The sequence below is a fragment of the Megascapheus bottae genome, chromosome 2, assembly GCF_031878675.1.
Source record: "Megascapheus bottae isolate mThoBot1 chromosome 2, mThoBot2.hap1, whole genome shotgun sequence".
Lineage (NCBI taxonomy): Eukaryota > Metazoa > Chordata > Mammalia > Rodentia > Geomyidae > Megascapheus > Megascapheus bottae.
In genome coordinates this window covers 61,620,153-61,691,875 of record NC_143510.1, presented here as the reverse complement: position 1 = coordinate 61,691,875, position 71,723 = coordinate 61,620,153, and the positions used below count along the sequence as shown (strand labels likewise).

At 41.9% G+C, this 71,723-nt stretch overlaps 1 protein-coding gene across 1 annotated transcript; it reads left to right on the top strand.

The window, feature by feature from the left end:
* Positions 1-11,379: 11,379 nt before the first annotated feature.
* Positions 11,380-52,432, top strand: Best3 (bestrophin 3). Its single transcript, XM_090357129.1, has 9 exons — positions 11,380-11,531; positions 15,228-15,322; positions 15,789-16,022; positions 25,626-25,780; positions 27,692-27,769; positions 27,868-28,020; positions 31,995-32,075; positions 33,861-34,012; positions 51,535-52,432. The coding sequence occupies exons 1-9, from the start codon at positions 11,380-11,382 to the stop codon at positions 52,430-52,432; spliced, it is 1,998 nt and encodes a 665-aa protein (XP_090213255.1).
* Positions 52,433-71,723: the final 19,291 nt, after the last annotated feature.

Below are 71,723 nucleotides of genomic sequence, written 5' to 3'. Positions count from 1 at the left end.
AATTAGAAGATTATTGCTTAAGACTTTCTCACTTTACTTCTAGATATAGAAACCAAAGCTCAGTGAAATAACCCAGACAAGACTAGAACTCATCTTCCAAGTTCAAACCAGTGAGTTTTCAACCCCACCAAACTGTCTTATTTGACTGTTATCCAGGATAAATCCTTTTACCTCTTGAGGCTTGTTCTTCCCATATGTAAAATGATAGGAGTATTTATTCTGTGCTTTGTTCCCTGACCCTTGCTCCACCAGATCCATGGCGTTGCCTTCTCAGCCCATACTGAGTCCTCAGGTAGATATGTTCGCGCTGTATCCACGGCTCCTCTGACCAGTGGCTTCTTGTAGGGCACAATCACTGGGAAAAGTTTGGAAGGCAGAGGGGAGGGTAACTTGGAGCATTTATTCAACTGGTTCCCCTGCTCTATTACCCTTGAGTTGTTTCCACCCTATCCCCGATGCTACAGGCCCTTTCTATCATTCTTTCCATTCAGTTGCCTTCTTTGGGTTCTGGTAATTTCTCACTCCATATACTCTTAGTTAGGCATAAGGATGGTAACATTTCCAGATAAATTCCCCATCCTGCCTGCTGTACCCACACTGAGTCCTAGCCATCTGCCACACTGTCAGTTCCCTGCTCAGATGAAATCTTTTCTCTAGGAAGGGACAAGGACCCAAGAAAACTCAGTGTTTTCAGTTTCCTTCCTTAATCCCATAAATACTTTTCATCCCTTAATTTTTAAAATTTTGTATTGTTATTATAAAGTTGATGTACCTAGGGGTTACAGTTATATAAGTCAGATGAAGAGCACATTTCTTTCTTTGGACGATGTCACCCTTTCCCTGGCTCAGAATCTTCCCTCCCATCTCCCACCCATTCATTTTCAACTTCATGTCTAGGGAGAACCACTGCTGCATTTGTCCACCCTTTTCACACCATTTCTGTGCCCCACCCCCACTTACACTCCCAAAGACATAAATGAACAAACAATACCAAAAGAAAAGAAAACAGAAACAGCAAGAAAGAAAATGCCTCTTGTTTCCATTTCCTGGAGTTCATTTAGATAAGGATGATTTTGTATAGTCATTGCATCTTTGTGTTTCTCTCCTAAAAGCAGCTTACCTTGGCCTCACTGTGTGTGAATGCCTAGAGTCCTATATAATTAATTGATCATGTCTCACTGTAATTTAGATCTAGTTTCTGTATATGGGAGAAAACATGGGCAATTTTTGTCTCTGAGCTTGGTTTACCTCACTCAACATGATTTGATCTAGGTCCAGCCATTTCCATGTAAATGACATATTACTTGTTCTAATAACTGTGTAAAATTCTCCCTTAAATTGTTCTAAAGAATTGTTACTAGTAACATTCAAAATGTTTTCAAAATCTTGGATGAGTTAACTATTAAAACAAGTAAACAATTTTTTTTTTGGTCGGTCATGGGGCCTGAACTTTGAGCCTGAGCACTGTCCCTGAGCTCTTCGCTCAAGGCTACTACCCTTGAGCCACAGCACCACTTCCAGTTTTCTAGTGGTTCATTGGAGATAAGAGTCTCATGGTCTTTAGTGCCCAGGGCTGACTTTGAACTGCCATCCTCAGATCTCAGCCTTCTGAGTAGCTAGGATTAGAGGCATGAGCCTGACTAAGTAAACAAAAGTTTAAGTGCAAAAATATTTTTTCTTTATGTATTTTAATTGTTACTATAAATGTGATGTACAGAGGGGTGGCAGTTACATACGTCAGATAAAGGGCACGTTTCTTTGTAAACAATGTCACCCCTTCCCTCACTGTCTCTCCATTTTTCCCTCTTGTCCCCACTCACAAGTTGTGTAGTCCATTTTCAGCAAGGTGTCTAGTGAGTACCACTAATGCATTTATCCATCTGCAAACATCTTTTTAATGGGTACGTTTCTTTAAAGCAATTCTGGGATTTGAAGTCAGGGCCTCCCAGGTCCTGGGCAAATGCTCAAATGCTCTACCATTTGAACGATGCCACCAGTCCTTTTGGCTTCAGCTTATTTGTCATATAAGGTGTTTCATTTTTGCCTAGACACAGATTACGATCTGCCTACCCACACCTCCCACATAGCTGCCTCTCAGATGGGAACCCACCATACCCTCACTTGTTTTGTTGACATGGCGGCCCCACTTCTTGCCCAGCTGGCCTCTATGATCTTGCCAAGCACTACCTCTACCAAGCTTGGATTACAAGCCTCTGTACCAGCTATATTTAACTTTGTATTTACAAAAATTTCAGAGAGCGAAATTGCAAAACTAGTACACAGACCACAAGTATCTTTCACTAGCTTTCTTTAAAGTTAATATCTCACCTAACTTTAGTAAGAATCCAGGAAGTTGGCACTGATATGATATGGATCAGAAAGAGGACTTTATACAGGCTAGAGATGCACTCTACACGCTCAGCCCCTGGCTGTGCTACAATTAATTAACCTGCTAATTAACCTGCAGGCCTTATCCATTTGTCCCACAAATATCCTAACTGGTCCAAGATCTAGAAGTCATGTTTCATTGTCCCCTCAGATCTGTGACACATCCTGGGTCTTTCATTGCCTTGTGTTGCCTTGACACTTTTGCTCAAGTATCATCTTTAGATTTTATTACATTTCCCTTTGCAACTAGTAGCTTGTGATGAGATGGCTTTGGCGCTATGCAAACACTCTGTCTCTGCCAGGCACCAGTGGCTCATGCCTGTAATACTTTCTGTCTCAAGAAGCTAGATCTAAGGATCATGGTTCAAAGCTACCAGGATGGGAAGTCCGTGAAATTCTTATCTCCAATCCCTTAAGCACCAAAAAAGCCAAGCGTGGAGCTGCAGCTCAAATGATAGAGTGCTGGTCTTGAACACCAATTCTCAGGGACAGCACCTAGGCACTGAGTACAAGACCCATGACTGACACCATTTTTTTAAAAAATCCTGTCTTTGTAACTCTCCCTCAATACTTTTAGTATTAGTTATTGATCCCTATCTTTGTTTCATATTGATTGATAATTTCTATAATTTTCCCCAAAAGTTGGCCCTTCTCTCCATTGTTTATTTGTATGAGTATGGACTTAAGGACACTTGTTTTTACTAGGGGCACTTTATTATCTAGATTATAATCCATTACTATCATTATTTAGTTTTTAGCTTAACTTGCCCTAAACATCCTCTAGAATTCCTTCAGTTTGGCTCCTATGTCATTTTAACACACCTCCATCGCTTTTAGTACTTCCATATTGCAACAGTGCCAGGAGGTGTGCCTCCCAGTAAGAGGTAACTGGGCCCAGAGCTCTTAGGAATCGATTACTACAGTTTTCAAAAAGCAACCTAGGGGCTGGGAGTTTGGCCTAGTGGTTAAAGTGCTTGCCTAGCATGCATGAACACCGGGGTTCGATTCCTTGGTACCACATACATAGAAAAAAGCCGGAAGTGGTGCTGAGGCTCAAGTAGTAGAGCTCTAGCCTTGAGAAAGTCCAAGGACAGTGCTCAGGCCCTGAGCTCAAGCCCAGGACTGGCAAAAAAAAAAAAAAAAAAAAGCAACCTAGCTCTTTGTGCATGCTGTCCTGCTCAGCTATAACAGCACAAAGGTCCTCCAGTCACTCTTGAATGATGAGCAATGTAGATTCATTTTCTTTATAAATCACTTATGTAACAGTCATAGAAAGCTAAGAAGTACTTTCTGGCACCACCAAAATGTTTGGGTCTGTATTCCCTAGACTCACCATTTCCCAAAGAACCTGTTATATATTTGTTCAGTCATACTAAACATTGAATGTAGTTACAGATTTGGTGAGCACTGGGGAAATCTAATTACTAACTATAATAGAATATCTGTGTCTAGTTCTATATGTTTTTAGCCTATTGTTTTCCAAAGTTGGTTTCTTCACATCCTTAGTCGCAGTTGTAATATTCATTTATAACCACAATTAGATCCATATATTATTCATTGTATTCTATTATAAAGTGAAAGATCTCCGTTGCAGACATAATGTGGAAGGGGCATGAAATCCGATTCTTCTTTCATATGCTTAAATGTGAAAAAATACAGAACTGTATAAAACAAAAACTGAAATCTCTTCTTTACTACTTTACTTTAAATCCCCTTTCTCCTCAGGAGCTGAGGAGCTATTATAGGTTACAAAACTAAAAAGATGCCTGAACAATGCACAATTCTCCCTACGAAAGAATGACGATCATAACTGCTTCCATTTCCACATGCGTTTCACAAAACAAGAAAAGGTATAGAATTATTTGCTTATTTATACAGTTTCCTACATCTTCCCTTTATGTCCCATAAAAATAAAATTTCCATCACCTTTTACTATTGTTGGTAAAATAACACAATTTCACAGCTGCTTGGAATAAACACTCCATTTGAATCTGTATGCTTTTATGTGTAGCTGAAATGATTTACAATTAGTTTCATGATTTTTTTTTCTTGAGCAAGCTAGAAAGTATTTGAGCTGAGTGGTAGATCTATTTTTAAAATGTCATTGATTACAGAGTACAGGGTACACTTTCGGCCCCATGGTAATAATTCTCTAGACTCTACGCTTTTATTTCTAAAATAGAACAAATTTGCCCATAGCTTCCATTAGAAAAAGATAACCTTCAGAATTTGAACAAATGCATTTCTGTTTTGTTGAGTTTGCAGTTACACTTAGCAAGGAAAGTAATGCTGACAGCTCTGGTGGGGGTTAGACCTGAGCTGTAGTAAAACGCCATAGTCTTTGTAGTTCTAGGGATTTGTTACGAGCTCTTTCTTCCCCAATTGCAGGGGTTCCCCTCCCCCACCTCGTTGCTTTCAGTTTTGCCAGTGTTCTGTCCAAAGATGTGTGTCAGAAACCTCTGCACATCCACAGTATCACATGACTTCGCCAACTCCTGTTAGCAGTTGTTGCTTGCACGCATCCTGATCACCAGAATGGGAAAACACAAGAAGAAGTTCTCAGGAAACTTATCATCTAATTAAGCTAATAAAAATTTCCCTGTCCCCCCACCCCCAGCAAAAAAAAAAAATCACTGTGAGTGGTTCTCAAACCATCTAGACTACAGTGTTCTGCTGTGGAAATACTAATAGTAATTTGCGTTTGCTCTTAGTAAATTTTTTTTTTTTCTGCCTCAGGTTTACTGGTAGAAATGACACAGGCCCCCAGATTCCCCTGAAGATGGCCTCCAGGGAGCCGCAGTCCTCCGGTCCTCCCACCAGCAGACAGAGGTCTTCATGGTGAGGCTTCACAGGGCCCTGGGCATCCATAGGAGCCGGGGCCTGGGCACTCTTAGGGGCTGGGGCCTGGGTCTGAGCTGGAGTGGCAGCTGGAGTCTGGGCTTTGGCTTGCTCCTTAGCCAGGGCCTGGGCCCTGGGCGATGTGGGCACGGATGCGCTTCCCCAGCTCGGGGTGGGCGATGCAGGCGAGTGGCTGGAGCTTGCGCGTGGCCTGCTCTGGAGCTGGCGTTTGTTGCTCACTACTTTGGGCTTCACCAGGGTCTTGACGGCCTTGGCCCGCGCGCTCATGGCCTTGGCACTGTTGGCCTGCGTCTTCCTGTTGTGCTTCTTAGCAAAACGCATGTTCCTCAGGAACTTGGGATCCCCCGCCTTCAGAGACTCCTATCTTCGTGCTCTGGTTTCTTGGTGCCATTTCTATGCCAGTTCCGGGACTTGGCCATGTCTGAACCGCCAACCCGCAGGAGCTGATGCGCCTGGTACCGAAGGGAGTATTTGGTTTTATAAATTTCTGTTAGCCTTTTGGCACCGACCACTGTCTTTGTTTTTCTAGAGAGATCCAGCACACTACAAAAATGAGTAAGTGCCAGAAACATGCATCAACAGAGAGAAAAAAAAAAAGTTGAATTGAACAGCATTTTTTCCCATGGATACATGAGCTTTCACTTGTGCTTCTCCCTCCCATTCCACTGTTGCTGGCAAAATGTCGGCATTTTCCAGATCCAGTAAAACATTTCAAAACTTCATGGTGCCCCTACCAAGAACTTTGTCACCTGAGCAAATCTGAGAATCACATTCTGTAGTATTTGTTCTTCATGAGCAACTAGATCCTGAGAACAAAGGCGTCTCCCGTGGATGCTCCCCTCCCACTGCCCTTCCTCTGCTTTCCTCCCACCTCTCCCCAGTTCACAGCAGAACAACTACAAAGGCCTTCCCTAGGACACCCTTCCTGTAGGCCTGGACACTTCCATCCACCACACACCATCGCAGACTCAGGTTCTGCAATGCAGATTCTCTTCAAACCACTTTTTTTCTATTGAAAATGTTCACTAATTCCTTATCTCTCCTTGAATAATGCCTAAAAGTCTTAAGTTCAGAATCAACTCCAAAATACTTCAATTCTTGGTCTTTAGTCAACCAAGAACCCAAAAGAAATGTGGCAAACCCCAGGACTGGTGGCTCGCACCTGTAATCCTAGCTACTCAGGAGGCTAAGATCTGAAGGCTGCAGGTTCAGTCCAGGCACTAAAAAGTCTGGAGATTCTTCAATTAATCACCAGACAACCAGAAGTGGTGCTGTGGCTCAAGGGCAGTAGCCTTGAGCTGAAGAGCTCAGGGACAACGCCCAGGCCCAGAGTTCAAGTCCCACTACCAACAACAACAACAACAAAAGACAGTGATTGTATATAGAGATTCCCTTCTTGAATACTTGTTTGTTAAACATGGCATTTGAAATATGATGCAAAATTAATGTTAATAAATTCTTTAATAAAAAAAGAGAGAAAATGGATCTAGGAACCTTGATAAGACCATTAGGGATAGGATAGGTATTAAAGGGAGAATAATGGGAGAGGTGACCCTGATCAAGAGCCACTGTATACATAAATGAATATGAAATTAAAACCTCGGTGTAAAACTATTTGAAAGTGACAAAAAAAAGAAATTGTGGGAGTTTGTTCCTAATTTGCACTTAGAATGCTCTCTACAACCATTAGCTAATCATTCCTCAAAACAACCTTATGGAATGCAACTTTTTTCTCTAAATATTGTTGAATCTGCAGTAAGTTAAATTTATGAATATAAAACCCACAAAAATGGATGGTTAACCGGGCCTGATGGCTCACACTTGTAATCCTAGGTACTCAGGAGGCTTAGATCTTAAAGCCAGTCCGGGCACTCTTATCTCCAATTAACCACCAGAAAACCAGAAATGGCACTGTGGCTCAAGAGGTAAAGTGGTAGCCTTGATCTGAAGAGCTCAGGGACAGTGCCCAGACCCAGAGTTCAAGTCCCATAACCAATACACACACACACACACACACACAAAATGGAGGGTTAGCTATATAGAAGCAATATATATTCATACATATTATATTTACATGTATATGCTTAAAAATATGAAATAATCCCTTTTGGGTTATCTGAGCTTTTGAGCTTATTTATAGTATTTTGTTTGTTTCAATTATAGTCAAATATATTTTTCTGAGCCTTGTGACTTGTTTATAGAAAGAATTCTCTGTCATAAAGTTTTAAAAAGGTTCCATATTGGGCCGGGAGTTTGGCCTTGTGGTAGAGTACTTGCCTAGCATGCACGAAGACCCAGGTTCGATTCCTTGGTACCCCACATACATAGCAAAAAGCCGGAAGTGGTGCTGAGGCTCAAGTGATAGAGTGTTAGCCTTGAGAAAGTCCAAGGACAGTGCTGAAGCCCTGAGCTCAAGCCCAGGACTGGTAAAAAAAAAAATTTCCATATTGTTGTCTATTTAAAAAAAAAAAACCTAATGGAAAAAAATGATACAATCACTTGTTGGAAAATGAGACCAGCCAACAAGGCTTCCATCCAGTGCCTCACAGAGGAGGAGCAAATCTGATTTTAAAGTCAGGAGTGCTGAAAATTATGCCAACGATATATCCAGTGGGAAATGCCTCCAAATTTCCATTTTATAAGCATCCAAGTTTAGATTTTCTCAGATTATTAACAATGTAACATCCCTCCAACCATTTCCATGGCAATCCCTATATAAGATATAATGTGATGCATCTTATATTGTGTATGTGCTATTTTAGCATTCACAGAGCCCTTCCTCTGTGATAGCATAACACTTCTTATGAAGGTAAGGTTATAATCAAACAGTAAGAACATAATTAATACCCATTGTTTTCAAGCCTCTAAATGGAAACTGTAAACAGGAATAGAGAAAAAAATTAAAGACAAAATACAACTCTGTCATGAAGGTATTTTTAGTTTAACAAAGAAATCAGTTAAATATATAAAATGGAATAAAGCTTAGAAAAAAATCACACACTTTCCAGAAACACTTTAAATTTTTAACTTATTATATGTATTCTTCTTTTAAGATGAAATCTTTGGGCACAAAAAAATGTATCTTTTTGTGTGTGTGTGTGTGTGTGTGTGTGCCAGTCCTGGGGCACAAACCCAAGGCCTTAGCACTGTCCTTGGACTTTCTCAAGGTTAGCGCTCTGTCATTTGAGCCACAGCACCACTTCTGGCTTTTTCTGTGTGTGTGGTACTGAAGAATCAAACCCAGGGCTTCATGCATGCTAGGCAAGCACTTATCACTAGTCCATACTCTGGTCCTCAAAATGCATCTTTTTAAAAGTCATTTTCTTTGATCTTATGATTAAATGATTGATATACAAGTTACTTTAAATAGTTGTAAAGACCCTAGGTATTGGCCCTGAAAATAATTATTCATTACTTGATTTCAATTTTTCTAACCATGGAAAAATAATGAATGTAATAAATCAGTGTATTTTTCTACCACTCCAAGCCATCTCATCTCCTAATTCTCTATGCTCTTCTGACTCTTTCTCTCTCTTTTAACAGAAAAGCATTCTTAATACTGTTAAAATAAACAAAAATCCTATTTATACTGTTGTCTTTCTCAGTTGACAATTTCCTAATACTTAGCCTTCATTTCAAGCACAAAGAGACTATCCTGGTTCTTGGATTTGGGGGGAGCTTGGGGTTTGTTGTTGCTGGTTTGGTTTGGTTTCTTCAGCTGAGGGGTCTCATAATTCTTGAGGGGGGAGATAGACCTTTCTTCCTTGATCCCAAGGTAGACTTGAGTTGAGTCTCATGGACTTAAACAGCCACCATTCTTCCCGACAGTCACCACTGGCTTCCCATTCAAAGGGGTACTTTGGGCGGCAGGTGGAGTTATAATTATAGATGAGAAAAAAGCAACATCAGCAGCTGTCACTTCTGTTTGTTCCCAGCTATAACTGTCATCAGTGGGCAAACTGGCATAAACAGGCCTCCACAAGTGGAAAAACATTTAACCCATGTGCTTGTTACAAGCCGGATCTCCACGGTAGCCAGAGAACAGAAAGAAAATCTGACTACTCACCCATGAGTGAAGGGTGAACCAGGGAGCCCCGAATCCACCTGAAGGCACTTCTTCAGGAAAAGCCTAAAATCTGAAGGTTTTCGTCCCTGTCAGAGACTCCATATAAAGAGGTTAGTACACCCAGGAGATCTGTGCATTTTTAACTCTAACTGCTCAGCTAGGTGAGCTTCATTTTCCCGATAGAGCTGAAATAGAAGTGTGAACTATTCAATGAGAGACAGGCAAGTTATTTGAGAACTGATATTTAAAACTGCCATGCCTATGAGAACAAATTATGAAATGGGCTTAATTTATTATGTTCCTTTCTCAGCGTTGGCTGGGTTCACATTAGACAAACAGAACAAGGTAAAGCTGGGCGAATGAAACCACTTTGGTGGCATGATGCCTGTGCTTTTGTAATGCTGGGTACATATGCCAAAAATGTCCTGATTTCTTTATTAAAATCAGTAATATTATTAGCTAAATCTGTGCTTTTCTTTTAAGTGCTAAATGTAGCTGGATAGTTTCATTTCCTTAAAGAAAGAGGGCAAATTAGAAGTAGATTGTTTTCTTAGGTCTGAATAAAGATTAAGTTTTCCTTTTTTCTGATAAAATGTAACATTACTTTTTATTTTTAAAGTGCTAGTTTAATTTTTATTAAAATGTAATTTATATCCTTATAATTTATGCAATTTATATATACTTAATATAATTTATATGCTTCATTTATACATATTTAATTTATATATAATTTATTGTCTATATAGATTATAGTCCTACCTGAAAGTTCATGCTCTTTATCTAAGTTTCTCTGGAAAATTCCCCTCCTACTGCCTTTTGAGAAACTGAAGGTTTCAGAGTAATCTCATGCTTACCTGTGCACAATACAAGTTAGCTGGTATCTGAGCAGGATTTTTCCAAGATTAGCTTTGGGCCATGTATCTCAAAAAGGAAAGTTTACTATCTCAGTGACAAGTGATGCAATTCCAAACAAAGCCAGGCTTTGGGATATTGTCTTTTTCTGTCCACATCCAGAAAATAGACCCAGTAGAAAGAGTCCTAGAGAATGGCCTCATTTGTTCCACTCCAAACAGTGTCAACCATCCCCAAACATTTTTGTGAGATTTTATCTGGGAGAAGTTTACTTTTTCAATATTGCTACTTCCCAATATTCAAGCTACCTTCCAGGAAGTTTCCACATCCAACTAAAATCACAAGTTAAATTGCCACAAACTTCTTTCCAACAATATCTCCTGATGTCTAACAGAAAGCCATACCTTTCCCTGAGGAAATGAAATAAATACCTCTTTGCATCTCTTACAAATAAAGGCTCAAACAATAAGTTTGGTTTCTGTTTAAAATGTCAATTAGTCAGATATCAATGGCTCTCAGACTTGGGAGTCTGAGATCTGAGGATAATGGTTTGAAGCCAACCTGCACAAAAAAGTTCATGAGAGTCTTCATCTCCAATTAACCACCAAAAAGCCATGAGTGAAGCAACATTTATTAAATTAGATCTTCTTATCTTAATCAAAGGTTTACCAAGAGCTATACAGCACAAAGTACAACTCAAGTGATAAAGTGCTAGCCTTGAGCATAAAAAAGCTTAGGGACAGGTGCCCAGGCCCTGAGTTCAAGTCCCAGGTTCAGCACCTATAAAAAGGAATGAAAAAGAAAAATTAATTTAGCATCAATTAATTTAGCATCTCAATAATCTATAATCTTCTCATGTATTAAGAAAATAGATGATTGATATTACACACCTCTCGTGTCTATTTATTGGAAGATTTATTGAGCGATGGCTATACAGTCTAAAAATAATGCTTAAGAATTTAAAGTAATTTTAAGATTTCTAAAAGTACTCCTCGAGTCTCTCCTTTTTCTTCCCTTCTCTGCTATACAATACTGAGGTGCTGGTTCATGACACAATGATTATCCACCAGCTCCTACATTGTAAAAACTAACCTACTGTTGACTGGTTACTGGTTTGGTTTTCTTTGCTATACAAATTTATGCCTTGTGTTGAATATGACATTTTTGTGTTTTGTCTTCTTGCTCTTCTAGAAAAAAAAAAAAAACTATCCACGATGACTGTCACTTACTCCAGTAAAGTAGCAAATGCGACGTTTTTTGGATTTCATAGGTTACTCCTCAAGTGGAGAGGCAGCATCTACAAACTACTGTACAGGGAATTTATTGTTTTTGCTGTTCTTTACACAGCCATAAGTTTGGTGTACAGGTACTTTGATTTTGCATGTGTTCTTAAGTGACCATCCACTATTATGTAGAGATACAGTCTCAAAAATCTGAATCCTTTGGTTGCTGCTGACTTTTGCATTATGTAACCTCTTCCTCTGCATGAACCTCTCTGTTGCTGTCTCCTCCACAGGACAGGGTATGTTAATCCTTACCTAACCTTTTTTTTTTAGGATATTAAATAGACTATAACTCTCTGATTCAAAAGACTCTCATTCCAGTCCCACATGAATTGATCTTGCTGAGGTATTAAGCCTATTGTTTTAGAAATAAATTCAAAGACTTACATTTAGACCCTTACTATAGTGATTTTAAACAAAGTCCACAGGTGAAGTTGTTTATGCTTCTCTCAAGGATATCATCTACAGTCTGAATTTGTGAATTAACCATTTGCTTAATGACATATGGAATTAACTTGTCCATGAATAGTGTTTATCCAAAAATCTTTTCACTTTTGCCTGGAATGATGAGCTCTTATCCAGGATGGTGCCCTCTAACCTATCTGTGCTTCTATTAAAGAATTAGAACCTGGGCCTGTCACCTGTGGCTCACATCTGTAATCCTAGCTACTCAGGAGGCTAAGATCTGAGGATTGCAGTTCAAAACCAGCCAGGGCACTAAAGTCCATGAGACTCTTATCTCTAATTAACCACCAGAAAATCAGAAGTGGTGCTGTGGCTCAGTGGCAGAGTGCCAGCCTTGAGCTGAAGAGCTCAAGGACAGTGCCCACGCCCAGAGTTCAAGCCCCACAACTGACAAAAAAAAAATTAAGACCTGAAGATGAATGTATTTTCTTAATGTCTTCTGATTTATGGCACTTTGTGTTAAAAAAGAGAGAGAGAGAGACAGAGAGAGAGACAGAGAGACAGAGAGAGAGAGAGAGAGAGCGAGAGAGAGAGAGAGAGAGAGAGAGAAAGAGAGAGATCTTTATGACATCACAACCTATGCTTGTCAGATTGATAGAAAGTTTGATGAGTATCCTGTCTAAGAAATACTTCCATAACTGAAAATTATAGACTTAATAAAATTTTAGGAATATCATAAAAGTGAAACTTTATGAGTCCTTTCATTTAAATGGAAGGCGTACATTTCTTCTCTGGAGGAAGCTAGAAGATGAAATGGGAAAAGTTTTTGAGGCTGCATTTCCTACCTTTTCTATGTCTATCAGTTTACTTTCCTTCTATCTACAGATGAGCAGATTTGTGTGTCCTTTCTGGTACTTACATTCTTCTTGCAGCAACAAGAATACATTGGGAGAAGAGGGATGTTAACTTAGCTCGCTGGAAGAACTGTTTCACTACCCCTCAAAACTGCCATTCCAAACAAGTATACTTATTGGTATACATTCCAGCAAAATTCTTTTAGAGGATTAATATTATTTAAAACTTCCAAAATTTTTTCAGATATGTTATAGATGATAGTATGAGATGATTCTGACCATTTAACTAAACCTTCAGAATACGAAAGTGTGGAAGACACAACCATATTCCAGGATAATTATCTCATTCGTTTATTTTTACTAATGTGAGTGTATTGCCGCTACAGCTTCTTAGAATAGAATAGCCCTTAGAACAGATGCAATGTAGCCAGAAATGCTCCTTAGACCTGAAGTTGTGCTCCTACATTCTTCCTTGCAGCAACAAGAATCCATTGGGAGAAGAGGGATGTTAACTTAGCTAGTTGCTCTCCCCCAAAATATATGCATATGTTTTCCCAAAGATTAATGATTATTTCTGAAACATTTATAGTAATAAATGCTAGTTCAAATTTTCCTTCATTTTTTTTTAAAAAAGTTTAGCTATAAGCACTTGTTAAAATAGATCCTTTTATCTTAATCAAAGGTTTATCAAGAACTATAGGTCAAATTTGTCAAAAAAAATGCCAAACATACCTGTTTCATTCTCATACTTAATGATAGCATTAATGTTTTTATTAATCTTATTACAAGCAAATATTTATACTTTACAAGAGTCATAAAGCAGCATCAGAGTTTATTAATTAGATTACATGCCTGCCTATTCCGGGTATATTTGACAAAATAATCTCTCCAAAATGTTCTAATTATTAAAATTTCTACATATCTATCATCTAAGTATTTTTCTTTAGCCAATTAGCAATAACACCATTGATTATTAAATGTGAGGTCATATGTTTTATATATATTTATATTTATTCCTCATAACATCCCTGATACATACATGTTAATATCTTCATTAACAAATGAGAGAAGTGAGGCTCAGGAAGATTAGAAAATATTCCCTACATCTAAATCTGTAGGTAGCATATCTGGAGTAAAGTCTGGTTTGGTCTGACGCTAAGATCTGTGCTTTTCACATTAAATTCTCCTTGACCATTTCTTTTTATGTATTAACAAACTACTCTGATGGTGACACGTCATCAACAGAACCCTGATATAGTCCATGCAATTAGTCAGCCTCTCTCTTGATAGCTTTTACTGACTCCAATAAGTCTTGTCAGACTTAATCAGAAACTGAGACCGTCATCCCTCACCTACCTACACCCTAAACAACGTCTTCGTTCAGGCCATCTCCTGCAGACTGATTGGTTGTGCACTTTTAGCTCATTATCCCTCTGCTTCCTGGATCAACTCACCCAAAGTGGCCTTGGTTGCTATGGATCTTTCCTTAATTCTTTCGTCCTTTGGAACAGCTGCATTCACTGACTGACACAAATTCATGTGTGTGACTTCTCTCCATATTTTGATCATTATTATTAACCTGCATTTAGACAATATTGTCTCTGAATTCCTTACCCATAACGTACATAGTAATCATGGTCTCATTAAATGCAATTATGTTTAACAATACCAGAAAATGAGTTGGGGCAGGCTGGAACAGATCTATAATAAATATTTTGAAATGGTGACTAAATGTAATATTGTAAGTTATTGCTTCTCATTGCTAAATCTGTTTTACTTATATTTTAAATAATTATGGCCTTTAAAACAGACCATTTCCTTTGAAGTGCAACATGTGTGATCTGGAATACACTGAATTGTACCCAGGAGAAAGATCAAAATGTCAAATGTTATTATTTAATAATGACAATAACTCTAGTCTATTTAATCAATATTGTCTAATTTTAAGCATTCTTGATGAATAATTTAAAAATGGGCTACTTTATAACCTGGTTAGCTCCAAATCCAATGAAGGAATTATATGAAACTTTAAATATAAAGTTTAAAAAGTAAAGTGGTTAACAAATCCCTCTCTTTACTTTTTATGTACTAAAAACTTTAGTACTTTTGCTCATGCCTATAATCTTAGCTACTCAGAAGGCTGAGATCTAAGGCTCACAGTTTGAAGCTAGCCCCAGTAAGAAAATCCATATGGCTCTTATCTCCAATTAAGCAGCTGGATCTGTGGCTCAAGTGGTTGAGCAAAAAAGCTAAGGAATTGTGCCCGGGCCAATTCAAGCCCCAGTGCCAATAACAAAAATAAAAACCAACCAACAAACAACTAGCACTTCAAACCTTAAGGAACTAAAAAGTTTTTAAGACATATCAGTTTGAGTAAAAACAAAAAAAATGTTATAGTTCCTTAAAAAGAAAAATAACCCTGCGATTACTTGTGCTTAACTGTTTGCACGTAATGTCACTTGCAAAGCAGGTGCAGAAGTATAAAATCATAAAGGGCTGTGCATTTTATTTTTGCTCCAGATTGTTACTTACAGGAGCCCAAAAACGTTACTTTGAAAAATTATCAATTTACTGTGACAGATATGCTGAACAAATTCCAGTAACCTTTGTGCTTGGTAAGTATAGGTCAGACGCAGAGTGCAGCCACACAGCTGTCTCCATCAGGATGACAGGATGACTGCATGGAGTGTGCCTAGGCTGGGAGGCATGCCTGAAAAGCCACCGTTTGCACCAGGGCAGAACCAACCCTAACGTTTGCCTTGAGGGCTGCTGTCTGCTGAATTAACACCAAATGAGTTGGAGGCGATCGGCTGCTGTTGGACCCTTCAGCTTTCTCTTCACTAATCCTCCACTCTTGCAATCAATTCGTAAATCCTAATACCCACCTACAAGATGCCCTGGCCATGACCAGGCACAAATGACATTTTCCCCCCAGAGGGAAAACTGTAAGTTAATAGTGTTTTGTTAAAATTCCCAACCCCTTAAAAAAAAAAAAAAAAGGCTAAAATTCTGCTTTAAAAAAAAAAAAATCATCCCTATTCCCCAGCCTAAGAAATGGCTTTATCACTTCTTACTCGGCAGGGTTTTACGTTACTCTAGTAGTGAACCGATGGTGGAACCAGTTTGTGAACCTGCCCTGGCCAGACAGGCTGATGTTCCTCATCTCCAGCAGTGTTCATGGAAGCGACCAGCACGGGCGCCTGCTCAGGAGGACGTTGATGCGTTATGTCAACCTCACATCCCTGCTCATCTTCCGCTCAGTCAGCACAGCCGTGTACAAAAGGTTTCCAACCATGGACCACGTGGTTGAGGCAGGTATGGAGAACTCTCCCTTCCCAATTTCCTGAAACTCCCTACCGGAATGCACTTAAGAAATGTTTACTGATTATCTCTGCTCTATACCAGGAACAACCTGGAGAAGCAAAGATAAATATTCCGGCGCCAGGAGTGTGGCCTAGTGGTAGAGTGCTTGCCTAGCATGCACAAAGCCCTGGGTTTGAAGCCCTCAGTACCACATACATAGAAAAAAAGCCAGAAGTGGTGCTGAGGCTCAAGTGGTAGAGCTCCAGCCTTGAGAAAGTCCAAGGACAGTGCTCAGGCCTGAGCTCAAGCCCAGGACTGGCAAGAAAAAAAAAAAAAATCCTATTTCTAAAACAACCTGTAATATTACCTTCCAATTTCCCAGTATTTTATAAATTTTTAAACCTTGACTGTTTTGTTTTGTTGTTTATTTGTTTGTTTTTGTATGTGATAGTGGTTCTACAATTTGAATTCATGACCTTGAACTTGCTAAGTAGGTCTTCTACTATTTGAGCCATGTCCTGTCCCTATTTGTTTAGTTGTTTTTCACATAATCCAGGCTGGCCTGGACTAAGATTTTCCTATTAATGCCGCCAACCTGGCTGAGATAACAAGCACACACCACCACACCTGGGTTTTATTGGTTGAAATGGGGTCTCAAAAACTTTTTGTCCAGTCGGCCTCAAGCCACATCTTTCCAGTGTCTGTCCCTTTAGTACACGGATTCAGGCATGAGGTGGTTCATGTAGAATAGACTCAGAAACGTCCATTTTCTTCTAGATAGGAGCCATGAGACGACAGTAAAAGGCAGTTTCAGAGTGGATCTGTTTTGGTTTTTTTCTTTTTTTTCTTCCTAGGTCGCAAAGTCTACTCAGTTATTCCAGGTGGGTTCTTAGGTACAGTGTGCTGAGAATAAATCATGTATGAAGACGGGAGCCTCTTTAGTTTGCAAATATTATTAGTAAAGAAAAAAGCTAAATGGTTAGCTTCTTAGCACAACCAGGTAGGGTTGTTTATACCTATAATCCCAAACTGCTGGAGGCAGAGATAGGAGATTTGAGGCTAGCCTGGGGAAAAGTTAGCAAGACCCCATCACAAGATAAACCAGGCAGGTCTGGCGGAACACATAGGAGCCTCAGCTGTGAAAGGCATAGGCAGTAGAATCAAGGCCCACTGCAGGCCTCTGGCAAGAGCACAAACAAACTAAGAGCAAAAGGGCTAGGGCATGACTCAAGAGGTAAAGTTCTTGCCTAATAAATACATTCCCTAATAATCTCAGGGGGAATAAAAGGAAAATGAAAAAGAACCATGAGAGATGACTGTACTTTATATTGAGTGTCGTCTCAAATTAGATTGCAATCTCCAGTTGCCTTCTGAACTGTCTTTGAAAATAGAATTTTCCTGAGAATATTTGTTTAGTTATTGTTTTCTCTTTTTTCCTCTTACTATGAGCAGCATAGCAGTAACTAAGTGCAACTTAATTTCAGTCTGTACTGCACCACTAATGAGCTGTTGCCTTATCCTTTCTGTGCCTCAGTTTTCTTACCCACAAAATGGGCTCATGGTAACTTATGACACCTGCCTTGTACACCTTGGAGGCTTATGAGAACAAAAACAATTTAGCGTTTGCAAAATGTCAGAGCAAGGCTGTGATTGTAACTTAGTAGTAGAGTGCTTGCCTAGTACTCTATTAGCTTGCCTGGATTCAATTCCTTAGTACCACATACACAGAAAAAGCCACAAGTGGCACTGTGGCTCAAGTAGTAGAGAGCTAGCTTTGAGCCAGGGACAGTGCCCAGGCTCTGAGTTCAAGCCCCAGGACCAAAAAAAAAAAGAACTTAAAAAATATTCAGAGCAATATCTGGTGCCTGGTAAGTGCCATGTGATTTCTTAATATTATGTTGAAAATGCTTCAGCCAATGTTAGAACATGAACTGTGGTTATCTTAAAAGACTTATCAGTGTTAGGACATCCTACGTCTTCCTAATCCACCGCAATATGACCAAAGTAAAAACCCTGCTCCGCTTAATTGTCTTACCCTACAGTTGAAATAATCAAAAATATTAAGGATTGCAAACCCAAGAAAGATTGAAGCACAAATCGAAAAATATTGGCCCACCCAAATTGATAAAAGAGAACTAAAGTCTACTTGGATGAACAAAGGTGATCTCTCTCTAGCTCTGACATCCTTAGAATGAAGAGAATTCCGGCAACACTCAGATTCCAACCGCAATTCTCAACGCCACTTGCATTCTGCTAGTGTCCCCTCCATAATAAAAGCACATCCCCACCAGGCACTGGTGGCTCGTGTATGGAATTGTAGCTATTCACGAGGCTGAGATCTCAAATCTTGGTTTGAAGCTAACAAGGGCAGAAAAGTCTATGATACTTCCTCCAATTAACCAGCAAAAAGCTGAAAGTAGAGAGGTGTGGTTCAAGTAGCAGAAAGCCAGACAGACTGGAGGGAAAGGGCAAGTGAGAGTACGAGGCCCAGAGTGGGAACACACACACACACACACACACACACACACACACACACACACACACACACACACACACACACCAAGCCAGGACAGCTGGTGAGGGAGAGTGGCCTTTAAAGCCTCTAGTCAGACTTGATCTCAGGAGCCTGAGCTGCTTCAGGTCTGAGAGGCAACCAGATAGCATAAAGCAAACAGAATAGCATGATTTCATTGCCTTTGAGTATGTGCATCACAAGACCCTGTACAAAACTCTGTCCTACTCTTGCATCTAGGCTTTTCTCTTTTGAAGGAAAGAGAAGATCTTTCTGTTTCTAAGTGCTCTTTTAAGGCAGAGAATGTACAGGGCCCAGCTTGTACTCAGAGGAGTCGAAGGTCAGTGTGTTAGGCAGCAGAGCAAAGGCTCCAAGCCACTGACCTCTGAGCCAGGGGAGCTGCTGTCCAGGCCCCAGGGGCCAGCACAGCACCCTCTGTCCACTACAAAGCTGACTCACCCGACTTCCTGTTCCTTCTCCGTGGATTGGCCTGACTCAGACACTATGCGCTGGGGCTGTTTCCAAGTTCTCCCAACTGGATACATGCCTCTGCCACTCCCTGGTTGCCCTCGGCCTGTGCCAAGGTTTCTGGGAAGAATAGGAAGTTCAGGATGGCGGAAAATGTTTGGCAGATATCTTGTGTCCAGAGCCAGGGCACTTGCCCATGTCTGAGGGCAGGGCGGACTGGTACATATACTACAGAGAACCCCAGGGTAGAAGACAAAAGGAAGGGCAATGCTAATGGTACAATATTTAGTGTTTGTTATACATTATATTTATGTTACATATTATATAATTATAAATATAATAGCCTATGATTACACTTTCAGAAACTATGGATGGATACTTTTTTTTTTTATCAGTCTTGGGGCTTGAACTCTGGGCCTGAGCTCTTCAGCTCAAGGCTAGCACTCTGCCACTTGAGTCACAGCACCACTTCCAAATTTTTCTGTGTATGTGGTACCAAGGAATCGAACCCAGAGTTTCATGCATGCTAGGCAAGCATTCTACCACTAGGCCATGCTCCCGGCTCCTGGATAGACTTTAATACCTATAACAGAACTATGGGAAAACTTCAGACAGTGACCATACAATCCTACCCATCTGAAGTACCAATCTATTATATATGTCTTGTCAGCCAATTCTCTTACATAAACTCACTCATAAGGAAACGCATACTCGATATTATAAAATCAAAATTGCTAATAACATGGATCCCAAGATGCAACTGGCTAGAGATTTTGATCCCATAGGTCTGGAGTGGGGTCAGTATGTTTACCAAGCTCCTGGGGAGACAGGTAGTCATGAACTGAGAAACAATGGAGTGTCTGTGCCAGCTGTCTTGCTCTTGCTGGAGGGTAGTCTCTTGCATGTAGACTCCCTGCTGACCAAGAAGAAGGAGGGGAAAAGGAGAGGTTGTAGAAAAGTCCAGCACCCCCTTTCATAGCAGCCGGCAAGGCAATGCTGACGCAGGAAGAGCTGAGCCAAATCCTTTAACTTGCTCTTCACTGATCTCTTTGCTTTTAACTTGGACAGTCAAGATGCATAATAATGAGAACTAAAACCAACTACATCTGCCTGCTGTCAGGAAAATATGTATGATTGGATATTACAGGAAATTTTTCTTAAATTTAAAATAAAAAGCTTTTTATTTTAGCAGGCATTTAAAATAGAAAGATCATAAATAAACTAAAAGTAAATCTGTTAGGTTGAAAGTCCCTGCAATGATGTTTTTAAGGAAAAGACACAATTTGCTTTTCTCAAAGTCCTTGAACCTTAATGTGTAGCTGCCAGCATAATGAGACTGCTGGAAATTCCAGTGAGTCTGATGGTTTGTGGGCATTCACACAAGGCAGTTCCCAGGTTGTCATGGGGCTGCTGAATTACAAATCCTGACTTTCTATACACTTGCTAAATGAAGACCAGCTTCACCTGAGTTTCTGGCATAGAGCAGTTCATCTGTGATTGTCTCTCCTCTCCCCAAGTAAAGTCAATCGAATTTTGTACGACATTTCCCCTCAGGGATCGGCCGTTGTTTTCTCTGTTGTGTTCTGCTGTTTGCATTTCAGGACTCTGGGGCTGCTTGGTCTCTGAAATCTCCAACAAGCCTGGGTTATGGGAGAGATGAGCTAGGGAAACAGTGGTATTCATGGCTGTGCCAAGTTTTCTTGTTGGCTGAACTTTCCGAGGTTGAGTCAGTTATCCCTAAGGTCTCACATGATGAGCCTGGAACAGACAGAGCTTCTTCCTGCCAAGTGAAATTTGACTTACCTTTGTGCACTTGCTCCTCATAGGAGGCAAGGGGCAAGACAGAACCAACCCTGCTGGAATTTGTGCCTCAGATAGGCAGCATCGCATGGTCAGAGTCTGAACTTCCCCCATAGTTCTGCTTTCGAAATTAAAGTCTATCCACCCATTGTCTCTGAAAATGCAATCACAGACTACAATCACTGAATTATCCAGGGAGCTTATTTAGACTGCTTTCTCCCAGGCAGCCTAGGGGATCTGAAACATTGGGAATTAAAAACCCAGGAATCCACATTTTAGTAAGTTTCCCAGAAGCAGTGCAGGAGGTCTAATTCCAAATAAGAATGTTGAAATGAAGCATCAAAGCAGTAGATTCCCTAACTATGCAGCCTGCAGGAATTATTGAGGATTTTTTTTTTTTTTTGGCCAGTCCTAGGCTCAAGCTCAGGGCCTGAGCACTGTCCTTGGACCTTCTCAAGACTAGAGCTCTACCGCTTGAGCCTCAGCACCACTTTTGGCTTTTCTCTATGTATAGGTGGTACTGAGGAATCGAACCCAGGTCTTCGTGCATGCTAGGCAAGCACTCTACCACTAAGCCAAACTCCCAGCCGGAGGATCTTTTAAAAAATAATAATTAAAAAATTAAAAATAATGATAATAATAATAATAAGCCAGGTATAGTGGCTCATGCCTGTAATCCTACCTATTCCAGAGACTGAGATCTGAGGATTTCGGTTCAAAGCCGACCAGGGCACTAAAATGTCCGTGAGACTCTTATCTCCAATTAACCACTAGAAAATCAGTAGTGGCGCTGTGCCTCAAGAGACAGGGCAGTACCCTTGAGCTGAAGAGCTCAGGGACAATGCCCAGGCCCAGAATTCAATAATAATAATAATAATAATCAATACTGACATCTGGCTCCCACCCTGGCAATGGGATTCAATACCATGTAATTTGGGAGCCACTGCACTAGGGCACATCTGTTTTATATGTAATTTGCCTCAGATCTAGTCACTCAGGACAAATGTAAGTCAAGTGAGGAGTTCAGAGATGTAACTTGGTACATGTTACTGTGTATGTGTGTGTGGGTGTGGGTGTGTGCATCATTATATACAAAGCAGTAAACAATCCGATGGACAGGGATATTGGCTGAGCAGAGATCTTTTGGTCTTTTAAGTAAAAATAAAGCTGTGTGTCTGACTCCATCCAGTGTTGCTACTCCAGAAACATCTTTCTATTCTATCTATAACTCATTGTTAAATGACTCTTTCTGGCACTGGACCACCATTTTAATAGGATAAAATGTAGAACAGTACAGCAGAATAGAATAGAATCATGAATAATCAGAGAAAACACGATATACAAGGGCCAATAACTGTCTCTTGAACCACCTAGGTCTCCTTGGGCTCCTCATAGAAGAGGTTTAAAGTATACTCTGCACAGTATTGTCATATTCTGATTCCATCCTTCTCTCTTTAACTTTCCCAGTTGATAGCAATTTCTAAACTTTTTCCATTATATTTCTTAAAGGACAACTGCAGTGGAAGTGTTACCTCTTTTACATGTATTTCGAGAACAGAGTTGAAAATGAGCCAGGGACGTTGCAATCTTCCTGCAAAAGTCAATCCTCTGAAAAAGGCTCAGATGCTGAATGCACAACTCTCTCTTGCAGAAAGAACTGGCATCAAACCTGGCCTTCAAATATTGAGATGCTTTTTAATCCTCCTTTTAACAGAACCCCACTTGATCTTTTGCTTTAAAGGCAAAATTAATCTGTTTCTGCTTCCACCAAAGAAAAATAGGCCAAATTGTATAGCAGACAAAAATCCACAATGACTAGAATCTTGTTTACCAATGGATTTAATAAAGTCTTTTAGCCTGAGGGCAATACAATTTTGTCTTAAACTAGCAGTATCACTCTAGTTGCTAGTCAATACAAAAAAAGTCTATATTGTTTGAGACAGATATTTTAGTCTGATTAGTAATACTAAGAAAGTTTTTGTGTGTGTGGAGGGGTGATAAATAATAGAAAATCACTACACAGACCAGAACCAGTGAAAAGAAAATGAGATATCAGGAGAAATCCCAGAAATGTGTAACAATAGCAGAATGAAATACCCACGCCAGCTGGGGGATTGAATAGAGATTTAGGGGAAAGGGTTTAGAAACAAAAGGCCATATGGAGGAGACTGGGTGGTAGATCAGACAACTGGTAGCACTACCTGTTCATAATTGTAACTAACAATCTTAGAGATGAGGCTCATGACCTTGAAAGGGGAGAGGGTTGTTCTCTTGAAGCATCACTGTCTAAAATGCATCATTCCCAGATCCTAGAAGAGTACACAATCCACTTGGTTCCAAAAACTCACAAATCATATATTCCCCTCTGCCCGAGAGACAGATGTCCTACATGGATTGAAAGACCTAACTCTCACTATCCTGTCTGCAGTACAGAAACCCTTACTCAGCTTATTTGCTTTCTGCTTAGAAACCAAGAAATGACTCACCAGCACAATTCGATACATACTTCTGAATAAAAAAAAATAACCAGAGACAGTTATTATTTGGTCAAATTACAGAGATTGCAGCCAGCGAGTAAGTGGAATCATTCTTTTTAAATTGCAGTCTAAATCCCAAGAATATAACTGCTAGACAGTTGATATGGAACATCTGAGAACTGTCTTCCAGCTAAAGGAAGAAGAGCTGCAGCAAATCGGTACGCTTTAAGCAGAGACAGATCAAGTGTACCTATTAACTCACTATAGTAATGAAACAGAGTTGCTAGACCCTGAGCTAATGTTCAAAAGTCCCTAGTTAGGTCCAGCCACTTGCCCTGATAGGCCAAACAAAGAGTCCTCAACTAGGACTAGGGTAGAGAAAGATGGGTTACATGTCAGCCATGGGAAGACAGCACGACCGTACCTCTTCAGTCATCTTCAAGGGTGTACACATGGACTTCATATTAAATAGGGAACAATGCCTATATTTGTTTAGCTTTTGTTTCTCTAGCAAAATATCTTAAATATTCAAAAGAGAAGTAAATAAAATATTGTATGTAATTAACAATTATTTAAAGTTAGTAGAGAATTGCCATTAAAAATGAATGCTTAGCTGGGCACCGTGGCTCACACCTATAGTCCTAGCTACTCAGGCAGCTGAGATCTGAGGATCACGATTCAAAGCCAGCCCTGGCACTAAAGTCCTTGAGACTCTTATCCCCAATTAACCACCAGAAAGCCAGAAGTGGTGCTGTGGCTCAAGGGGTAGGGTGGTAGCCTTGAGCTGAAGAGCTCAGAGACGGTGCTCAGGCCCAGAGCTCAAGCCCCCCAACCAACCCCCTCCAAAAAAAAAATGCTGCTGTCCTCTGCTAATTTTTTTAGGACCTAGGCACTGTCCCCGAGCTTCTCCTACTCAAGGCTAGTACTTTACCACTTGAACAACTGAGCCACGTCCAGCTTTTCCTGCTTATGTGGTTCTAAGGAATCGAACCCGGGGCTTCATGTAGGCTAGGCAAGCATTCTACCATTAAGCCACATTCCCAGCACTCTCTGCTAATTTTTAAAAATCTCTAAGGGGTTACCTAAAAATGCAAGTAAGTGGCAGATATGTATAGAAGCATTTCCATTTTAGACAATAAAAATGCATTAAAATCTGTGCGATCTCCCTGCAAGAATACTTAATAAACTGGCATAATGATTTCTTCAGGGAAAATAATGATGTGGCTGGGAAAATGAGGCTACACCATTTGAATTACTTGATCAACTTTTTTAAAGTAAAAGGATAAGTGTAAATTGTAACTTCTTACATTTCTATATGATTGAGCCCTGGAGTATAGGAGGCAGTATGAAGATATCTGTCTATCAAATAAACCAGCTACTTGATTCCTCTTCTGTTATTCAAATATCTTCTTCCCTTATGTGAGGAGAGAGGCAGAGAAGGAATGCCACATAATATGGATCTTAGCACTTAGTGTAGTAGTTAACTATGCGTTATGCTAACATCTTGACAAAAGCTCCTCAAGTCAGGTAGCTCTACAGCATCCATGTGAAGTAAATAGCATCATCTCTCTGACAAATGAGAAAACTGAGGCCCAGGTTACTGAAATCCCAAGTAAATTGCAATATAAATTTGCTTTGTGTGTGTGTGTGTATATATATGCATAAATAATATATATACTAATTATATACACATAAAATTATATAAACACTGCCAAGTCTTTGAGAACTATGATGACTAATGTCTTCAAAAATGTCTTAGCAGGAGAAAATTTTCCACTTAATAATACTATAATATAAGCTAATACTATAAGTATACATAAATATACTATAATATAAGTGCCATGTGGGAGCTACAAAGGGAAGAGAGAGAAAGTCTACACAGAAGACTTACAACAAAAGTGTGGAAGAAGCAGTTCTGTGAATCCTGTACTTAGCACCATATTAAGTGTTCTTTATACCTGACCATATTTAGTCTTTTAATCCTAAAAATTCTAAGCAGCATTATTCCACACTTTATGTGAATACACCAAAACCTAAAGGATATACATTTTCCTAAATATTCTAGACCACATTTACTATTAGATCAGTTACCTTCTCTATTAGATATTGCCAAGGTATATTTTGGCAAAGAATGGCCCCTGTGTTGCACCATAGATAGATGTATAACTTGTGTGTGCATATAAGTATGTATATCCACACATTCCATATTACTATACCAACATGAGTACAAACTACTAGAGACAGGAATTCTATGCTTTTCTTTATATTTTCAAGATATCCTTCTGTGATACATGGAAAAATCTCTTAGTCTATTAATGCTAAGCTTTGTATAACCTAGCTATTTCTGGTTTTGTAAAGGTTTTATGACAACAGATGAAAGGAAATTATTCGACCACCTCAAATCACCTCATCTGAAATACTGGGTTCCATTCATCTGGTTTGGAAATCTTGCAACTAAAGCCCGAGATGAAGGCAGAATTAGAGACAGCGTCGATCTGCAATCATTGATGACCGTGAGTATATTGTAAAGCATCAGTAACAGACACCAATTATTACAGCCCAGCAGGCATTTAGGTATAACAGTCTGGATTAAGAAGACTCTACTTTGTTCAACCCTGATTCCAAAGAACTGGAAAAACTGAGTCAGTATCAAAATCCACAATGTGTAAGACAGACACAGGGCACAAGTTAAACTCAGATTTCCTCATCGTGGTTGCTGTGTTGCACACAGTATGGTGGGTCATAGGTGCTGCTGTAAGCACGTGTGAACCACAGGCTGACAAGGGTTTGGAAAAGTTCACACTTGCCATTCCTAGCCTCAGGATTCTGGACTTCCTCTAAATTGGAATATTTCAGTGTTCCATTGAACAAAGTAGTGTCTCCATTAACAAAAGAACCCTGAATTGTTCAGAGAAACAAATATAAAACCGGATAGGTATGCCATGACACTTTCCTGTTTGGAAACTAAAATGGGTACATGGTTTTACTATTGCTTCCAAATAATCACTTGGTCTTCCTCTCTGTCTTAGATGATATTTTGTAGAGCAAAAGAAAACCAATGCCTTTCCGTCCTCCTTGCTCCAAAGAGATGCCTTTCTTTTCTAACAAATATGAGTACTCCAAAGTCCCTGTTGGTGGAGAAATGTACTTAGAACTTTTTTTTCTCATGCGCTCTAATGTAATCATGTTTTACAAAAGGAGAAGAACCAAAAAGAAAAAGCTCTTCAAGTTCTTTTTTTTTTTTTTTTTTTTTTTTTTTTTTTTTTTGCCAGTCCTGGGTCTTGAGCTCAGGGCCTGAGCACTGTCCTTGGACTTTCTCAAGGATAGAACTCTACCACTTGGGCCTCAGCACCCCTTCCGGCTTTTTTCTATATGTGGTACCAAGGAATCAAACCCGGGTCTTCATGCATGCTAGGCAAGCACTTTAACCACTAGGCCAAACTCCCGGTCCTCTTCAAGTTCTTTTACTAAAACTTTTCAGGCATGGTGGCTCACACCTATAATCCTAGCTACTCAAGACACTGAGATCTGAGGATCACAATTCAAATCCAGCCCAGGAAGAAAAGTTCATGAGCCCCTTATCTCCAATTAACCACAAAAAGCCAGAAATAGGGGGCCGGGAGTTTCGCCTAGTGGTTAAAGTGCTTGCCTAACATGTACGAAGACCCGGGTTCGATTCCTTGGTACCACATATATAGAAAAGGCCAGAAGTGGTGCTGACGCTCAAGTGGTAGAGTTCTAGCCTTGAGAAGGTCCAAGGACAGTGCTCAGGCCCTGAGGTCAAGCCCAGGACTGGCAAAAAAAAAAAAGCCAGAAATAGAACTGTAGCTCAAGTCTTTAGAGCACAAGTCGTGGACACAAAAGCTCAAGGACAATGTCAGGCCCATAATTCAAGCCCCAAGACCAGCAAAAAAAAATTATTTAAAAAATTCACCATTGCCTTCCTATCACTTCTTTGGATATATATATATATATATATATATATATACCATCTATATTTATGTACATGAAGACACACACATATATATGTGTGTATACATATATAGGTACATATATATGTATATGCAGATACATATATAGGTATATATATATGGGGACATATATTTAGGCATATATATTATGCATTTGTGAAACCAACAGAACAAGGGATATTTCTATAATGTTTTGTCTTATTTTAATATTCTTAGAAGTCTACAATAAGTCCTTGCACATGTTGTTCAGTGATATTCATTGTGTTTTCGGGGGTTTTTTCAGCATTTTCGTTAGGTAGTCACCTTGGGAGTTAATTCATTCATTTTACACAGCTGGTCCCATCATTTTTCCAGACATATTCATAAAAGCATGGCCATGTTCTGAATGCTAGTCAATATTTCTCACCACACTCATCATTTCCGTCAACCATATTTTATCTGCTTCTGGCCTAGGAAATGAATCGCTATCGCTCCTGGTGCAGTCTCTTATTTGGCTATGACTGGGTCGGAATTCCACTGGTTTACACTCAGGTATCAGCTACTTTGCATTTCTCCCGGCCCATTTTGGCACCTTAGCTCCCTGACAGCAGCCAGCACTGTCCTCTTACTTTGGTTTCTCTCTATTCCAGGTTGTCACTCTTGCTGTCTACACCTTCTTCTTTGCCTGCCTGATTGGACGACAGTTTTTGGATCCTACCAAAGGCTATGCAGGGCACGACTTAGATCTTTACATTCCAATCTTTACTCTCCTACAATTCTTCTTCTACGCAGGATGGCTCAAGGTAGCCCACGGTCTCAACGCCTGAGACCCTGTCATATTTCAAACTCTCTGTTCTGAGCTTCTAACTCAGATTTTTAGCAAATCACTCATGAATGAGTCAAAGGTAGACTTATCATATAATAGCTCAGAGATGTGATTACTTTTCCATCAAGGATTATTGTGACAGGGCTGTTTTCAGACTGTACAGGAGCGGTCTGAAGCAGTCCATTACACAGAGATTAGAAGAACACTCTTACATTGATTTTTTTAAGTCTCCAAGTGCTCCCATTAGGATGACAATAATGTAATTAAAGTAATAACTGTGCCTGTATTGATATTTTAGACCACAAAGGCAGAGTAAGTATAAGAAAAAAGGCTTGGCTGTTAGATTTCAATATTAATATTGGCATAGTATCATCTATAAATTGTTATTGGCAATTCTTTGAAATCTTGCTAGCTGTCCCACAATGCTAAATACATCTGATTTTCAAAGGTAGAACTTAGGCTCGTAACAATCAAAATCAGAAATATGAGGTTTCATGATGACATTTGGTTTTCCAGGAGCTTTAAAAACAGGTCTGAGCAGCCAGAATGGCTTGTCCAATATTCCAGATAGAGCTGCCCTGGTTTCCTGAAGACACTGGTGCCAGTACCACCTCCCCATCCCTGCAGCCTCCCCAGATGCAGGACCTGACATTTCCATCATTTTCATAACATTCCAAAAGAGAAGTATGTGATTCAAAAAGAAATAAAAAACAATATCCATGTTATGCTAACTGAAATCCATGGACAGTTTCAGGATAACAAATGAAGCAGAATTTTCTAATGCTTGGCTTGCTAAGCAACCATATGCAGTCAGGGTTTTTGAGGTTGGACCAAATTTCCCCTACAGAAGTCTTTTCTTTTATTGGTTTGAAAAGTAAGTATGTTGATATTCATATTATGCTCAAAAGACAAATGACATGTCTTTTAAATGGCAAAAACATTTTTAACCAGATGACAGTGATTCTTAATTATTGTCACCCACTTAGGAGTGAGAAAGAGCAGGAGAGATTAATGACTCTCACTTCCCTAAAAGAAAAAGTAGGTTTAGCTTTATAAACTTAAAATCACCACAACTGACCCAAATCCTTATCATTCTGGTCTACCCCTGCCTTTGCCCGCTCCCCCATCCCCATCTTTTCCCCTGAATTGTGCTGAGCTTTTTGTCTTTTGCTCTGTGTTCACATAAGGTGCTTGACTGAAATGTAGATATGTCAATGGTTCCTTTCTTCTGATATATTTTCTTTTCCTTTTTCTTTCTTTCTCCCTCCCCTCCCTCTTTGGTCAAGAGGCTTGAACTTTGGGCCTGGACACTGCCCCTGAGCTTCTTTTGCTCAAGGTTAATGTTCTACCACTTGAGCCAAACACCACTTGTGCTTTTTCTGAGTAGCTTATTGGAGATAAAAGTTTCACAAACTTGTTTGTCCTAACTGGCTTTGAACTGTGATCCCCAGATCTCAGCTTCCTGAGTAGATAGGATTACAAGCATGAGCCACCGGTACCTAGCTTGATATTTTTTCTAAAAATGTTAACGTATCTTTTTCTATAGAAAATATTTTAAAGGCAAATGTGAAAATCCATGAATCATTTAAGAGACAGTCCAATGTAGACCAGCTCTGATGGTTCCCTTCTGTAATTCTAACTACTCAAAAGGCTGAGATCTGAGGATCATGGTTTGACGCCAGCCCAGTCAGGAAAGTCTTTGAGAATCTATTTTCAATAATCTACCAAAAAGCCAAAAATGAGGCTGTGGCTCAAACGGTAGATTCTGGCCTTGAGCAAAAAGTTCAGGTACAGCACCTAGGCCCTGAGTTCAAGCCCCAGGACCAACACCAAAAAAAATATAGTCAAAAGTAATAAAAATGAGTTTGCCCTCACTGGTGAGCAGCATCTAATTTCCAAAGAGCTCTTTATCTTGACAATTTGGATATTTTTAATTGGTTCCAGAGTATAAAAAACTGGTTACAAGTTTCTGAACAATATATTACTAGATTTCTTACTAGAAATAGAACTGCCAATAAAGTATCTTTGGGAGATTGTCAATTCACAAGCGGAGGTGTCATTTTCACCACTTAATATAGACTCTAGCAATATGTATAGGACTCACTACCATAAAAGCAAACATTTGAATATAATGGAAATATTTTGAGGACTCAGCAGCAGCCTATGTAATTAAACCAAATCCTAGACAAGAACAGTTAGATAATCCTGCGCACCTTACAGTGAAGGACTGTGCCAGGGCTCTCCCAAGGAAACTTCCTGATATGCTATAAAAATCTGTTGGCAGCTTTACCTAATCCTGATTCCTAGCCTCGCCTTACAAAATCAGAATGTCTGGGGGATGTGCCTACACGCTTGCTCATTTGTACATGTGTGTGTTTGTTTTTAAGAGCCTCCCTAGGTTCTTTTCATGAACAGCTAAAAAATGAAATTAATTGTGCTACATGTTTTGACTTAAATCTCAGAAACTAAGTGAATAACAGATTCTACCCAGAGGTATCAGAATCTAGAATCTCAAAACTAATCAAATGGTTATTTTGTACAGTTTTGGTCCTTAGCTCAATCAAATATAAAATCTCCATCTCTACAAATACACACACACTCATATACACACGCACACTCAAAAAACAAACAAACAAAAAAAAAACAAAGAAAAATACTCAAAAAAGTGTATGAAAGCCAGGCACAGTGGCTCACACCTATAATCCTAGCTACTCAGGAGGCTGAGATCTGAGGATCAAGGTTCAAAGCCAGCCCGACACAAAAGGACCTAAGACTGTTACCTCCAATTAACCTCTGAAAGCAGGAAGTGGGGCTTGGCTCAAGGATAGGGCAGTAGCCTTGAGCTGAAGAGCTCAGGGACAGCGCCTAGGCCCAGTTTAAGACTCACCAAAAAAAAAAAAAAAAGTGAACAACAGGCAATCAGACACAGACATACACACACACACACACACACACACACACACACACACACACACACACTTCTCAACAAAAATGCTATTTAGTTCAAGAACCTAGTAAGAATATTTACTATCACACATAGGCTCAATGGTTTCCTTTGTCATAATCAGTAGAAACCTTGGGCTCTCCTAGCAGAGATTTACAGTAGAACAAAACCTAGATACATAAGCCCATATAGTGTATCACTAAATGAAAGGACCTCCAGGATATAGAAACAAAAGCCATATAATGAGGGGTTGTTGTCCTTAATGTACTATGTTATCTCTCATCTCTTTTGCTGTCCTTGGTTATCTCATATTGTTACAGTATTTCATCTTGTTATCTGATATACTGTATATATGTGTATTTGGTTATTTGAAATCAGATAGGGAAGGGGAGAAAACAAGATGAGGGGTGGGGGTCGGGGGAGGGAAATGGGGACCATGACATGAGAAAGAATATCAAGGTATATGAAGTAATGCATCTTCTAGCTGGTGAATATAATGTAACCCTTCTATTAATTACAATAAAAGATATATGGAAAAAAAGAATATGTGATAAGAACCTGCTAAACTTTTTCCCAGCAGGAAAACTGACTAGCTAGATTAGAATAAATCCTTTGAAGGTAAAACTAAGATTCTAATTTAAACCTGATAACTTTTAGCTCTCAGACTTATCCATTTAACAGTTTCTATCTAATAATTGTGAAACCATCTTACATTTTTTACTAGTGGCTTAAATCCTTCTTTGCTGTTTAACATTGTCTAGTTGTCTGGGCCTTTATAAATTCCTTGAAAACAAAGGCTATGATAGTTCTTCAGTATTTGTTGATTTGATTCAGGCCTCTCTGGGAGAGGCCTGCATCGTGAAAAGTGGAATAAACAGTTGGAGAGTATGCTTACTAAGAAACAAGACTTGAGGCAAGAGGGGAAAAAAAAAAAGCAGGAATCAAGCTCAATCTCTGTTCTGTCTTTTCAAGCATCATGCTGACTTGTTCTGTTCTTTTAATTGCAGGTCGCTGAGCAACTTATCAACCCTTTTGGAGAAGATGATGATGATTTTGAAACTAACTGGTGCATTGATAGAAATTTGCAGGTTAGTTTCCTTTCCCTTGTAAACATTAAGAATAAATGATGTGTGATACTTTGAATCCTAACAGGCTCTGAATGTAGCTGCCTGGACTTTAGCGCTTTAGGCACAAATTAGAGACTTGACAGTGCAGAATATAGGGCTTTGGGCATATTGTTGTCCTGGATCTTAGTTCTAGTGCAGTTCGAGTAAAATGCTACATCAATCCATTTTCTCTGCAAGTTTCTATTTGCCATACTGGGCCTCTTCCATCTAGTACAGGGAAATTTTTGTATTTATTTATTTATTGTCAGTCATGGGGCTGGAACTCTGGGCCTGGGTGCTCACAGTCCCTGAGCATTTCAGCTCAAGGAGAGTGCTCTACCAGTGCTCTACCACTTGAAACCTCAAAGCTACTTCTGGGTTTCTGATAGTTAATTGCAGATAAGAGTCTCACAGACTTTTGTGCCCTCGCTGGCTTTGAACCACAGTTCAAAGATCTCAGCCTCTTGAGGAGCTAGGGTTACAGGCATGAGCCACTCTCCTGACTACTTTTGTTTTCTCCCTTTAAAGTACTGGAGTTTGAAATCAGAGCTTTGTGCTTTCTGGGCAGCTACTATTACCACTTGAGGCATCCTGCTAATCCTATTGTAAGATTATTTTTTGAGATAGGTCCCATATTTTGCCCAAGCCAACCTGGATCTCATTCTTCCAGTGTTTGCTTCCTGAAGTAGCTCAGATGACAAATACTCAGCCACTATACCTAGTTTTGTTTTTGTGCCCTAGATGATCTGGGGATGCCACTCTCTGCATCACAGCTCACTGTGTAGCTGGGACTGCAGATCTGAGCCACTGCACCTAACTTAGAGCAGTATTTTAATTTTTTTCTTTTGCCTATGTGCTATTGCCATCCAAAACAAATTAACAGTGATCAGAAATCAGCATGCAGGACACAAGCTGATGTGAATTCTCAAACTTGCACTACACCAAACTAAGCAGTCAATTGTACAGGAAATGGACACCCAGAGGCAACCCAGATCATAGCAGCCAATTCGTGTCTGAAACACACAAAAGGGGCCTCCTTTAATTCTTCCTACAAGCTCCAGGGTGACATTTTATGAAAAGCAAGAATGAGGGAATTTTTTCTTCTTCACAAAACTCTTCTCAGACCATTTCTTCCCTAAAAGCCACAGGGTAAAAAGCTCCACTCAATGTTTCAAATCCTGGCTCCACTGTCACGTAGTTTCAAACATCCTATGTACATTATACTATCCTTATGCTAGGAAAGAAGCATCCTGCCTACATTACTCACTCATAGTCAAAAGTGGATTCTCTTGGTCAGGCATAGTGGCTCATGCCTGTATTCCTAGCTACTTAGGAGGTTGGATTGGAAGGATCATGGTTCAAGTTCTGACAGTATTAAAAAAAAAAGTTTGGGGCTGCCATTTTGACAACAAACTGGGAATGGTGGTAGCTGCCGTCCCAGCTACAGAGGAAGTGTTTATAAGAGGGTGGCAGCCCAAGTTGGTCCTGAGTACAAATGCAAGACTCTATTTGAAAAATAATGAAAGAAAAAGATCTGGGAGTATAATAGAATGCCTTCCTGGCAAGCACCAGGCCCCTGAGCAGTAAACAACTGGGACCACTCTGCAGACACCCTGGCTGCAGCAGGTATGCACTAGAGGCATCTGTAGATTCACTCTTAGAGGCCAAATCGTATTGCTCTCCAATTTGCATTTACCTGATGGGAATTCTTCTCTTTTCTACATAGTCCATGTCTGAGCTGTTCTAACAACTGGACAATGCTTTCAGGTCTCTCTTCTCGCTGTTGATGAGATGCACATGAGCTTACCCAAGATGAAGAAAGACATTTACTGGGACGATTCCACAGCTAGACCACCCTACACCCTGGCAGCTGCTGACTACTGCATCCCCTCATTTCTGGGGTCCACAATACAAATGGGGTAAGTGTACATGGTCTTTCAAAAGTATTTAAGGCATAGAAAATATCTCAAGTCTTCTGATTTTTTGACGTTGGGAAGGGGCTATTTTTCTGACTGTGCCTAGTATGTACAAGTCAATCTCTACTCAGATGATTTTAGCCCAGCTATATCGGACCCTGTGTAGTACAAGCATTACATAAATGTCTTCATGCACAGCTCTTAGAGTGATTCTATCAAAACTGATCAAGTATCTGACTTTGGAGAAATAGGTGAAAGGGAAGAATGCCTTGGCCCTGCCAAGGACAGAGGCCACTGTTTCTATGTAACTGCTTCTTTATTTAAAAAAAAAAAAAAAAAAAGACTACAGAAAAGAAAAAAAATGTGGGTAACTGTTTTAGAACTTTTGTGGCAAAGCTGTGGCTTTCCTTGAGGCCAGTTCATATCTTGTCTTAGCCACATGATCTTCCTTCCCCTCCTCCCACAGTGTTTCTCCTGATTCTCCCACAATTGAAACTATCTAGCTCCTGTCCTGTTCCTATAAAGTTTCCCTCTACTTCTGGTAAACAGTGGTTTGCAGTATTCCTCTTCCAATGGAGCCTTGGAGGCTGAAAGCCCCTGAGGAGCCAAAGCAAAGGATGACTGAAAGTAGAAATTCAGGCGGTGTGGCAAGTGATGAGGAAGACCTACGAGTCAGGAGATTTGACTTGGTTCCCTTAAGGATATGTTGGAGAAGGAGGCCCACAGCAGGTTAGACTTACTTCCACTGCTGAACTGCCTGCTAAGGCTGGCCGTTGCCCTCTAGGGTTCTTATAGGCCAGTCGCTTCTAACTCCACAGCCCATTGTTCAGTCTGCAGAGAGATAACTGCCCTTGCTTGCACTCAGTGGCCTTGGTAATTCCTTCTGCTGTGGCAGAGCCTCTTCCTCCTCCTCCTCCTCCTCTGCCACCTCTTCTTCTTCGTCATTGTCGTCGTCTTCTTCTTCTTCTTCTTCTTCTTCTTCTTCTTCTTCTTCTTCTTCTTCTTCTTCTTTTTGTGGGTCATAGGGCTTGAACTCAGGCCTAGGCACTGACCCTGAGCTCTTCAGCTCTCAAGACTACCACCCTATCCCTGGGCCTGGGCGTTGTCCCTGGGCTCTTCAGCTCAAGGCTACTTGCTTCCCCTAGAGTAATGGCCTCACTTCCCCTTTTCTAGTGATTAAATGCACATAAGAGTCTCGGGGTCTTTAGTGCCCTGGATGGCTTAGAACCATGATCCTCAGATCTCAGCCTCCTGAGTAGCTGGGATTATAGGTGTGAGCCACCACGCCCAGCTGGCAGAGCTTCTTGAATTTCTGGAGCTCTCCTGATACTTTTCTGTGAGTTTGTTTTTAGAAAATTCAATGTTTTTTTGTCTTCCTCTATACCATGGATGCATGCAAAGCCCTTGAAGCTATAACATGTAAAAGAAAGAAGACCAACACCACTGACAGATTCTGTGAATCTGTGATTTTACTCAGAACGTGATCCATTTCTAATGCCCATGGAGTTGGGGATTTTTTTGCAACTAACACTAAAATGGTTAAAATTATTTGAGATTTTTAGTTTGATTAACATATTTGGTGTGAGCATAATGCCCATGTTTTTCAAGAAGTATTAAAAACATGTATTTCTCCTGTTTCCAAATACTGAAACATAAATCTAAGGACTTACAAGGTCTAGGAACACTAGCTGCCTCAAAGATTAATGGGAAGATTAAATAAAAGAAGATGCTAAGATCTGAGGATCACAAAATTAGAGCCAGCCCAGAAAGAAAAGTCCATTAAAAAAAAAAAAACAACAACAAAAGACATCTCAAATTAATCACCCAAAAAAGTCAGAAGTAGAACCATAGCTCAAATGGTAGAGCACTAAACCTATGAGTAAAATTGCTTAGGAACAGGATGTAAATTCAAGGCCAGGACCACCAAAAACAGGGATTAAATAAGATCATAAATCTAAAAATATATTATTATTTTTGTCAGGTAGTCAGAGCTTTCATTAATGAGTTTCAACTTGAGACATACAAATATTAAATAAACCTGTGATCTTTTCAGGTTAAACAAATTCTAGGAATTTAGGACAGGAAGTAAAACAACTGAGAGAAAACCAATGAGGGAATGACATAAGGATGGATGGTTTCCTTTTTCCCATCCACTTCCCAGCGTAGGAGTTCTGCACTTTTTGCTACATTAGAAGCCATTCCCAATCCCTGTAATGAAGAGGAAGTTTTTATTACTGGCCAAGCTTGAGGCCAATCTTTTCCTGCAATACAAGTTTTATCTGCTCCTGTATCTAAAATACCCTTAAAAGTTTTTCCATTGATTTTTACAGACAGAAAAGGCCTATCCTTTCCTATTTCCGTAACCCAAGTTACTGTGTCAGTTGACCTGAAAGAGCCCTGACCTCTTTCCTTTGACAACTCTGGATTAGGTAATTTTAAATAAGGAAGCAAAAGTAATTGTGCTATTCTTTGTCCTTTTTTTAGGACTACTGTTCCTTTAACACTTTTAGCCATGATTTTAATTTCTCCAGTAAAGTCAGAATCAATCACTCCAGGAAGCACTTCAATCCCCAATTTAAAATTAGAACTTCGTCCCAGTAACAATCCTGTAATTCCTGAGGGTAGAGTTCCTTGAACCGAAGTAGGCACCAGTTGAACCCCATCTTCCACAGACAGGATTACATCCTTGCCCACCGTTACATCTAACCCTGCACTTCCTGGACTGGCTCTAGGCAAATTATGCATTGTGAATTCTGGAGCCTCTGGGTTAAGGACCTGACTGTGGGCCTTGCCCTCCTTTTCCTCTCTTGTATCGGGGCTGAGAGGCTGCCCCTTTTCTAGTTTTTTGATTCCTTGACTTCTTCTTCTATTTTACTTCCTTCTTTGTGGAATTTTGATTTACATTCATTTTTCCAATGCCTTCCTCTCTGGCATCGGGGACATATTCCTGGAGGATTCTTTTTGTATGTTCCTCCCTGTTTTTTGTTAGAGCAATCCTTTTTCATATATCCTGATTCTCCACATTCAAAACAAGTAGGTTGAGGCCCTTTCTTAGGTCCTCCACCCCCATATGTCTGCTTGACATATGACTGAAACGTTTGACCTTTCATAGCTGCCGGGTAGGCCATTCCTTGCACTACTGCGGGGGAGGCGTCAGCACATGCTTTTACATAGTCTTGCAATGAACCTGTTTTCCTTAAAGGACGAATGAGGTCTTGGCAGAGTGTGTAAAACTCTCTGCCTGTAGCACCCGAGACTTTTAGACCTCGTTCTGCTAACATGTGCTTGAGAACTGAAACAAAAAGTTTCTGTCCTTTAGTTCCTGATCGCCCCATGGTTAATCTTCCTCACCCTTCACTAGTCTCCCTTGGTTTACTGGCGGGACTGCAGTTCCCTTGGGGAGAGCCTATTCACTCCTTGGAAAAAGAGAAAAGAAAGGATAAAGTGTTACCTGTCCAGTCAGGTCCCTGTTCGGGCGCCACTTGCCACAGACCGACTCAGCGGGAGTGCGGGGAGACCAAGTCTGGATTCACAGGTCAGGAATGGATTCGGCGATGACAGACAGACACAAAAGGAAGGGAGGTTTGAAGTTTGCTGCGAAGCTTTACTTGTTGAATGTGAGATTATATACAGTCAAAGTAGGAGTACTTTCTTTCAGTTGGCATAAGGTCAAAAGATTACAATCATGTTTAAGAATGGTTACAGGGTACATTTTCTAAGTAGAAAAGAAACGTCTCCCTCCCTTCTAAGGAGTTATGGTTAATATGTCAGACATTGTGGTTAGGCGTCATCTGCCTTGGCATTAATCAATATTAGTTTTGTTTACCATTTGTTCCATTCTAGTTCTTCCTATGATTTTGTTTCTGAGTCAGTAATTATTACCCTGTGCCAGGAATTGTAAAACCTTAACCCTAAGAGTCCATTGTTGCTGTTCAGTTAGAGCACACCACGGTGCTCTAGCCCTTCTAATCCTTTCCCATGTGATTCATTATGTACTTGCAACATTTACACAAGTAATGCAGACGTAATAAAGGCATATTCAGGCAAACTAACATTTATTACTAATTCAAAGATCGTATTTTCCGTTTTAGTTTCTAATTCTGTCTTATTATTAATAGAATGCATTGAGGTCATCAAGGCTGCTGTGGGTGTGTCTTGCGCCAGAGTAGCCGGGCATGCACTTTTAGTTCCTGGAACATCTAGTCGCTCAATCAATTGTTTAGGCCAGTAGCTGGCACAGAATATTACTGCCATACCATCAAATATCAGAAATGAAAAGAGTGATAAAGGAATCCCAGGACCCAGCATTATGAGAATTCCACGCATATGTCCCGGTCTCTGCCAGGGACCTCCAGGAGGCCTGATCACCATTGGTGCGAACCTCAGGACTGGCAGCCATTCAAGCTCTTTCTGCTCCATGCTGCACAGACTCCACTGGAGTGGGTATAGCAAGAGTGCATCAAAAATGATCCAATATCAGACAAAATGCCTCTAATCAAATGGCCTGTTCACCTGCATGGCAGGGAAAGACAGAGGTGAATGCTAGTCTCTGAAAGTGGTTTTATGCGACTTCTAGCTGGACTGTGCTAGAAGCAATTGGTCAAAGAAACAATCAGGCAAAAGCTGACTTGCTTTTGATTTTCTACATGAATGAGAACCATTAACAGAGAGGTTCATGATTCCGAAAAAGTCACTTCAGGACTGTGGGAAGCCAAGCATCCACGAGAATGAGCTTTAAGATTCATGACTGTTGATTCTTCCTATGATTGTGGGATTCAATAAAGTACTGATCACCCATGACAGCAAACCAAACTAACTTAAGCAAAAAGACATTTTTTAGGCCACATCCAAGAACTAGTATAGCTTTGGAAATGGCTGGATGTAGAGGCTCTAAGAATGTAATCCAACTTTCTATTGCTGTGTTTCTCTGCTCTGGGTCTGTTTCTAGCTCCCTTTTCAGCCAAGCTCTTCCCTTCTGATGGTAAAATGGAAGAATGACAGCCAGTAGCTTCAGACTTACAATACACACCTCTGTCAGCTGATCCAATGGAAATGACATCTATTTTTCCAATTCCTAAAGACAAAGTGCTGGCTTTGTTATGATTGACTAGGCTTCACTAACATACCCATTCCCAAACTAATCAGGACAGGTAGAAAAAGTCTATTGTTAGCCAAAGTTTGTTCATGTGTCCATGCTTAATGAGCAACAGAATCCCTTCTTGGGTAAATATGTTTTGTGGGGGTTTTTTGTTGGTTTTCTTTTTGTTTGGAGCTTGGAGGGGAGATACTGTTGTTGTCAGTTGACCTTGGGACCTAGGCTCTGTCCCTGAGCTCTTTTTGCTTTAGGTTAGTAATCTACCACTTTGAGGCACAGCAACACTTCCATTTTTTTTGTTGTTTTGGGGGTTTTTTTGCCAGTCATGGGCTTGAGCTCAGGGCTTGAGCACTGTCCTTGGACTTTCTCAAGGCTAGCACTCTACCACTTGAGCCTCAGCACCACTTCCAGCTTTTTGCTATGTATGTGGGGTACCGAGGAATCGAACCTGGGTCTTCGTACATGCTAGGCAAGCACTCTACCACTTAGGCCAAACTCCCAGCCCCAACACTTCCAGTTTTTGAGTGGTTAATTGGAGATAAAAATCTTACAGGGACTTCTTTGCTTTGGCTGATATCAAACCATGATCCTCAGATCTCAGCCTCTTCCTGAGTAGCTAGGATTACAGGTGTGAGTCACTGGCCCTCAGCAGTTCTGTAGTTCTATATTCTGTTTAGGGTTTCTCTCTCCAGAATATTTAATTCAGAAATCACATTTGCCATATCTTTTCATATCAACTTTTCAAATTCTAAAACTAACTGAATGCCCTCCAACAACTGAGCAAATTACTATCCAAAGGCAGTCTAAGAAATCAAGGTGCCTTTATCATGTAACCCTTTTACTAATTACAATAAAAAAAAAGAGAGAAAAAAAAAAAAAGAAATCAAGGTGCCTGCCACACAGTCAATTAGAAATGACTTTCACATTCAGCAAACTCTCCTTCCACACAGAAGCAAACAGCTTTGTTCTCAGGAGTAAGAAACCTGTTCAAGGGCCAGGAGTTTGGCCTAGTGGTTAAAGTGCTTGCCTAGCATGCACGAAGACCCAGGTTTGATTCCTTGGTACCACATATATAGAAAAAAAGCCGGAAGTGGTGCTGAGGCTCAAGTGGTAGAGCTCTAGCCTTGAGAAAGTCCAAGGACAGTGCTCAGGCCCTGAGCTCAAGCTCAGGACTGGCCAAAAAAAAAAAAAAAGAAAAGGAAACCTGTTCAATATACAGCCCTGGGTTCTATGTATTTCCTAGATAACATAAGAGAAATAAGGTTTTTCTTTTTTAAGAAAAAGTTTTAAGTATAAATTTTAAATTTTTTTCTCATGCTTCTACATATGGAATGTACCCATTCATGTGAATTTTTTTCAGAATACTACCACATGGTAAGTTTTAGTCCAGATACTAGACATAGACATAAGAAAAAACAAAGCACCTCTTAAGCTCACAGATTTATGTGGCAAACACTGCAGAAGAGAAATACTGAGTCTTGTAGAAGTATATGTAGTTGGGCACACTACACACAGCCTATTGACAAAGAAGCATTCTTGGAGCTGAGGATTCTAACAAGTGTCTTTAAGAGTGGGGGAAGGGAGTGGAGGCGTGGCTCAGTTGGTAGAGTGCTAGCCAATGAGTGAAAACATCACAGTCCCAGACTCAGACCAAAAAAATTAAAGGGAGGGGGATGGGGAAGGGGGGGAAGGCTGAAAGCCAACCTAAATGTGAACAAAGATGGTAAACAATGTCACAATATTCCAAAGAATCATTTGATATGTAAATTAGAAGAGCTAAGAACTGAATCTGGGGAAGAGGCAAAGATAGGTTATAGAGAGTTTTAATAGCTTTTATCCCAAGCAATTAAATGACCAGTTCACAGTTTTCATTTAGATAAATTAGGCTGGCACCTGGCTGACAGGTGGATTGATAGAGGTAAGAAGAAAGCTAGAGAGCTAAGTTAACATCACTGTTATCTATTAACCAAAAGAGGAAAAAAAGAAAAAAGAAAGCATCACAAGGGATGATGGCAGAGAAGACAGACATAGCGATTGGACAGCAGGCTGGTGCTAGCCCTAAAAAGGGAGGCCTGAGCCAGTGAATGTAGTAGCGGGGAGAGGGAGATGGGGGGGGGGGGTACCTGAGCAGCTAGAGCAGCAGGAAGCCCTGGTTCCTTCATCCAGCATCATTCTATCTTAATCCAGAGGACATTTTAACAAGACTCATTTTTCTCTGCTCAACTGCAGACCAAAAAAGTATTTAAAAATTCTGTTCTGGGACCGGAGTTTGGCCTAGTGGTAGAATGCTTGCCTAACATGCACAAAGACCAGGGTTCGATTCCTCAGTACCACATACATAGAAAAAAATCTGGAAGTGGTGCTGTGACTCAAATGATAGAGCTCTGGGTGCAATGCCTCATTTCTGTAATCCTAGCTACTCAGGAGGATCGCAATTCAAAGCCAGCCTGGGCACTAAAGACTGTGAGACTCTTATCTCTAATTAATCACTAGAAAACGGAAAGTGGGGCTGTGACTCAGGGGTAGGGTGATATCTTTGAGCTGAAGAGCTCAGGGACAGTGCCCAAGCCCAGAGTTCAAGCCCCATGGACTCCACACACACACACACACACACACACACACACACACACACACACACGCAAAATCTGTTCTGTAACTTCTAACACCAAATCAGTACTGAAGTTTTACCTCCCAGTCTTTGTTAAGACCAGGACATGTTAAAAAGCAACTTCAAAATCAACACTTAGGATGTGAGTGGTTAAAAATATAACCATATAAACGTAACTATATAGACATAAAAACCTATGACTCTATAGACATAATGTTTTATTTCATAAATTGATATGTTTCTATGACATACAAACCCTTAGCCTAATTTTGATTAAGTTCTAAATACTAAGTCCCAGTGATTGTAAATAGAGATTCCCTCCTTGAACACTTGTATGTTAAACTTGTCATTTAAAATATGATGTAAAAATCAATGTTAATAAATTCTTTAAAATATATATATAACCAGCGCATCCAAATTCAATATATCCACCTTGAGCATTTAGTAACTAGTTGTACTTTCTGTATGGCCAGAATAAGCCATTCTGTGCATTAACTGGCCTATGAAAACGGTCTTTTCTCTGCCCATCATCTCACCTGAGATCACTCCAGCTGAGTCTGTTTATTCTTCCGTCCAAATATGGACTGCTTTCTGATTACTGTTTTAATTAAAGCATCTTTTTTATTAGACTAATCATGAAGACACTATTAAGCAAGATCTGAAACCAATTGAAAGAGGAGTGGTCTATGAGAAAACACACCTAAAATGTGACAAGAATAAAACACATTTGATAAACTTACTTTACCAAAAAAAAGTCTGAAAGCTAGCATTGTTGAAAATGAATTCACACACACACACACACACACACACACAATCAAGCTCATGTCTCTTCCCCACAGCTGGCATGAGACATATTGGGAGTGCCTCATTTCACATTATTCTCTCATGAGTCACTTCAAAATTCTTGCTTCTTTTCACTTACTTGAGAATACCAGTTAGCACAAAGTTGAAGACTCTGAAGAGCAGAGTGCATTGAAATTAAAGACTGTAGTCTCTCATAGCTCCCTTTAATTCTGTCTTGGAAATCAAAACAGAACAAGTAAAAGAAGCTATAATCCCTAAAGGGCATTGGAAGAATCCCAATAAATCATCCACTCATTCCACAAGAGAGTCCACTTGTGGAGAAGAAAGCCTGGGGCTGCTTAAGAATTGGATCACTTGGGGCCAGAAGTTTGGCCTAGTGGTAGAGTGCTTACCTAACATGCACAAAGACCTGGGTTCAATTCCTTGGTATCACATACACAAAAAAAGCTAGAAGTTGTGCTGTGGCTCAAGTGGTAGAATGCTAGCCTTGAGAAAGCTGAAAGACAGTTTCTAGACCCTGCGTTCAGGCCCCAGAACTAGCCAAAAAACAAAAAAAGGAACTAGACAGGCCAGGAGCGTAATCTTGTGGTAGCGTGCTCATCTAGCATGCACAAACCCCTGGGTTCAATTCCTTGGTACCACATACTCAGAAAAAGCCAGAAGTGGTGCTGTGGCTCAAGTGGCAAAACACTAGCCTTGAGCAAAGAGTGTCCAAGGACAGTGCCCAGGCCCTGAGTTCAAACCCCAAGACTAGCAAAAAATAAATAATAATTAGAACATTCAAGTATGTCATGAGTGTGCTTTCCAACCTCATTCCAAATCTAAAGCAGGCTCAAGCCAGTAAACCCTACACTGCAGACTGCAGCCCCACTTCAAGAACATTATTATTGGACATTTTTCTTTTTCTTCCCCTTTTTTTTTGGGGGGGGGGGGTTGGTTATGGAGCTTGAACTCGGCCTGAGCACTGTCCCTGAGCTCTTCAGCTCAAGGCTACCACCCTCCCCTTGAGCCAAGCCCCACTTCATTAGTTGGAGATAAGAGTCTCAGGTCCTTTTGTGCCCAGGCTGGTGGCTTTGAACCTCAATCCTCAGATCTCAGCCTCCTGAGTAGCTAGGATTATAGGCATGATCCACTACACCCAGCTTATCAGATACTTTTCTATAATTAAATAAGATTTAATGTTTAAATTATCATTTTAATAAAATATTAGGATAATTAAATGAAAATGAAAAGAGTCTCACATTTGAATAATCTTAAAGAAAGGGAGCCAACTGCCAACAGCTCACACCTTTAATCCTAGATACTTAGGAGATTGAGATCTGAGGATCAAGGTTCAAATCAGCAAAAAAGTGTGTGAAATTCTTCTCCTCAAATTAACTACAGCTCCATAAGTGGAGCTGTAGTTCACATGACTTATAGCACACTAGCCTTAAGCAAAAAAGCTAATGGACAGTTCCCAGGCCTTGAGTTCAAGGCCCATAATTAGCACATAAAAAAAGACATGATTGATACCGTGAAACTGTTGCCAGTTTGTTGAAAATGATCACTTATTTAAGTCTTTATTCCATGACTTCTATTCATGTACAACAATAATTATTGTACATGTACATATATGTTCATAGTCTATACAACAAATTCAGAATTACAGCAGTCAAAAATAATTGAAGTCTATGAAAATGCATATCTTGCATAGCTTTTGGCTGGTTAGTTGGAGATGGAATTTCATAGAATTTACTGCCTGGGCTGGCTTCAACCTTGATCCTCCAGGTCTCAGCCCACTGAGCAGCTACAATTAAACATGTGAGCCACTAGTGCCTGATGCATGCTGTCCTAAGCAAAGGCTTTATTAAAGTTTGGTTAAGTTTACTTCTAGGTGGATAATTTATTCAATAATATGCTCATAACTAGCTATATTCAACTATATGCACCTTATAAGAAAATATAGTCTAATATATACTACCACATGCTGATGTTATAAGCCACTAAAAATACCTCAAATCCAGACTCAACAAAAGTGTGTTCTTAGAACATTGATTTACACACACACACCACACTCTAATGTGCCAGAAAGGAAGAAGAGACAGAACTTCTCAAAGAGACAAATGTACATTAAGTCGTAATTGTAGAGAAGGGGTCACCTTTGGTACTCATTTTTCAGCTTGAAAAGTGTATCAGACTTTTACATGGTTTAATTTCCTTTTCTAACCAAATTGCTCTAGAATGCCGCAGTATTAAGGAAGGAGAGGAGTTAGTGAAGCAGAACTTCTCTTTGGGCCATCATTTCTTTTTTTTTTTTTTAATTTTTTTATGTCAGCCAGCAGGAGCCAAGACCACATGACCCAGGAGGTCACTAGATAGGCCCTCTTCAAAGTTGCATTAAGGGAGCTGGGAGTGCGGCCTAGTGGTAATGTGCTTGCCTAGCACAAAGCCCTGAGTTTGATTCCCCAGTATCACAGACACAGAAAAAGCCGGAAGTGGTGCTGTGGCTCAAGTGGTAGAGCACTAGCCTTGAGAAAAGCCCAACGACAGTGCCTAGGCCCTGAGTTCAAGCCCCAGTACTGCCAATAAATAAATAAAGATGCAGTAAACCCCAAACCACATCTGGCACCCTTTTTGGTCTGAGGGTGCAAATAAAGCACACCTCTCAGACTACTCCCTTATTCAGAAGTGTGCATAAGAAAGGCATAAGCAGAGAGGCTGAGTGAGTCCAATATTTTGTCCACTCGCAGCCCTGCCCCCTGCAAGCTTGGGCATGAGGGCCACTTTGCCCATTTCATAAACCTGAGGTTTAAGTGCTCTGCGGTTACAGATGGTTAAAAATAACAGCCTTCACCTCTACATGGATTTGAAGAGTACATTTGCTTTGCTTGTGTATAAATGTTCCTCTGCATTTGTCACTGTCCTGATAAATTCTCAGGCAAATTACCGACGCTCTCCAGTGGAGTTGCCTGACTTTGATTAAATACACTGCAATTTCAAAACAATGAATCTGACATAAGAAGGAGAACTCATCATACAAAATATCATTTGCCTAAATTCCTCATTTCAGTTCTATTAAAATGGCTTCTTATGTTTCCATTTAAATTGCCAAAATATCACTTCAGAAGTGGAACACAGAAAGGCCACGAGTCATCTGGATTTATCCCCCCTCTTCCTCCCTTCTCTCTCTCTATATATATATCTTTCAATCCTAAAGCTCAGTACTTACCTAACTGAACACATGAAATGGAAGATGCTTTGCAAAAAGCTTATTTGTTTTGTTGTTGTTGTTTGTGATGGTCCTGTGGCTTGAACTCAGGGCCTGGGTGCTGTCCCTAAGCTTCTCTTGCTCAAGGCTAGTGCACTACCACTTAAGACAGAACTCCACTTCTGGTTTTTATTATTATTATTATTATTATTATTATTATTATTATTATTAGTTTAGTGGAAAGAAGAATCTCACAGACTTTCCTGCCCAGGCTAGCTTCAAATCACAAATCTCAGATCCCAGCCTCCTAAGTAGCTAGGATTACAGACATAAGACACCCATGCCTGGCTTGCAAAAAGCTAGTTTTGAAGGGAAAAAAGATGTCGGGCATGGTGACTCACGCCTGTATTCCTAGCTACTCAGGAGGCTGAGATCTAAGGATCTCGGTTCAAAGCCAGCCTGGGCACTAAGGTCCATGAGACGTTTATGAAGATAAACACCAGAAATTAAACACCAGAAAATTGGAAGCGGCTCTGTGGCCCCAGGCTAGGGCAGTAGCCTTGAGCTGAAGAGCTCAGGGACAATGCCCAGGCCCAGAGTTCAAGCCCCATGACCAAAAAAGATGCATTGACCCAACCAAGTCATCATACAAATTTTCTTATAAAAGTATTTTAATCTTTCTCTATCAGACACATCCTAAGAAGTGGGCCAGTATATTCCCATCACCAGCTGCCAGACTCCAGCCATCTTCCCCAGATGGCAACAGGGGATGGGAAGATCTTTCCCCTGACTCATTAGACAGCCCTTAACTAGACCATCTTTCTTGCTCACTTAGACATTTGACATGGGCAAGAGAGGCTATGGGCTGATGGCTTTGTATGTACTCAACAGATCCTACTGAAAACATTGAAGATGAAACTAATTTCAACCCAGACATCTGCCCTGTAGAAATAATGCATATTTCTCTCATTACAGAATCAATTAACTATAAAGAACAACCCCAACTGGTTTAACATCATTTTTCTTTTTTCCCCCCCTTCTCTGCCCCTACCATTATCTGCCTCACTTTCAAAATAGCCCAGCACGTAGCACAGCCTATTTCATCACCAAGAGCCTCGGATTTCTGTGCTGATGGCTTGCATTGCATAGAAAATGTGTACAGGGTTGGCTATACCTTCCATGTGGCACAAAGGAAAAGATATGGAGAAGCAAGATCAGGAGAACTCAAGACACTCATTATATGGTCCTCCCTGACTTCCTTCTACCAAATAAATCCAACTTCTGCCAGGCATTCCATTGCCCTCCATTTATCCAGTGCCCCTAGGCATATTAAGAAATGGCTTCCCTTCTATCTGGTGAATATAATGTAACCCTTCTATTAATTACAATAAAAAAGAAATGGCTTTCCTTTGAAGGTTTTAACTACTTGACATTTAAAAACAAAGAAGTACACTCTTAAAGGAGAAAGAGGGTACCCTGTTATTTTCTGCCAGCCTGAACAAGGTCAGTAGTGATTCAGGAGCCACCTAAGTGTTCTGGAAGCTCACCAGTCATTCACACAGTCCCTTAACTATCTTCACTCACCAAAGCTTTTTGGCACATATTGTTCCATGTGAATTTGCAAACAGCATGGAAGGCAGGTAAAAATGCTATCACCAGTGTGCTAGTTGTCATGCTGAGCCACAGAGGCCCTGTGTGAGTCTCTGCGCTCGCCCAGTGAATTTGTGCCTGTCTGGGCAGCAGGAGCCTAGCTCTGTGAGCTCTCACAATGAATCATTTGTCCCATCCTGACAGCTGACTGTCCAATTCCATGTCTGGACACTGATAGCTTTGCACTTTCCATGAATGCCCTGCTTTCTCTAATAACTGGCCTGTCCCCTTCCAAATGAGCCCCAAATAGAAAAGCTCATTTTTTCATCTGACCAACTCCAATAGGTAGCATTATAATGAACTGCTTGCTTGAATTACACGAACCCCATAGTAAAGGTACATTTTTTTTAATTTCTTAAATTGGAAGTTATGTATTATGAAGGCTTTCAGTTATACAGGTCAGGTGGAGAGTACGTTCCTCTTTGGACATTGTCACCTTTTCCCTCTCTGTCTTCAAGTTTTTCCCTCCCGTGGTACATTTTTCCTAATCAGATGAGGACGAACACAAAGCATAAAAGAACCTAAAAGGTATACTTAGTTGGGACATGAGGAAATCTTTCACAGGATGTTATTCTGTATGTTCCAAGCTTTCAACCATTTTGTTCTTAAACCAGTTTCTTCATATAGGAAACAAGATTATATTTGTCATGGTTATGACTTTTTTGAGGGGAGGGGAGATATGGGGCTTTGACCTGGGCGCTGTCCCTGAGCTCTTCAGCCCAAGGCTACCACCCTACCCTTGAGCCACAGCCCTACTACCCATTTTCTAGTAATTAATTGGAGATAAGAGTCTCTCTATTGCTCAGGCTGGCTTTGAACCACGATCCTCAGATCTCAGCTTCTTGAGTCAGTAGAATTACAGGAGTGAGCCACCACACCCGGCTATGGTTATGACTTTTAAAGAAGAGGAAGGGACCGGGAGTTTGGCCTAGTGGTAGAGTGCGTGCCTAGCATGCCTAAAGACCCTGGTTCAATTCCTCAGTACCACATACATAGAAAAAAGCCAGAAGTGGTTCTGTGGCTCAAGTGGTAGAGCTGTAGCCTTGAGAAAGACCAAGGACAGTGCTCAGGCCCTGAGCTCAAGCCCCAGGACTGGGAAAAAAAAAAAGAAGAAGAAGAAGAGGAGGAGAGGGGTGAACTCTGTGGATTAATAGTAAAAATCTTCCAGAGAAGAAGAATCATTTGGGTCCCCATTCTGAGGATTTTTACTCTCCCCACCCGCCCCCAGTGCTCAAAGACCTAAAGGACACACGCTCCACTTCTCATGAGATCTGTGAAACATCAGCTATCTTCCCAATACCCCACTTTCCACTGGAGGTGTGAAAAGCTTTCCATCTTATTTTTTCACCAAAGCATTCACCAATGTTGTTTTCCATGTAGGCTTTCTAGCCTGCACAAGCTAGAAGCTAGCCTGGACACTAACCATACTAGACAGCCTATACTCTCTCTCCAAAGCAAGCAGTGGTTGCTCACTGATAAAGTGGTTGTCACCGATAAAACACCCTCCAAATCTGATCTTTCCACTCTGTATCCCACACTCTCCTCTGTATTTTAACATACATCACATACGGCTCCCTCCTCACAAACGCTAATTCCTGCTTGTCAGTTCTTCCACTTAGAACATGCTGCCTCTTTTCTCTAGCAATCCAATTCTGATTCAGTATCAGAAACTTACTTTGCTCCAAACACAAACATTTATACACATATCTTCCCCTTCTTTTGAAGTACAAGTAATAAGGCATGTAATACAACAAGTCATTCATGGTTGATGCTCAGTAAACTCAGCCAAGTAGATAAGCAAGGAAATCTCATGAGTCCACACCATTGTTTTAGGAGAAAAGAGGGCACCATGGAGTCTCCTTAGCACCTCTAACAATGTCAGGTAGGAAAATTGTGGCTCCCAAAGCAAAAGTGCCTTTTGCAGTTTGCTCATTGTTCTTGTCTATGTTTTTCCAGACTGTGACTCAAGGCTTATTCCTCTCATTGTACTGAATGCACATTTCCACTATATCAGTGCCTCATTGGAAAGGTGTTTTTTTTTCCCTTTTGAGTCACAGGGTTTTGAAGGAGTAATATTATGAACTTAATTAGCTGTCTGTAGCTCCTGTCTGTAATCTCAGCTACTCAGGAAGCTGAGATCTAAAAATCAAGGTACAAAAACCAGCCCTAGTAGAAAGCTAATCTTCAACTAAACACCAAAAAGCTAAAGTCAGCTGTGGGCCCAAATGGTAGAGCTCCAAACTTGAGAGGAAGGAAGGGAAAAAAACAGCAAAAAGACAGCTCTCAGGTCCTGAGTTCAAGCTCCAGCACCAGCATCCAAATAAATAGTCAAGATTCCAAATGGAGGGCAGATGCCTGTCCTATAAAGAGACATTGCCAGCTTGACCTTAGGTCCCCAAGCACAGCCAGGGCAGTGATCTTAGTGACCAACTGTACTTGCAGCTCCTCTCATGGCCTCCCTGGCTAAATAGATTCCTGTGAAGTGTGACTGGCGATCTGACCTAATGAAAGCGGAGGAGCAGGGTCACTGGGATCACTGAAGCCTGAGTCTGCGTTTCCCAAGTTGGTGTAACAGAATCTGGCACCGCGGTTAGGTCAGGAGACTATCTGGTAGCCAAGGGCAATGCTGGGGCTTTAGAAAAGCACCACAAGGCTGTAACCCAACACCAACCCAGGACATTTTGCTAGTTAATCCTCTCAGCCATCCATCTTTTATTCATAAACACAGGAACACATTTTCTTTGTTCCTTAGGCTAGGCCAAATGCATAGTCCAGATAAACCATCCCTTCCTTATTATGTAAGAGGTTTAGGGCCTGATTAAGCACGAACAGTTGACAGGTTTGAGCGGATCAATTATGAAGTGGCTGGCCTGATTCAACCATGTTGTGGCAACTCCCATCTATGACCAAAGATCCATTGTGTTTCTTCCCCTCAGAATGGACCCAGCATAAAGTATCATGTCACTGTCACACTCTGTACCTCCCTGGACTGGGAAGGCTTATTACTGTAGCTCCCAAAGCCACCCTCCTATGTTACTTAAGGGTAAGGCTTTGAAGTAGTTCTTCGAACTCTTTTTAGAGTGTAAATCCCCAGAGCTGTGAGACAGACATGCAATCAGAGGCAGGAGTCAGCCTTACTACCAGACACACTATCCTTCTCTCAATGACTCCTTCTATTTCAGCCTTGAAGGAGATTAAAATTGGTAGGATTATGTTTTATATTTTTCAAGTGTTAAAAGTCAACAGGATATTCTTAACCATAGCAGATCCACCACAAATTCACCCTCTAGAGGAGCCCAGTCACACACTGAATTCGTCTGGTCTCCATGAATATCTTCATTCCACAGAGTTCATCAAAATTCATGCTACTGCACTTCAAAAGGCAAAAGTTTCAGCCAGCATGCATGCTAAGTGATTAGTCGAACTGGAAAAGGCATCGCTGTGGATGGTTCCATACTCTTTGTGGTTTCAAGAATATACTGGGGTTGTGGAAAGTATCTTTCACTGATAAAGGTATGGGGAGTAGGGTCTTACTACAGTGAAATAGAATTTTCCAGAGACTTTGAGATAATGTGGTGATGTCATCCCATATTCTTTAAAGAAATGTGTGCAATGGGACTGGGAGTTTGGCCTAGTGGTAGAGTGCTTACCTAGCATCCATGAAGACCTGGGTTTGATTCCTTGGTACCACATACATAGACAAAGCCAAAAGTGGTGCTGTGGTTCAAGTGGTAGAGCTCTAGCCTTGAGAAAACCTAAGGACAGTGCTCAGGCCCTGAGTTTAAGTCCCAGGACTGGCAAAAAAAAAAAGAAAAAGAAGAAGAAAGAAAAAAAGGAAGAAAAGATGGAATGTGTGCTTATCCATTCTTGTGTGTTCTCATATTCCTCTATTATTATTTTAAGTTTTTTTTAAAAAAAAATAGTAGTGCACATGACCTGGATACACATCTTTTGGAGATACTGAATAATTTTTCAGTGCTTAACAGAATCCTGGGACCTTAAAGGTTCGAGAAACCTCTGCTAAAGGATTCCACCAGGCATATGTACATATATATGTTATTTTAATATATATAATTAGTATATATATATATTTTAAAGGACACGATCCTTGTGCGTGTGAGCTCCTCCCGCCCCAGCCAGGCCTCTCACACTACCCCGTCCTCTGTGCTCCTGTGTTCCAGGCTCTCGGGGGACGAGTGGCTGTGGAACTACGAGAAGCACGGCCACCGGCACTCGGTGATGAGGCGCGTGAAGCGCTTCCTGAGCACCCACGAGCCGGCGGCCAGCGCGGGCCGGAGGAGGAGCTTCGGGCGGCAGGCCAGCGACAGCTCGGTGTTCTTCCCGCCCAGCCCGGCCCGCGACCTGCTCCAGGTGCCGCCCCGCAGCCCCCGCCGGCCATCGCAGTCCCTGCAGGGCAGCGCCGCGCTGCACGCCAGCATGGGCGAGCTCTCCACCATCAGGGAGTCCAGCCGGGCCAGCACGCCGCAGAGCCTCGCCCCAGCGTCCAGCAGGAAGGCCTCCCCCACCAAGATGCCACAGGTGCCCGAGGTCCTGGTCACCGAGCCGCCCGGGGCCCCGGCCGACCGCCGCCCCTCCACGTCCTCCGCCTCCTCCGGAAGCCTGGAGTTCACTGGGCTCCAGCCCAGCAGGCCGGGGCCGCAAGGAGACTCCCTGCGGTCACCCCGGCCCCCCTCCCGGCAGGAGACACTTGGCAGGGCCCCCAGTCACCAGACCGTCCAGGCCAGGAACCAGACAGACCTGTTCGCCTTGGAGGAGGCCCTGGACGAGGACCCGTTCCCGAAAAGGTGGAGCCTCCCGGCCTTCGGGGAGTCCAGTCACGCCTCTCTGGGACACCTGTGTCCAGATCCTGCCACTCCGGGGCCTGGCCTTCTCATCGACACCGAGACGTCCTCGGAGACCAAGGGGGTCAACCCTGCGGCTGCCACGGCAGCCTCTCCCGACCTGCTGTATTTAATAGAAAACCTGGACACCAAGGAGACAGACATCCTAGAATTCAGCAGCGAGCAGACAGAGGGATCCCCCAAAGGATTGCCACAGAGCTCAAGGACCCGCTTCTAGCCCAGAACCATACTTGACCCACATCCACCCCCACATACCATGTGAGCTGAGCGGTTGATTTAAAAAGGAAAACCACAGGGCCAGGAGTTTGGCCTAGTGGTTAAAGTGCTTGCCTAGCATGCATGAAGACCCGGGTTCGATTCCTCGGTACCACATACATAGAAAAAAGCCGGAAGTGGTGCTGAGGCTCAAGTGGTAGAGCTCTAGCCCTGAGAAAGTCCAAGGACAGTGCGCAGGCCCTGAGCTCAAGCCCAGGACTGGCAAAAAAAAAAAAAAAGGGAAAACCACAGCGAAGACTTATCCGGCTATCTCAGCTCCTTAGAACACTGAAGGGCTTTATGATTCTGCTTTTCTGAAAACTGCAAAAGTCAAGCACATTCATGTCGTCCCTCACAAAGTGGCTTTCGTGGAAGATTTTTTTCAGCCCACAGTGAAATTATCCAAACCAAATATTATGTAGATCAATATGATTTACAAACTCATAGACTTATAAGCTCAAAGCTTTGGAAAGACCCCACAGATTGACAAAGACCTAGACTCAAAGGCTTCTCTGTTTCTTTCAGAATGACAAAGGCCTGGACTCAAAGGTTCTCAGTTTCTTTCCAGGTGTTTCTTGCTGCCTTTCTCTCTTTCTTTAGCTATAGACAGGAGAGAATCACACAAAGCCCCCAAAACCCTTTTCTACTCAAAATTCTTCAACTGGGATTTCCTCCTTTCTGAAACTATTATTTTTCCTAATTCTTAAGCTTTATTAGTTATCAGATGGCTTCCTTCCCTTTCAACATCCTTCTCTACATTCACTTCTTTTTTTTTTCTTTTCCTCTTTATTCTTATCCATTTTTTTTCCTTTTATTTTTGTGCCTTCTCTGATGACTCTGTGTCCCACTCTTCAGGTTATAACTTTTTTTGGTGAGGAGGTCATGGGGTTTGAACTTGGCCTGGGCACTGTCCCTGAGCTCTTCAGCTCAAGGTTACCACCCTACCCTTGAGCCAAGCCCCACCTCCCATTTTCTAGAAGTCAACTGGAGATAAGAGTCTCAGGTCCTTTTGAGCCCAGGCTGGCCTTGAACCTGGATCCTCAGATTTCAGCCTCCTGAGTACCTAGGATTATAGGCGTGCCCAGCAGGTTATAACAATCTCTCTTAGCAACTCTATTGCTTATTTCTAGCTACAGTGATCAAAATATGACACATTGACCAAGACAATCAAAGATGTCAACAAATCTCACAGTAGAAAGTGTGGGGAATGTATCCATCACTCTCTCAAAGTCACTGCTGTTTCTTACTGCTTCCACTCTTCAGTCTTGGACATTGGAGAAAATAGACACCAAAAGGTCATGGTACCTGAATAATCAGAGGCTAAGGAACCAAACAATAATGTGACTTATATCTATCAAACTCAAATCCTAAAGTCGTGTCACACGTGAGACCAGTTCCCTGACCTACCAGATTGTGGGAAAGGAAACAGGATACTGGAGCTAGACAGATAATCCATGACTCTGATGGAGCATGGGTGCTGTCTCGCTCCCTTCAGGAACTCATGGGAAGCAGTGTTTTGTGACCGATAAGCTCTTGAACCTTGAACTCTTGCCTGCCTTGTGAATCTTGCTCTCACCTGTCATAAGATGAAGCTTGACTACATACAACTTCAGATAAAAAGTAATTCTAACAGCTGACATAGTCAGTGTTCACATGTTTCAGGCAGCAGCATGTGAAGTTCACAGACGACCTCATTAATCCTCACAGACTGATATTGACAACAATATATTGACAATATACTACTGCCTCCATTTTATTGTGAAGAAAACAGCCATTGGAGGAGCTGACATTTGCCCAAAACCACATAGCCGGGTCACCCAACTTGGCGCCCACACTCAACCACTGCTTTTCCTCACAATTCTGGGCTTTCTGTAAGGCCTGAACCCTTGGCAGTTCACCCAGAACTCTGGAGCATGCGCTAAGGGAACCAGACCCAAGTCATAGGTTTGTGTAAAAATCCTTCAAGCCTTGGAGGTCTCTCAGGGTCCTTTCTGTACTCACAGAGAAGAGCAGGGCTTCAACTTTGAGGCCTAGCCATGGTCCACTTGGTTTTGGGTGACAGAAGAAGTTGACATGATTCTATCTCTCCCTACTCTTTCTGCAGAGTTATAATTAGCACACATACACAGGCCTCAGATCTCCAGGGCTCCAGGAGAGCAATGCTGTTTATTCCAACTGACTTTTCTCAAAGGACTTAAAGGAAATACAATTAGAAAAAATCTATACACTGATGGGTCTCTGTGTTAGTCAATGATGTTAGTACTTGGTGCAATTCTCTTGAGTGGTGCAATTCTCTTGAGTGGTTCAACTTAAGTCCAGTCTCTTTGTCTTGATCTACTGTTCAGAATCACATAAGTTTCTACATCACTGCTTTTGAAATATGGTCAATTTTCATCCTCAAATGCAGGTGATAAATTATACACAAATAGAATAAGACAAACATTTGATAAGAGGATGGAGATTGTTCATTTATCTCTGCTTCCATCCATCCCCTATGCATCATTATCCAGAGAATACCTTCAGTATTTCTTTAAAACTTGAGATGGCCTCCTATTTCTTCTTTATATTGAACATTGACTTGTGACCTGGTCAATGAGCTCATCTGCTAAAAATCAGCTCTCAGTTCAAGCCAGAAATTGTGCAACATGGAATGAACAAAGTTTCCATTCTGAATTTTTAACCTACCGTAGTGTTTTCTCATGTGCTTGAGTTTTCTTATCTACCTGACCATATTCTCTTGAGCTCTTCAACTTTCCACTACCTGAATGAACTGTCCCGTGTCCCTGTGCTTGTTGTCTGGGCTTGACCATTCCAAGACCTCAGCTTTGTATGGCATTAAATGTAATGTGTAAGGCAGCGTCTAGAGTGAGACCAGGCTCTAGATGCGACATCCCCTACTCTCCACAAAACTCTGCTCTGGCCCTGGAGTACTCCTTCCCTACAGGCTCATCCACTTTTTCTCCATTGTCCAAAAACTGATAGATGCAGGCCCCTGACAAAAGAAGCAGCCACTCTCTTCCTTTCCTCTGTTAGCCCATCTCTTTCTTGGCTTATCACCACCCACTCCAATCGCCCATTCTTATTTAGCTTTGAAAATAAGGCTATAGGAAACAGATTGTAAATGTAAAATTTACCATGAGGGAAATAAAAAAGATTCCCTTACACATACATCTCTATTTCTTCAGTGATTCCTTCTCTAGCTTCTCCTCCAAAGATGTTGATTCAGTCCTGGATGAGTTCTCTATCAAAGCTGCTGAGAATGTGCTGGGCCCAGGCAGCCATGTGGTATGATGGAATGCATGCTACACGGCAGGCGTGAGAACTGCCTCCAAGTCGCTGTAGAAACCTGAAGCACTGTTCATCCTTAGGGATCTCATAGTTGCAGCTCTGTGATGGGCTTTCTTCTGGATCATTTCACTAGGCCGTGGTGAGGTATTATGGGAGTTGACAGGCCGGAACCACAGAACAGTAGACCTGACTCGTTCATGCTCCATCTCATTCCCTCATTTGTTCTTCAGGATCCTTTTATTCTCTGGCATTCTAGTCTCTTCCATTCACGAAGCTTTCCTTTAACATTCACAGTACTGAGTTTCTCATTTATCATTTTACCATTCTCTTTGGGGATTGCTTGGTTTTGTTTTAGGTGCTTCTCATCTTTCTTCTCTCTGATACTTTCATCTCCAGGAGATAAATCCCTACCCTCTGCATGCATCAGTCCCTTCAATGAAAATATACAATGAAAGAAAGTTGTCTTTCTTCCTTTCATGATACATCTAGATGATCTAGAGCCCTGGCTTCAAGGTGAGAAGAAGTCTCTTAAATCAACTAAACCCAGTCCTGTATCACCTAATAAAAAGTCGCATCTGTAACCGCAAGACCCTTAAGAGGAACAAATTTGAACTTAATCCCATCTGCCCTTCTCTCAACACAACCAACTACAAAGTCAATAGCAAATGTTTTCTGATGCTCTGTGCTATTGGTAAAAATAACCAAGAACTTTCTTGTTTTGTGTGATGCAACTATCTCAAGCAGGTCCTCAATCCCTTTACAGGCTGTTTTTGGAATTTTTGTTTATTTTTTTAGTCCTCTGAACAGCCTTTTCCACTTTGTATGGTCTTTGAGTTGAAAGAACCCACTCAAGAATAACAAGCCAGATGCTGATGGATCACGCCATTAATCCTAGTTTACCAGAGAAGCTGCAAGCAGGAAGATGGAAGTTCCAGGCTAGCCCATCTGGATGGAGGAAAACTAAACACAGTAGTGCATTCCTGTCATCCCAGCAATAATGGGAAGCCCTGGAAGGAAGCAAGAACCTATTTCAAAAATGACAACAACAACAAAGCCAGGCACTGGTGGCTCACATCTGTAATCCTAGCTACTCGGGAAACTGAGATCTAAAGACTGAGGTTCACAGCCAGCCCGGGCAGGAAAAGTCCATGAGATTCTTATCTCCAATTAACCATCAGAAAATCAGAAGTGGTGCTCTAGCCAAAAGTGGTAAAGTGTTAGCCTTGAGCAAAAAAGCTCTGGGACAGTGCCCAGACCCTGAGTTCAAGCCCCACAACCAACAGACAAATTAAAAATAGAGCTGTAGGTATGGCTCAGTGGAAGAGCACCTGCCTGGCAAGTAAGAGGAGGAGAGTTCAAATTCTACTACCCGTCCCCCCCCAAAAAAAAACCCCACCAACAACAAAGTAGCAAGATGGTTCTCTTACTTCAAATCTTACAAAACCCAGAAGAAAGAACCCAAGCCATGGGAAAGGCTTGAGAGACTGGATGCCAGTCCCTTCAATCCCTTCACATGTAGTCATGCAAAGACAAAACAAAGCAATTGCCCCTACAGGAAGACCTGAATACATTTGCTCAAATATGCAGTTGACTCAAGCCAAAAATTAAGTTTTTCTTTTATTTGTTTTGTTTCTGAAATAGTTCATATGTTGGGTCCTAATTTTCCTTTTACCACAAGTAGATTGGGTTAGGTGATTACCATCTTTGAGCTTCTAACTTTGCCTAACAGAGAATCTTATATTCTAAAAACGAAATGAACCTTTCTAAACTGGATTTTGTGCAGAAATGCTGGTGTGTCCCTGGTTCTTTGTCTATGCCAGTGATTTCCAAACAGGTATGATTCTGCATTCAGAACACATCTGGCAATTTCTGGAGACATTTTCTGGTTGTGACCCTGGATGTGTTACCAGGCAGAAACCAGGATTGCTGTCAAACACCTTGCAAGGTTCAGAACAAACACCACACCGGTCTGGCCCAAAAATACCAAATTTAGGGTAAAGGAAGGTAAAAAATTAGATAACCATCAGAGAAGTGATAGATGACCAATGAGGCAGGGAGAACTGGAACTTGAAGACAGCGAGATCAGGAAACAAGCTAAGTGCTACCTTGTGCACAAGCTGTGATGCAGTCACCATTCCTCCCTTGCTGCTGGAGGATCTCATACCTAAAATCCAAAGGAACTGGGGATTGAACGCAAGGCCTTGCACTTGGGGGGCAGGCACTATACCATTTGAACCACTTCCTCAGTCCTGTTTACTCTTACTGTTTTGAGAAAGCGTACCTGCCACTCGCTGTCATGGCTGTAATTCTCTGAGATCATGGTTTGCATAGAGAGTGACAACAATATAGTTTATCAAATAGCTGAGAACTTGTAGACAACTGGCCCAGCTTCAGCTCTGACACATTTTACTTAAGCACAAACCAACTGCACCTTCCAGGCAGATCGTTTGCCCTTCATTGTTTATATGCTTAGTAAAAAATTGTTACTATGAATAGGACCAGTCTACTTGCTTCCCATCGATCAGACTCAGATTTCCCGAACTTCCTGGACACTGATATCAAGTTGCTGGAGAGGTCCTGGCCAGTGCAGTTGGACGTGTGTGTGTGTGTGTGTGTGTGTGTGTGTGTGTGTGTGTGTGTGTGTGTGTGTGTGTGATACTAGAGCTTAAACTCAGGGTCTCATGCTCCCACTTAGCTTTTTTACTTACATCAGGAACTCTCCCACTTGAGCCACACCTCCACTTCTGGCTTTTTGCCAATTGGTTAGAGGTAAGGGTCTCACGGATTTGTCTGCTCAAGCTGGCTTTAAACCATGATTCTCCTGAGTAGCTGGGATTACAGCAGTTGGTTTTATTTCTAGTCAGTGCTTAGTGTCAGGCATTCAAAACCTGAATGTTCAGAAATCCCACCTCCCAACTCTGGTGGCTGATCTGTCAAAGAAGTCCCACCTCCCAATCCTGGTGACAGACTTGTCCCTCTCTTCTGCAGGTTGAGGAAAATAACACAAAATCTGAAATCCACTCATATTTGCTAGTATGTGGGCATAGTTCTTTTTGGGGGGGTAATAGGGATTAAAGTCTGGATTTGGGCACTGTACCTGAGCTCTTCAGCTCAAAGGCTACCACCCTACCCTTGGAACACAGCCCCACTTCTGGTTTTCTAGTGATTAATTGGAAATAAGAGTCTCACAGTTTTGTATTGCTCAGGCTGGTTTTGAACCATGATCCTCAGATCTCAGCCTCTTGAGTAGCTACTATTACAGGCCTGAGCCATTGTGCCTGACGGCATATTTCTTTTTACTCAAAGTCCTATTTCCTTCCCAACTCCTTTAGTTTGCTAAGCATGACTCCACTTGTATACATTTTTTGTTTGTTTGCTTTCTTTTTTGAGACAAGTTGCCACTAATAGTTTAGGCTGACCTCAAATTTACCACCAGAATGCTGGAGTTATGCATATGTCACCATACCAAGCTTGTTTGTATATTTTCTTACAAATAGTTTTTTTTGTTGTTTTTTTTGTTTTTTGGTTTTTGGTTTTTTTTGCCAGTCTTGGGCTTGAGCTCAGGGCCTGAGCACTGTCCTTGGACTTTCTCAAGGAGGCTAGAGCTCTACCACTTGAGCCTCAGCACCACTTCCGGCTTCTTTTTCTATGTATGTGGTACCATGGAATCGAACCCAGATCTTCGTGCATGCTAGGCAAGCACTTTAACCACTAGGCCAAACTCCCGGCCCCACAAATAGTTTTGTATGCAAGTATGATTTTGTTTTTCTGTGGAGATAAAACGAAGAGTCTTGCTAGACAAGCACTCTACCACTGAGTCACAGCTCAGTCCTGAATTTATTTTTTGAGATAGAGTCTTTCAGTATAACCCACATTGGCCTTGAACTCTCAATCCTCCTGCATCTGCTTTCCAAATACTGGTATTATAGGCATGTGCCACAAAGCCCAACTTTGTGCAAGTATCTTTTAACTTTTCTAAATGCTTTAATATTATGGGTCTTACCTGTTTCTCTGTTTCACATTCAGTACTATGTTTTTAATATCCTCTCCAATTCCCTCATGTCTATCTACCCACTGCTTCTAACTGCTATATCTTCAAAGATGTCTTATATCTAATGTATGCACTTTACCAACTGCCTCTTCACCCTTCCCAATCAATATCCTTCTACTAGGCTCTGTTGGAACTTTTTTTTTTCCAGTCCTGGGCTTGGGCTCAGGGTCTGAGCACTGTTCTTGGACTTTCTCAAGGCTAGAGCTCTACCACTTGAGCCTCAGCACTACTTCTGGCTTTTTTCTATGTATGTGGTACCGAGGAATCGAACCTGGGTCTTCGTGCATGCTAGGCAAAGCACTCTACCACTAGGCCAAACTCCGGGCCCCTCTGTTGGGACTTTTTTTTTTTTGCCAGTCCTGGGCTTGAGCTCAGGGCCTGAGCACTGTCCTTGGACTTTCTCAAGGCTAGAGCTCTACCACTTGAGCCTCAGCACCACTTCCGGCTTTTTTCTAAGTATGTGGTACCAAGGAATCGAACCCGGGTCTTCATGCATGCTAGGCAAGCACTTTAACCACTAGGCCAAACTCCCAGCCTCTGTTGGGACTTTTAAAGAAGCTTTTTGGCATATGTAGACTTGAAGGAAGTTTTCCCTTCCCCACAATCTCACTATTGTCTCTTTTCTTGTTTCCCCACTCCAAGTTTGTCATTGCCTCCATTTCTCGTTTTTCCAATTCAGCAAGTGTAAAACAACACCTGCTTGTTGTTTTGATGGCATCCATGTGATTACTAAGGCAGAGGGATTCTCTTCATAGGCTCTTTAATTGTTTGGGGATCCTCCTCTGAAAATCTCATGGTCTTCTTTGCCCCCCAAATAAAGCTTTCAAAATTCTTTGCCCCCTTCTCTAGTGTGATCTCTACTTTTCACATTGACTTTAAGCAACCCTTTCGGTTGTCTAGAACGATAGAAAATGCGGAGGTGTGGCGGTGACAGTGGTCTTTTCCAAACCTTTGCATGTCTGATTAAGACCCCGTGGTGTTATTTGGTTGGACAGACAGAACTCTTTAGCTTTTGATAAGCAAGCTCATCAATTCATTGCTGCATGTTTTTGAAGTCTCTGAGAAAAAAAAAAACTTTTTCTATCCCTATGTTGCCTACATGCTGGTTCTATTAGTAAGTAAGGATCCAGTTTATCTTCCTCCATAGAGGAAGCTGGCCTGTCTCCAACACCTTCTACTGTACTCCACCCAGCTTACACATTCTTCATGTCTTTCACACAAGTCACACACACTGGTATAAACAAAGTGCCCCTGAGAAGAAAAGGACACAGTTGTTTGAACATAAAAAAGAAAGAGGAGCTCTGATTCCACTAAATAAAAACCAAATAAACCCTCCTGCTCTCTGCCCACTGCTAACTTGTCCTCTGTTGTGGGGGCAGGAGGGGAGGGGAATGGAGGGGGAGTATGTAGTATTTATAAAACTCATCAGCACAAACACTTACTAAAAATAAGCTACCTCTTTTATCTGACTGACAGACAGTGGTGTGAGAATAAAGCCCCTTGCCTAAGGAGCCACTGCTGAGTGAGAACCAGATAATGTTCCGCAGAGAATTCAGGATCTTTCACCACTCCAGAGAAGACAGGACCTGATCCAAGGATGTGAAGTATGCTAATCTAGCTGCATTAGGCCAGATTAGCCGAGTAGGGGCGTTCACCCATGTGGCCCGCATCGCTGGTTCTGCTGGCTGAGGTCTTGTTGCCTGAGCTCAGCCCTGTGAGCGGGTTTCCCTCCACTGTCCCACCTTACTGTCACAGACCATGCTCCAAGTTCAGTGCACACTGGTTTTGTACTGACACCTTGGCTGAAGCTTGGCAAGCAGCTGCAGCTGCAGCATTGGCCTCTCAGGGCCTGCATCGCTGAGGGCATGGAGGGGTAGCCTCCTTGATCCCAATGATATGCTCATCATTCATTCACCTGGCCACCAAGCCCCAGCACTTCCAAGAGAAAAGCACATACCCAGATTAGAAAGCACGGTGAGACAAAGAATTGGTCCTTTCGTCCCATGATTTAAAAATGCATTTCAATTCCTTTCATTAAAAGTGTATCAGTGTATGGGGCCAGGAGTTTGGTGTAGTAGTTAAGAGTGCTTGCCTAGCATGCAGGAAGACCTAGGTTCAATTCCTCAGTATCACATGCATAAAAAAAAAAAAAAAAAGCTGGAAGTGGTGCTGTGGCTCAAGTGGCAGAGTGTTAGCTTTGAGTAAAGCCCAAGGACAGTGCTCAGGCCCTGAGTTCCAGCCCCATGAGTAGCAAAAAAAAAAAAAAAAAAGTGTACCATTGTAAATGGTCAAGTCACTCACCTGTCTTCAACCTAATTTGTTCCTCCAGCCCCTGTTCCATAACTAAGGGGCCACTGGCACTTTGCAGGCAAGAGATCAAATGGGATATGGTTATCCAAGTGGAATAAGGCTATTTTTGTATTAGTGGAATTTGGAGCTTGGATCTTGTCTTAAGCGGTAGCATGCCTCTGCTACGGGGCATAAATTTCATTTACTGTCCTTTTTTTAAAGTGAATATTTCCAGTGCTTAAAAGAACAACAGACCTATCGCAAAAAGATGACTGAAAGCTCAAAGGACAGGAGGGGTAAAAATAAAACCAAATCCGATTTAGATGCAAATCCTAGAACCAGGATATCTCCATCTAACGGGACCACATACTGTGTGGTTTTAATTAAGTTCCTTGAACACACTGTACTCCACCATGCTCATTTCTTTCTTATTTAGTTATTTATTTTTGGAAGTACTGAGTTTTGAACTCAAGGTTTTATGCTTGCTACATAGATTCTCTATCACTTGAATCACACCTCATAACTCTGCTTACTAAGAGAGGGTCTCATTTTTTGCCTAACATGGCCTGGACAGAGAGTCTCCTCTTCATGCATCCTACCGTAGCTGGGATGACAGGTTACTAGTTGAGATGGAGGAGTCTCACAAACTTTTCCCTCAATTTAGTCTTGAACTACCATGTTCCCAATCTCAGCCTCTGGAGCTGCTAGGATGCCAAGCATGAGATCCTATGTTGCTTGCTTCTAACATAAATAGTGCTTGTCTCGGCAGCATATAAATAAAATTAGAATGATGCATGAAAGATTAGCAAAGCTTCTGTCAGAAATCATGTACACACATACACAAATGAGATGATGATGATGATGATGATATGCAATGAGTGGTTGTACTAAATGATTTAAAGTCCCTCTACAGTGCAGGTTCCTGTTGCATTGCTAGAGATCATATAATATTGCTGGAAATACACGGGGGAAGAAGAAAATGACACTCATGATAAACATATCAAATAGACCCAGGTGAGAGAAATTACAATGAAGGAGAGTGCAACCAGGGATGGAGGGCTACACAGCTATTAGACACATCGGATTTGCCCATGATATGAACTATCGTTTCAAACCATCTTCAAAATGTGCACAACCGCTAATACCAAGTCACATAGGAGGAATAGAAAAGTTAAACACAAAACTTGCTAAAAGTCATGCAATTAAAATTCTAATCTGGGGTCTCATTCCAGGTTTCCTAGACTTGTAGATTGCACACTACATCTAAAAACATAATGTCACACGGGGAAGAGATGTCTGTTCACAGAACTCAGTGAACAAACAGGCAAGCCCGGTAACCACTCCCTCTCAAGATGTGGCTGGGAACCTGAAGAAGCTGGCACTTACTGAACCCGTGTACCAGATGGCAAAGTACCAGCCATTCCATGACCCATTTAATTCTCAAATGGCCATGTCATGCTCATTTCACAGAAGACAGAGAATTCAGGAAGGAGAAATTGTGAACCCAAGTCAAAGATCTGCCTACGTACAGAGTTGGGATGCAAAAGGAAGTCTTCAAACAAACAAGCAAGCAAAGATAAGTGTTCCCTGAAGGATGGCCCAATCACAGAGACTGTCTCTCCAAAAATCATTGCTCCTCCCATGATCCTCTCCTGCCAGCAACCTCAGCTTTGGAGTAGAAAGTTGACTAAAGCTACTTGAGTGTCTGAAGTGATTACTAGATTACCAGTTTCCTCCTCTTCATGTACATGGGGCTTGGAGGTTCAAAGAATGTCCTTCAGTATTAAATGTGTAGTGGTGGGGCCGGGAGTTTGGCCTAGTGGTTAAAGTGCTTGCCTAGCATGCACGAAGACCCGGGTTCGATCCCTCGATACCACATACATAGAAAATAGCCAGAAGTGGTGCTGAGGCTCAAGTGGTGGAGCTCTAGCCTTGAGAAAGTCCAAGGACAGTGCTCAGGCCCTGAGCTCAAGCCCAGGACTGGCAAAAAAATAAATAAATAAATAAATGTGTAGTGGTCTCTGTGAATTCAACTATGGGAACCCCACAAAGAGAAGATGTATACCCTTATACCTGTGTAGAAGGAAAGGACTGTCCCTGGGTCCAACCGCCCAGTCCTGCCAAAAATAAAATAAACAAGAGGCCACCTTCACACCAGCTCCCTAGAGAATACTCACTCACTCAGAGCAAGAGGGCAATAGAAGGTATAACTCCTACACAGTCCATCTAAATTCCAAAGTGCTAAGAGTTTCTCTGGTTAAAGGTATAGGAGACATAAGCCAACCACTCCATGCTGCAACTCAACTAAAACACCGCTAAGGTTCTTCAACATCTGGGCGTGTGTATTTCCTGAGAGCTTTATCAGAAGATGCCTTTGTACTATCAGTGCCAGCACGGGCCTGCCTCAGGGAGTCACAGTGAAGATTTTCTCTCTACTTTAAGGGCTAAGCCCTGTATAAAGTTAAGGCTCAGCAGCAATGTTCATCATTTATGCTGGGACATGCCGAAAGTACAAGTTTTCATGAAAAGTGCAATAGTAGAAATATTCCAGGTGCTTTTACAGAGTCTGAGAGGGGTCTGCTGTTTTGGTTTGATACAATACTTGAATTTGAATTGAGGGCCTTCCACTTGAGCCACACTATTTTTTTTTTTTAACCTTATGTTTTCTGACATTTTTGCCTGGGCCAACCTCATCCCATGATCCTCTCTCCTTTTGGCTTGTGAACAGCTAATACTGCAGCTGGTGTGTGAGGGCTTATTCTTTGAGATAAAGATCTCACTTTTTCTCTAGCCTCACACTGTCCTCATCTTCCCATCTCTTCCTCCCAAGTCGCTGGGATTTCAGCAGTAAGCTATTGTTCCCAGTCTGAATCTTGTCTTGTCTTTACATTAGATAAAATAATATTTGATACTATTCCTTTTCTTAGGAATCTGGGGAACTGGTGATAAGGACTGGAGATCTGATCGTTCCTTGGTTGAGCACAGCCTCCACCATTCCCTACTGCCCTGCACCAGGCTTCCTCATTCATGTATTGCCTGCATGCGTGAGCATCCCAGGTCTGCAGTTCTTTTACTGAAGCATCACCAGCTCCAGTCAGCTCACTGGGAGCTGCATACCAGTGGAAGGACAAGAAAGAAGAAGAAATAAAAGAAAGTCTCAGATTAGCTTTCTAAATGTGCCTGTATATTGGCCAGTGGCCCATACTGCCATTCGGATGTTATACCTTCTGCCTATGCATTTCTCTTTCTAACTAGCTTCTCGGGGTAAAATATTTAGTGCTAATGTTCTCCCTGGCTCCATGACTGTGTGAAGTCTCCAAGACACAGGGACTGTCGGCATGAACCACCACCTCCTGACCAGGCCGTTGGCAGCAGGCGCAGATGTTGGACCCCAGGAACAGCATGACATGGCTGTATCATTTTCACTAGAGAAACTCAAGCCTGTTCACAGAGCCGTAATTTATAGACCCAGCAGGTCAATTGACTCTTTCATGGCCAGGAACCACCCGCCTGCTCCTTCCATCCATCAACCTTCGGACCAGCAGTCACCCGGATGTCAGCACCAGGGCACCGGGCACAGATTTCTGGAGAATTGGGGCAACCCTGCAGACAGGGGAGATGAAATGCTGGGACAATGTTTAAAGCCACCTTTATACTCCACAGAAAAAGGGCAAATGAGTAAGTGGAGAGGGAGAAGACACCGCCAAGCCAGAGTTGTAAACTACTGGTATAAGGGAAGGATGACTGGAAGGATCAAACTGGGAAACGGTTTCTAGAAACTTAAACACAGAACTCAAAAGCCAGGAGCCAGTAGCTCATGCCCATAATCCTAGCTCCTCTGAGATCTGAGCATCGAGATTCAAATCCAACCTGAGCAGAAAGGTTCATCAGACTATCTCCAATTACCTAGAAAAAAACAATACAGAAGTAACAGAGGTGGAGATGTAACTCAAGTGGTAGAGTGGTAGCCTTGAGCAAAAAAAAAAAGCGCCAAGCGAGAGTTACAAGGTTCTGAGTTCAAACTCCAGTGCCAGCCCCACCCTATCCCACCCCACAAAAGAGCCAGGAATCTGCCTGGCTTTGAATTTTCTCCCTGGTGGGCACTGGCTTTGTGCTCAGTCAACCCATAATCCAGATATAGATCACTGTGCTCTGAACGTCCTCCGAGCCCAACACACTCCACAGCGAAGGCCCATAAGACCAATGACCTCTCCCTCAGCTGTCCCCTCACAGACCAGAGGACGGTCCCCTTACCCACCTCCACATCACTCCTCTGCAACTTCCCAGCCTCCAGTATCCAAAGTCAAAGGGATTGAAGCTAACCTTATGCGCCCTTTGCACACCCTTCCAGGCCTTCTAGATAAAAGAGGCTTGCCCTTTGTGTGGCCTCTTTGGAGCCTGCCTCCAACCCAATGCCTGCTGGGTACCAGCTCCTTGTCATTCCTGTGGGATTATTTTTTAGCACACATGGGGCACTGCTGCTGCTCAAGGTCAAAGTGATGGAACAGAAACCTCACAATACACCAGGGCACAGAAGGCAGAGGAGCTGTTTTACTACTTCACACACTTCAAACACATCTAGTCAACCGTTAGCAGAAGGGAAGCAGCGAACGTGAAGAGCAGGAATGTGAACGTGGGACTTTGCATTTCACTTCTTGAATCTACCACTTCTTAATACTTTACTGTGCCTGTGTCTGTGTCTGTGTCTGTGTCTGTGTCTGTGTGGTATGGCCATGTAGAGGGACTTGAACTCAGAGCCTTGTGCTCTCCCTTAGATTTTTTTTTTCTCAAGCTTGGCACTCTACCACTTGAGCCATAGCTACACTCCTGGCTTTTTGGTGACTAATTGGAGATAAGAGTCTCACAGATGTTTTTCTGTCTAAGCTGACTTCAAGCCAGAATCCTCAGATCCCAGTTTCCTGAGTAGCTAGGATTACAGAGGTAAGCCACCAGCCACTGACTCTTGTGACTGTCCTCATAGTGGATAGAGTAATAACTGTCATGGTGGGTATGGTGGGCACTCTGTTTATGACATTAGGTATTAAATAGTGTATAGATTAAGTCAAGGCCCAATATTCCATTCAGGTTCTTGGTAGCTGAGAGACAATAGGCCAGCAGCCTCATGTCCTTTGGCCTCAAGTTCAAATACAAATTTTCATTAATGTCAGGACCTCCCTCATTAGGTGTTACAAACATTAAGTGAAATTATACTTATAAAGCAATTAAGCTAGTCTGATGGAAAGGCCTGGGGTGATCAGTACCAGCCATTTGTAATGTTTGCTATTGAAATGAGCCTGGTTTTCGAAGCAAACATGGGATTTGAGAAGTTGTCATTTTTTATTTCCTGAAAAAAAACATAAATGCCTTTTGCTGAGTCAAAGAACTATATTTCTAATTTCTTAAACTCCTCGCCAAGGACAAAACAGCATGTAGCATCTCTGCCTAGCTGAAGAAAGGGCAGTGAGCACAAAAGGAGGCTCCAGAGGCAGCCCTGACCTGCCACCAGGTGGCAGCACCCAGAGCCACTTCCAGGTAAATCCACCTGAAACCAAGAACTAAATGTCTTTTTCCCTTGAAGGATACTGGAGGTTCTCAGGTGCACATGGCATTACCTCTTAAGGACTGGGGGAATTGAGGACGGGTCCAATTGCACATAAAGAAAACAACCATATGACATTATGCCCACCAAAGGTCTGCTCACACCACAGCCTTTCTAGATCCAAAGCCTGGCCACAGATTGCTGGACAACCCCAGAAGCCCCAAGACACCTTGCTAGACCACAATGTCCTCTATCCCAGGCCAGGGAGAGACTTGAACCTGAGAAACTTTAGAGGCGGGAGCTGTGAAGCACTGAGAGACCTGGGGGTAGGGAGCAGGCCAACTTGGGGACATAGGTTCTGTGACAGAGGGAAATGTAAAGACAGGAAGACAAGGGTAGAGCAGAAGGAGAAGGGTCACATGGTAGCCACAACGCCACATGTGGCCCAACTTCTCCATAAATTCAGAGCATTAGGCCAAAACATCTACTGATCCCAGGAATCAGGAATTGGGGCTAAGAGCAGCCCAAGCACAACACACACACCACACACACACACACACACACACACACACACACACACACACACACACACACACACACACACACACACACACACACACACATCGTGTTTTTAAACCTGTTACATTTTGGAATCACTTCCAATGGGTTCCTTACCAAAGGGAGCCCCACAAGCGGGCAGCTGAGAGTCTTATCAGAAGAGAAAACAATGCCACAGAGATGAACTCAGTTCGAAGATCAAGGAGTAGCACGGGCAGCCCATCCCAGACATGGTCAATTTGGGACCCCTGGGACCATTAGTCAGGTGATATTCTCTTTTCTCCCTCCTCCTTCCATTCTCTGGCTTGACTTCTCCGTAGCTTCACTCGGGACATCTCAGATTGTCCTCTTGCCAGAAGGTGAGGCAGGAAGGGGAGGGAGGATTCGCAGCCCCACAGGCTGTGGTCTACACAGAGAGCTGGAGCATCAGCCTTTGGCATACCTGAGCTACACAGTCCCAGCTGGTGCTCTCTTTGCAAATCAGGTGAAAGAGAGCCTTTGGTCTTGAGGAATGAAGGACGAGGCCTCTGAGCTGTAGGTGCTCACAGGTCTCAGGCTGTCCACAGAGTAGGTGTCCAGCCATTGAGCTGTCAGTTCTTAGAACACGGAGTAAGAAAGAAGGTTTCGGTGTCTCCTAGTTCAGGGCCTCGTCGTGTATGGAATCCTCTTGCATGATTGCTGCCCAATGAAAACATTCCATCCCCCCAAGATGACCCCCGCAGGCTGAGACCCCACACTCAGGTGACTTTCTCCCGAGTGAGCCAAGGCTGTCCCTTAGCGACTGGATCACCACCTGGCTCCCATTCCACCCAAGTCCAACCTCCTCCACGTTCAGAAGCAGCCTCAAACATGATGCTGCTCTTCTTTTACAGAGAGCAAATGTGGCCAGACATTGTATATCACGTCCGCACGAATCCCCTCCCCAGTCCAGGACCTCCACCACCTGCTGGTAGTGTCTTCATGTTACAGTAACTCTACTCAAATGTGTGCCCAAAAGCAAGTACAATTCTTTCTTTCTCTTTTTTGCCAGTCCTGGGGCTTGAACTCAGGGTCTGAGCACTGTTCTTGGGCTTTCTCAAGAATAGCACTCTACCACTTGAGCCATAGCACCACTTCCAGCTTTTTCTATATATGTGGTATTGAGGAATCAAATCCAGGGCTTCATGCATGCTAGGCGAGCCCTCTACCACTAGACTACACTCCCAGCCCCAGCAAGTACAATTCTTTTTTTTTTCCACTTTATTTTGCTAGGTAAGTGTCACTGCTAGTTTGGGGTTTTACCCATGCAAGCCAGGGCCGTGTGACTTTCAGGATACAGACCTGATCCAAGATGTATGGACTGTCCACGGAACTGTTCCATCTTGTCCCTGTCCTCTGCTTTAGGGCCTCTTCATTACAGCATGTTAGCTGGTACTTCACCTAAGACCACAGCAGACTCTGGCACTTCAATACAGGAACTCTTTACAGCATCAGGCTTCCATTCCTTATGTCCTGAGTGATGTTCTGTAGCATTGGCATACCACCAATGCCTCCACAAGGCCTCTGAGCAACAGTGAGAATTCCACATTTAGCTAGACTTAGCGTCTTCAACCAATATTCCACATCCTGAAAACTCCAAGGCAAACATCTCAGACTCACTGAAAAAAAATGCAATAAAGGAATTGAATCAAAATGTTGAAAGTGTTATTAAAAGAAAAAAAGTTTTTTTAAAAAAAGACAGAGGGGCCGGGAGTTTGGCCTAGTGGTTAAAGTGCTTGCCTAGCATGCATGAAGACCCGGATTCAATTCCTTGGTACCACATACATAGAAAAAAGCCGAAAGTGGTGCTGAGGCTCAAGTGGTAGAGCTCTAGCCTTGAGAAAGTCCAAGGACAGTGCTCAGGCCCTGAGCTCAAGCCCAGGACTGGCAAAAAAAAAAAAAAAAACAAAAAAAAGACAGAGATGACGAGATGATGCTAACTTGTTTTCTCCTCAGGATCAACACTAGAAACCATTTTGACCCTGGACCTCTTATTTACTTGATGTCTATTTTTGCAGTTCACACTGATCTCACATGACCAAGCACCATAGGTCTCTGTGTTTCTCCATTACAGATAAAGAGTCTGAAAGTTCATATAACTCTCAAAGCCACATAGCTACCAGGCAAGAGAAGCAGGACTCAAGCCTGTGCATTTCACCTTTGAGGTAGGTCTCCCTGTCGAAGCTCTAGACTCTTCTTCCTACTGGATGCTGGAAGGCCCTGAGGTAGGTCAGGACTGGCGAGGTTCATACAGAGGGACTAGTATGGGAAAAGTGCTTGATTCACCATGGCTTGGCAGCCATTGTAACAGAATAAATCTGTTCTCAAGTTTTCACTCTTTAGGAAGCCCACACACATATGTCAAAGCAAGTTAGCCACAGATTCAAAATAGAAGGAAGATTTGATGAAACATGACAAGGGATGACAGCATTCACCCTGAAGGCTACAAGCATACAACTATCTAAGAAGGATCTGGACACCAAAGAAGCGGCCAGAAAAAAGTGCGACCATGATGCCAGCATGGATGCCGAGAGCTGCTTACATGAATACACGCATGTCTCAACATGACACACCGATTTCACACCCCCTCCTCCATCGGTCTTACCTCTTACCTCCACCCTCCATCTTCTCACAACCTCGACCTGTGTCCCCTTCCTAACAACCACACTTCATCAGTTCTGCCAATGGCTGCACTTCCTCTGGATGACACACCAGACCCAAAGCAGCCTTCATCTAATTAACTCTGACATACAGACATAGCCTTCAGGATGGCATCTCTGGTTTTGTTGTTGTCTTGATGGGTTTGGTTTTTGTTTGTGTTGGTAATAGGGCTTGAACTCACAAAATCATGTTCTTTCTTAGTGTTTTTTTTTCCATTTAAAACCCTGGCACTCTACCACTTTTTAGCCACATTTCTACTTCTGGCATTTGCACATTAATACTGTAAAGAGTATCACAAACTTTTCTTTTTCAGTTTGAGTCTGGTACTTGAACTCAGTACCTGATGCTTTTTTGCTCATTGGCTAACATGCTACCAACTGAGCCATGCCTCCAACCCATATCGCAAACTTTTCTGCCTAGGCTGGCTTTGACCTGTCATCCTCAGATCTCAGCCTCCTGATCAGCCTGGATTACAAGTGTGAGCAGCCATCTCCTAGCATACGACACTTTCTTAAAGCTCTCATCTGGCTAAGATATCTTCTAATGAAATCCATGTGCTCTTAGATTCTCAATTGCAGAAGGTACTACCTATTGAATCAAAGCTCTGACACAGTGCCAAATAAGAAGTGCAGCTTAGCCAAGCACTGGTCGCTCACATCTATAATCTTAGTTACTCGGGATGCTGAGATCTGAGGATTGAAGCCTGGGAGGGAAAGTCCATGAGACAAACAAAACACCAGAAATGGGGCTGTGGCTGAAATTAGTATATTCTAAACCTGTGCAAAAGTGCTAGGGACAGTGCTCAGGCCCTGAGTTCAAGCTCCATGACTGACCAAGAAAGCAGAAGGA

Bases quoted from the DNA above. Each gene is read 5' to 3' on its own strand.
- Best3 (XM_090357129.1), top strand. From the start codon at position 11,380: ATGACTGTCACTTACTCCAGTAAAGTAGCAAATGCGACGTTTTTTGGA. The intron at 15,323-15,788 runs GTAAGTATAGGT...CTTACTCGGCAG, and splicing joins TCCAGTAACCTTTGTGCTTG to GGTTTTACGTTACTCTAGTA. The intron at 28,021-31,994 runs GTAGCCCACGGT...TTTTAATTGCAG, and splicing joins TCTACGCAGGATGGCTCAAG to GTCGCTGAGCAACTTATCAA.